Consider the following 72,089-nt stretch of genomic DNA (forward strand, 5'->3'; position numbering starts at 1 on the left):
TTCGGCCCATCTAGTCTACCCAATTTTCTAAATACTTTCATTAGTCCCTGGCCTTATCTTATATCTAGGATAGCTTTATACCTATCCCACACATGCTTAAACAGTTTCACTGTGTTAACCTCTACCACGTCAGCTGGAAGGCTATTCCATGGGTCCACTACCCTCTCAGTAAAGTAATACTTTCTGATATTATTTTGAAACCTTTGCCCCTCTAATTTAAGACTTGTTGTGGTAGTTTTTCTTCTTTTAAATATGATTTTGCTGGTACACCACTAAGCTCTTTTAATAACTTTGGGTGTATTCCATCAGGTCCCATTGACTTATTTGTCTTTACTTTTGACAGTTGAAATAGAACTCTTCCTCTATAAACTCACACATAACAAATTTGTCCTTTTTCCTAACTGAGGCCCGTTTCCTTCATTTTCATCTGTAAATACTGAATAAAAATATTCATTGAGGCAGTCAGCTAGACCTTTATCCTCTACATACCTTCCTTCTTTTGGTTTTAATCTAACTAATCCTTTTTTTACTTTCCTTTTCTCATTTATGTATCTAAAAAATGTTTTGTCCCCTTTGTTTACTGACTGTGCTATTTTCTCTTCTGTGTGTGATTTGGAAGCTCTTATAACTTGCTTAACCTCTTTCTGCCTAATCTTATAGATCTGTCCATCTTCCTCACTGTGTTATTTTTTTTTTTTTTTTTTATAATTACTAAATGCCAATTTGGTTTTTTTTTTACTATTTTGGCCATATATGACGTACCGCAGTGGTTTCTTGATTTTTTTTTTTTTTTTTACTTTGAATGACAAGCCTAATGCAATTTTCTGTTGCCTTCAGCAGTGCAACTTTTAAATAATCCAATTTCTCTTGGCCTCCATTTAAATTGCTCCAGTCTGATAATGACTCCTTTAACCCCTTAAGGACCAAGCTTCTGGAATAAAAGGGAATCATGACGTGTCACACACGTCATGTGTCCTTAAGGGGTTAAACTTATTCTAATTTTAGAAAAGTCTGCTTTTTCTAAAGTCTAAAACTTAATTTGTGTGGTGTGACTCAGTCACTGTTCTTATATTAAACTGGATCCTAAATTTTCACCTACAGTAATACCTGATACCAAATCTCAATTTAACACTAAATCTGTGTGCTCGTAGCACAAGCAGCTATTTTGGTTTTCAAGTTCACAACAGGAAGATTAAAGTCACCCATGATGATGACTTCCCCCTTCATTGTCATTTTAGGGATTTCCTCAACTAGTAGATTATTTAACTCTATTTGTCCTGGGGGCCTATAAATCACACCTACACTTGCAAGATCTTGCAGGAGCCTCCTGTGTGTGATTAAAGCTTAATTTAGAGAGCATGAGATAAAAACTTTTAAAGTAAGTTACATCTGATTGAAAATGAAACCAAAACAAGCGAGGTGTGGACTGCAAAAACAGAAACAACAGTGATTTAAATTAAAAAAATATATATGTAATTTTCTTCTAACTGTATTTTGATAATATACCGGTATATCAAAATAAACTTAGAATGAAATTATATCTATGCATATATAAATAAAAACAAAATCTACATATGTCCATATACATAATTACATAAAATTATGTCATTAATATATGTAGACTTCAAATATATAAATATGTATATATTTAAATTCTACATGCATATTTATGGAATATTTTTACATAATTAGGTAATTTTATTAATTGCCATTTGAGGGACCTGCCTAACAACCCAGACCAACGGTCCAGAGAATTTAATTCGCTAGCACTATATTTAACCCTGTAACTTTCTAAGACACCCTAAAACCAGTACATGAGGGGGTACTGTTTTACTCGGTGGACTTTGCTGAATACAAATATTAGTGTTTAAAGACAGTAAATCATATCATAGCGATGATAGTCGGCGAAAGTGAAGTTTTTTTGCATTTTCCACACACAAACGGCCCTTTCACTGACTATATCATCGTTGTGATACGTTTTACTGTTAAAACGCTAATGTGTTCAGTGAAGACTCCAGATTATAACAGTACTCCACCCCGCTTCTCCGACCGGAATGAAGTTGTTTGTTTTGGCCCGTGTGACTATCCATGTCCCTTGATCTAATTTTTATTTTATTTGGTTTTATTTTAGATTTTTCATTGGATTGGTGTCTGATTTCTCTTTGATCATGTTTGAACTAAGACTGCCTCCACTGGCTCTCTATCAGACTGTCACTAGAGGCGCTTCTGGGATTCTAGGGGACTGAGATTGGCACTGGAATCAGGTGAGTTAATAAAGGTGTTTTTTAAACCCTTTGAGGGAGGGATGAGATCAGAGGGCACTATAGTGTAAGGATTTCGGATGTATTCCTAACACTATAGAATCCTTTTAAATGAAGGGGTATTTTCCAGACTAATTCAAAATGATCAGGTACCTAATGACTAGCAAATGTGAGGTTCAGTTTGAAATTTTGAAAACAGTAAACACATAATATAGACAAAAACCTCACAGAGAGTGGGAAGTAAATTACCCCACTAGCTTTTTTATTAATAAAGGCTTGTTAGAGCAGGGAATTCATCTACTTATTGTTCCTGTATCATTTTGTAAATGTCTAATTTATTGTTACATATCCCGCTGTTAAGAATATTGTAAAGTGCTGCGGAATACATTGGCAATATATAAATATCAATATTAGTATTAACTGTAACGTCATTTGAGGCCATTCAGAGGCAGACACCTGGTCTTTATCATTGAACCTTTTATTTAACCCAATCTGAAACATGATTTGAATACCTGCCATTATATAAAATGTTTTTTTCCCCCCATTTAGATTAACTTAATATAAACTGGGCATGTAGAAACTATGAATGTTACATTCTACATTCCTCAAACGTTATGGTAGCAATGCAGGACAAACAAAAATTAGTTTTTGTGTTTTAGTTTAAAAAAAATAATATATAAAAGATGCAAGTAAAGAACCTTTCCAAACTTTCTCGCATTTATATTCTCGATCATCATTGAATTGGAGATCCATCCCCAATACTGTACTGAAAAGGTACTTATTATAGTAGCAAATTGCCTTGCTAGGTGGAAAGAATAAACGGCCTTTTCTGTCAGATTGTTTTTTCTAGTTTATCTTTGGTACCAGCTCCTCTCCATTAAGACTATTGATTTACCACAAGGCATCGTTATTAAGGCCATGATCATCTCTATCTGCACATCCTCTCTGAGATAAAGTTTCCTTGCATTTCAGTAAGTTCTGTATGCTAATTACACGCTAATCTCATTTCCCAGACCTAACAAATTCTCTACTAACTCATACTAATGCAGTCAGAATTCTTCCTGAATGACACCAGATTATCTAAAGTTAAATGTTATGGAAATAGACTGAAAAGTTAATGGTTTGTGTTTTTATCTTCAACTCCAAGCACATAAAAATCTGTCTCAGTTTTGCCAAAATCTTAACTGACAGTTTGCCCCCTCCCCCCCCCAACCTCCCTCTTCAACAAAAAATAAATGCACAAAACTGCATATCCTCATTTTCATTTATCTCCAAATACCATCTCAACATGCATATGGCGTATACCCATCATCCTTATGTCTTCCTACCTAGTATTTATGCTTACACTCTAACACTCAACATGTTCCTTAAACGGTCAGGTTTCTCACCTGGATTCCACTAGAGCCATTCCATCTCTTCCAAATATTTCTCACAAACTAAACTTTTATAGATGCTTCACATTAAGCCTATACTGTAGGAATTTCAAGAGACCCCAGTCCTTTTGCATCAATATCGATACTGGTTCTTAGATTTTATAAAATGTTGGCCATAATTTAACTTGTCAAAGTATTGCTAACTTTTTAATTAAATGGTCAGAAAAAGAGTCTGTTTCAATACTTTGTTTATTTACACATTAATATGTATTTTAGTTGATAATATAAGATACATATCTTCCAACATTAAGCTGAATCTCGCCTGTTTTCATGGTGCTATTAATTGGATGCCATTTAATATTCCATTCTTTTAAAAATCATACACAAGCAATGAGAAAAGATTGGTTCCAGCTGTGGTCTAAAAACATTGCCACCTTTTAATTGTTTGTATTGTCCACTGTTGTATCATTGTACTGCAGACTGGGCCAATTCTTTCTGTTGCTTTGTGATTTCAGGCATTATTGTGCCTTCCAAATCCAAATACTCCAGTTGCACCTGAGTATATGATTAACATTTCACATAAAAACCCCAAAGCAGAGAGGGGCTGAGAAGCATCTTGTGCGGCTGCTTCTGTGGCCAATACTAACAAACATCGCCACTTTTATTGTGTGCTGGATGTAGAGCTAAGGATGGAAAGAGACACAGAATTAGTTTTCATTTCTACAGCCCGGAATTTATTTAAGTTACCAACACGAGTTAAAGGTATAATTGCAAGTCATTTACACAGTAACATTACAATTTAGGGTGAGGAAATAAAAGACTTGTGACGTATAAATAAAGCTCATATTGCACATCTAGAACTATAGAAACTCTATTTGATCACTTAATTATTTTTAAACAAAAGTGGAGTATTTAATCACTGATTTTAAAGGAGGTAAAAATGTACAGTCTTCATAAACATGCTATTTATTGGTTCTATATCAGATTAGCCAACATCTACTGCAAGACAGTTGTCCATTTGAATAAGAACAACATGTTTTCAGAGGTGGATTAAAAGTCAAGACAGATTTTCCTATACAAAAGCAAATGTTACGATTTTACCTGAGTTTTGACTGTAGTTGACTAAGATTCTGAGCGTCAAGGTATCGTGAAAAGTGAACCAGAGCATTGCCTGGAGAGCAGGGGGGCTGGGACAAGGAGGGAGATGGTATCTGCAGGATACAGTGAGCTATTTGTGCAATTAGAGATGTCCTGAAGATGTGGAAAAGGAGCAGAAAAAGAATACAAATTATTAAAATTATATTCTACAGTATCTGAAGGCAGTTATATCCAAAAGATAAACAATCCCTTAGCAAAAAGCTGAAGTGGTATGGGTGCCCATAGTGTCCCTTTAAGGGAACCTAATTGTATACTCCAACTTCAAAGACAGGAAAAGTTAGAGCATAATCTCACTTATAATATCTCACAGTTTACAAAAACTAAGCAGGAATACTCAATCTCAACACCAAATTTACTTTTAGATGTACTGAAAAATCATACATAAAAATATCAAATTTCAACATTATAAAACATATATGCAACACCACTAAAGCAGGGCTTGACAAATTTGTTTAGAATCTATGAGCCAGCTAAAAAAAAGTTAGGAGCCAGTTTAATTTTCAACCAGAAAAATGGAATGCTTAAGAGACACTATAGACATCAGAACTACTACGGCTTAATGTAGTTGTTCTGGTGTATATAGCCTGTACTTGTAGACCTTTCAATATAAACACTGCCTTTTCAGAGAAAAGGCAGCGTTTACATTGCTGCCAAGTAACAGTCACTCAGATGGCCACTAGAGAGTCCTTGGTCAGTGCTGCACAGTGTGCAGCACCTACGTTCAGCTGCTCCATGCTCTGTGTGGAGGAGCTGAATGTTTCACATAGAGATTGATTGAATGCATCTTTATGAGGAGATGCTGATTAGGCACATTGTTTTGCTGGGCATGCCCAATATCCTCCCTTGGATGAGATCATAAAGACTGATTATTCCAGCCATGGAGGCAGGACCAGCCATGGCGAAACAAGAACGGTGTGGGGGAAAACTGTTTGTAAAAACACCTTTTAAGTGCAATTGGAGGGGGACAGGCACCCAAATAGACACACACTAACAGAGACTCTCTGACAGACAGACACCCAAATCCGTGTAGAACTAAAATTTTGTACAGCAACCTATATTGAATCCTGATATGAAGATTCCAAAAAAGTTACAAAGTTATAGGTGCGCAACCAAATTTAAAAAAAACAGTGTAAATATATATATATATATATATATATATATATATATACACACACACACACATACACTCACATAGCTTAGTGCTCTCAATAAAGAGGAAACAGTTCCAGTATCCATAAGTGTTTTACACTGTAAAATAGTGAAAAAGAATACTTTAAAATAAACTTGCATCAGCTTTACAATTATGTTCTTGGTGGTCTAGAACACAAAAATCAAAATAGTGTGCATAGTGCAGCAATGTAGTATAAAATAGGATTGTATATAGAGCTTTGCCAAAAAGAAACTCACAAATGTGGAGTGGTTGAAGTACCACTCCTAACTGTTAAGCGTAGGGAGGATCAGATCCTCGTGTGCATTGGATCTGAATGGGGATATATAGTATAGACTCACCACCAGCTGAACAATGTATTCAATGCTTTATTCTGGTAAAAAAAAAAACTTAAAGGTGAGGCTCACAGTGTATCGGCAGACAAAGTCCTTAAATAGCCGAGATGCAGTCCGAGTGCGCGCTCTCTTCCCTGATACTCCAAGCTGATCTCCGACTCCACTGCACAGTGTCCCTCCGTCAACTTCCGCCCCGCCTCCGAGGGCTCTCTCAAGCAAGTAAGTCCTCCCATTCCACTCCTCTTTAGATCATAACAACCATCACGGATATCACCTCTTAAGGGTAAATATCCACATAAAGTCAACATGAAACTTCATATATCTCGTGCATAAGTTTGCTTAAAACAATGAGCAATAGCAAACAGAGAATGAGAAACATTACTATAAAACCATAACGTACAAACCCCTATGTGGCCCATAAAAAATAAAAAAAGACCGAAAAAGTAGAAAATGTAAAAAAAAAAAAAAAAAAGCCTAATCCAATCAGTATGGGCAGATCGTCTAAATTGCACTATGCTTGGGGAATAGCAACAAATAATTAAAAATGGCGACATTTATTTAAAAATTGCCATAATGTAAAAAACCCCAATCAATTATAGCTTGATATAAAAGAGAAAGAAAATACATTTAAAAAAATGAATAAAACAAAATCTAAAGATCATAGTCATAGATTTTGATTTATTCAATTCTTTATAGTTTTAATCTCATTGTTTATTACATTTATTTAAAAAATTATAATAATGTAAGGGACATAGTAATAAACAATGAGGTTAAAACTATAAAGAATTGAATAAATCAAAATCTAAGATTATGCTCTTTAGATTTTGATTTATTCAATTTAATACATTTTGCCCATTCTTTCTCTTTTAGATCAAACTATAATTGATTGGGGTTTTGTACATTATTGCAATTTTTAAATAAAGGTGACCATTTTAATTATTTGTTGCTATTCCCCAAGCATAGTGTGATTTAGGCGTTCTGCCCCTAGTGATTCGATTAGGATTTTTTTTTACATTTTCTACTTTTTATGGGCCATAGAGGGGTTTGTACGTTATTGTTTTATAGGAATATCTATATATAGAAATGTTCTTTTAGTATGCACATTTTTCCTTTTGTAAATATTAAGATTTGCAAGTATTTAATTGGTATTTTAAATTTAGGATGTTTACTTCATATATGCTGTTCCTATGTTTCTCTTTCTCTATTTGCGATTGCTTGTTGGTTGTTTTTAGCAAGTTTATGCATGAGATACATGAAGTTTCATGCGGATATTTACCCTTAAGAGATATTAGTGACTGATGGTTTGATCTAAAGAGGAGTGAATTCGGAGAACTTACCAGAGAGGCGGAGCGTGCTGAACACGGGAGTTGACGGAGGGACAAGTTGCAGTGGAGTCTGAGATCAGCTGGGAGTAACAGGGAAGAGTGTGCACTCAGACCACATTTCAGCTGTTTAAGGACTTTGTCTGCCAATATACTGTGAGCCGGCTCTATACGTTTTTACCAGAATAAAGCATTGAATACATTGTTCAGCTGGTGGTGAGTCTATACTATATCCCCATGCGGATCAAACGCACACAAGGGTCTGATCCTCCCTACAGTTATGAGTGGTACTTCAATCATTCCACATTTGTGGGTTTGTTACAAAAAAAAAATTGTGAGACTACATTGCTCCACTATGAGTTTTTGATTTTTATGTGTTCTAGACCTAAGAACATCATTGTAAAGCTGGTGCAAGTATATTTTATATGATTATTTTTCACTATTTTAAAGTGTAATTGAAAACACACAGATATACTGTGTTTTAAATTTGGTTGCACACCTATAACTTTGTGATTTGACACACGCGCGCCCCAATAGACGCGCACCGACTGAGATACACACAAATTATTTTAATTGAAATCCACCCAGCCTCCCTACCTTTGGGAGACCTAAGTGGATCTTTCCCTGGGGTCCAGTGGGGCTCGGCTCCTCTCCCTCCCTGCATGCCAGGGAGCAGTAATATACCTGCAGCTCCTCTCTGCGGTGATGCCAGGGCCGGAGTGACATAGTCCAGCTCCCGGCATCATTAAACGGCATGAGGGAACAGAGAGGTGCTGAATAGATCATTTGGGTGGCAAATTTCAATTTAGTTTTAGTCATAGACTTTTGACTAAAAAGCCATTTTAGTCGACTAAATCCCAAAAAGTTTAGTTGATTAAAATTGTAAGTCAACAAAACGAACACTGGTGCTGAAGGTATATTACTGCTCCCTCCGCAGGTGGTCGCCTAAAAGGGCAGACATCCCAGGCAACAGGGCGAAATTTCTAGTCGCCATGGCGACTGTCCCACATTATGAAAATGTTCACACAATGGATTTATTTTATTGTGTGTGGTCAGGAACCATGTAATTAAACAATATTTAAAATAAAACCGCTAACAACATAGCTCACCATTGACTCTGACTAAAAACTGAAGAATCTTCTGAATTAAGCAGTTCTTCACCCCGGTCCAAAATCTGGCAGAGCAAAGCGAGTCCAAACTATAAAGAGAAAAATAAAAGAATACATTTGTAGTTTCATTATATTAATTTGAAAGTTTAATTTTGGCATCCATATCTTTAAGTAGATACCTTGTTCTGTAGTACTGATGAAAGCTGCTGCTGAGGAGGAGTGATGGCAGAGCCACAAAGGCTTTGTAGTACAGAAGCAAGAGCAGCTGGAGACAATTGATTAAGCACAAGGGTGCAGGGACCAGCCAGATACAGTAAAGCCTAGGGGAGAGAAGAAATAAAAATTTTTTTTAAAAAGGGAACGTTTTAAATTGTATTTTGGCATTCTAGGTTCCAATCAAAGAGATAGATAAACAACAGCTATCCATACGCTTTTCCACACATTCAGAACAAATGTGACAACGTTCAACATAACCACTATAGCTTATTGCTGTGGTTCTAGTGCTAAGAGGGTACTGGAGAGTTCCAGGGTTAACACAGTCAAACAATCAAGGAGAAAACACCCAAACTGTGCATAAATATTGAAAACAATGCCCTATGGGAAAACATTGTATTGGCAGAGATCATCAAGATTGATATCAGCCACGGAGGCGGGGCCAGCCGCAGCAAGACCAGTAGAAAGGTAAGTAAAGATACTTTTTAACTCCTTCCTGAGGGGGCTGGGTATCTAAACATGTAATCCAGCACTACATGCATGTGTTCCTTTAAGTTTATTTATAAAAAAATAAAGTTTTTAATACTTCACTTACCTGATCTTGAACATCTTTCTTGATGAGAAAAGGCAAGTTATGCGCTATGGTACACAGCAGAGAAGCAGCTGACTGTACAGACAGCAGGGGTAGAACACGAGCAATCATCCGTTTCCCCTTCCTTATGCACATGATCTGAACAAACTGTTCTTCAGCCGCTCTGTGAACAAATATGACATAGCGTGTCAATAAAAAATTAGTTACACACAGCAAAGATCACTGCCAAAACATAAAATATAATACTATGATCTATTCTACAAAGAATGCATATTTTGTTGTGTTTACTTTTCCCCTCCTTCTCTGCCTCTGAAAATCTCAGACAGCTTCTGAAGTTTTTGCTTGCGTTCCTCATGCAAAGCCAGTCTCTCCTCTTCCTCACAGGTCATTGCAAATCGTCGTTCGAAGTCTTCCAATTGCAAAACCACTGAAAACGCCTGCATAGAAACATGGCATAATTACATATGCAGGAAATGTATTACATATAATGCGGTACATGAACACATTTACCAGAAGAAATTCAGGGTAATTTATATGTTCCCTGACATTCACCTTATGGAGAGACAGTTATAGATTCTTCAATGCTTCCAAAACATGCATGGTGTAAAAGGGTGAAAAACCTGAAGCACATCCAATAAATGTAGGTGTATATTTAGTCAACCTTATTTATATGCTAAATGTAATACCTTTTCTATCACCACTAGTGTCTGACGTCGCTTGTCTCGAACTTGCTTTTCACGGTTTTCCTATGGAGTGACAAAAGAGGTTAGAGAGCACTAAAGTAAAAAAATGTAAAGGTAATGTGGAAGAGTAGTAAACATGCACTCACATCTTCATCAGATCGAGACGTTGCGACAGCATCAATCATCTTTCGAGGGTTGTTCACACTTGAGACTGTTAACTTCCCAAGAGAGCCTTCGAATTGCACTGTGTAAGACAAAACAGATTAAAACAGCCACTCCATGAGTAATGAGCACTTCCAAACAGCACGACTGCTAGCATCTACAAATAAAATATCTATTTACATGTTTGTAGAAAGCCACAAACAATAAAAAAAAAAAAAAAACTAGAAGGAACAAATAATTTGGTGAAAACTGTATACAGTAAAAGTTTCAACTGCAATTATACTATAACACCAGTTACATATACATTTGCAAGTAATGCAATTATACACTTTGAATACATGTGTAAGTGATGCAATCATGTTTTAGCAGGGCAGCTGCACATTATATATCCAAATGCCACTATTAGAGGGAACAAAAAAAAATACATAGTTAGATCGTGCATATTATAGTGCAGGCGATCTCATACTTGAGTGAGCTGTACTATGACAAAGTTTCCTGTTTTACTTTGTAGAATACAAGATACTCAGGGCCCAGGCAATTGTGCAGCCCATAAATGAGGTCTCATGGAAAATACCTTATCGTCATAACCCTACACACCAATATGTAGTTGAGATTACTTGCAGAGTCAGTACACATCAGGCTAGAGTGGGAGGGGATTACAGCATGACTACTATAAAAATATTTCAAGTTGGATTTGCTACAGCATTATTACACATCTGAAATACAACTCCAAATTGCTTCCTTATTTTGTCTATCTGATCACATTAGATAGAAATTTGATATTTTGCGCCAGATCCCTTCCCTATGCAACTAGTGTTTAAAAATAAATAATCACATGGCATGGTCCACATGATATTTTTATGCTTTATAGCCAGATGCAGATTTTTATTCTCCCCTCCCCCTTTTTGTCTCCCATGTCTTTTTCAATGGTATATTTTTCCCCAAAATGTTTACTGTGTTTTAGTTTAATAAAATGTTCAATAAAATTATTTGAAATAAAAAACAAGCTTGTACGTAGAACATCTCTCCCATTTTGAGCTAGCATAATACTAAAACAGGGCAGTTTGCACCCATCCTTTTACAGATTATAAATTATGGATAACTAATGTAAAGAGATAGAAGAAGCAATATAAAGGATATCAATATCAATTTGCTCACCTGGTTTATATGTGTGCTCCAGTTTGGCAACTTGAGGTGTAATAAGTTTTGTGCGTTCCTTCTTCGGACCCTCTCTAGGTTTGTCTTGTGAGGCAGACAGTTTATCCAGCTTCTCAAAGTAATTCTACAAAGCATAAAGGCAAAAGGGTAAATATGGAGAACGTGGAGAAAAAAAAAAAAAAAAAAAAAGGACATAAATAAACGTGTAATATAAATAAACGTGTGTGTGAGATACACACTCCAGACTGAACCTAGATGAATCACTGCCCAGCCATGGACCGTGTAGTTTCACTCTTCAGGAATTTCTCCAGAAGACATTATTTAACTGCTTGAAATTTTTGATATCACCAAGCTAGGTGTTAATATTGTGGCTTAAAGGGATATTGTAGTGCCAGGAAACAAAGCTGTATTCCTGGCACTAACGATCCCTCTGCCTCACGCCCCCTCCTACCCAGTAAATAAACCCTTTATTCACTTACCTTATCCCAGCGCCGATGTCCCTGGGTCGAAGCCCCGCCCCCTCCTCTGTCCCACGACGAGCGGTGTCTAATGCGCATGCGTGCCAAATACCGTGCACGCTTTAGATCTCCCCATAGGAAAGCATTGTTCAATGCTTTCCTATGGGGAAAATCTGACGCTGCAGGTCCTCATGCAGAGCCAAAAGTCTGTTAGGATTTCAGAAGCCCTCTAGTGGCTGCCTGATAGACAGCCACTGAGGGCAGACTTAGTGCTGCAATGCTTAACATTGCAGCACTAGGTGCAAAAGGGACACTTCAATGAGCTGAAGTATATAAGTGTTGTTGGAGTATATAAGTGTTGTTGTCATTAGCTTGGCTAATATAGCTTGGTTGCTTCATCTAAGTGTTGTTTCTAAGTGTGTGTGTGTGGTTGGAGATATTCTGGAGATAACCTGGAGGTAATCCGAGGTATTCAGGAGGATAAATAAAAAGTTAAGGTTTGTTTGATTTAAATTATTCACCTAATTGGAATGGCAGACTTAGTTCAGTGTAATAGTTGCTTTGCATTTGTTTCACGTTCCACTTTTTGCAGGTTTGGTTGTTGTCTAATCTGTAGACAGTTCTTTATCTTGCGGCAGGAGATTGTATTTTTGAAGTCTGAGATTTGTAAATTATCTGGTAAACAAACTCAGGCTGGAACTGCTGCAAAGCCACTGCCGCAGAGACATACTAGGAATGGCAGACTGTAGGATCTGGTAGACTTGGAGTTGTGGATAAAAGGCATATTGCACAGTCTGTTGCTCTACATAATTCATTTTCTGCACTTTCAGAGTGTAGTGGTGCTGTGCAGAGAGGCACCGAGGCTAGTGGTGCTGTGCAGAGAGGCACCGAGGCTAGTGGTGCTGTGCAGAGAGGCACCGAGGCTAGTGGTGCTGTGCAGAGAGGCACCGAGGCTAGTGGTGCTGTGCAGAGAGGCACCGAGGCTAGTGGTGCTGTGCAGAGAGGCACCGAGGCTAGTGGTGCTGTGCAGAGAGGCACCGAGGCTAGTGGTGCTGTGCAGAGAGGCACCGAGGCTAGTGGTGCTGTGCAGAGAGGCACCGAGGCTAGTGGTGCTGTGCAGAGAGGCACCGAGGCTAGTGGTGCTGTGCAGAGAGGCACCGAGGCTAGTGGTGCTGTGCAGAGAGGCACCGAGGCTAGTGGTGCTGTGCAGAGAGGCACCGAGGCTAGTGGTGCTGTGCAGAGAGGCACCGAGGCTAGTGGTGCTGTGCAGAGAGGCACCGAGGCTAGTGGTGCTGTGCAGAGAGGCACCGAGGCTAGTGGTGCTGTGCAGAGAGGCACCGAGGCTAGTGGTGCTGTGCAGAGAGGCACCGAGGCTAGTGGTGCTGTGCAGAGAGGCACCGAGGCTAGTGGTGCTGTGCAGAGAGGCACCGAGGCTAGTGGTGCTGTGCAGAGAGGCACCGAGGCTAGTGGTGCTGTGCAGAGAGGCACCGAGGCTAGTGGTGCTGTGCAGAGAGGCACCGAGGCTAGTGGTGCTGTGCAGAGAGGCACCGAGGCTAGTGGTGCTGTGCAGAGAGGCACCGAGGCTAGTGGTGCTGTGCAGAGAGGCACCGAGGCTAGTGGTGCTGTGCAGAGAGGCACCGAGGCTAGTGGTGCTGTGCAGAGAGGCACCGAGGCTAGTGGTGCTGTGCAGAGAGGCACCGAGGCTAGTGGTGCTGTGCAGAGAGGCACCGAGGCTAGTGGTGCTGTGCAGAGAGGCACCGAGGCTAGTGGTGCTGTGCAGAGAGGCACCGAGGCTAGTGGTGCTGTGCAGAGAGGCACCGAGGCTAGTGGTGCTGTGCAGAGAGGCACCGAGGCTAGTGGTGCTGTGCAGAGAGGCACCGAGGCTAGTGGTGCTGTGCAGAGAGGCACCGAGGCTAGTGGTGCTGTGCAGAGAGGCACCGAGGCTAGTGGTGCTGTGCAGAGAGGCACCGAGGCTAGTGGTGCTGTGCAGAGAGGCACCGAGGCTAGTGGTGCTGTGCAGAGAGGCACTGAGGCTAGTGGTGTTGTGCAGAGAGGCACCGAGGCTAGTGGTGTTGTGCAGAGAGGCACGAAGACTATGGTGAGGCCTAATAGAAAGCAGTTGTTGTTGGGGGATTCCATCATAAGAGGTGAGGAGATGGACAATGGTGGTCTTGTGAGGTGAAACTTTTTTTAGATACATAAATGAGAAAAGAAAAGTAAAACAAGGATTAGTTAGATTAAAAACAAAAGAAGGAAGGTATGTAGATGAGGATAAAGGTCTAGCTGACTGACTCAATTAATATTTTTGTTCGGTATTTACAGATGAAAATGAAGGAAAGGGACCTCAGTTAAGAAAAAGGATAAATTAGTCATTTATTACACGTGAGTTTACAGAGGAAGAGGTTCTATTTCAACTGTCAAAAGTAAAGACAAATAAGTCAATGGGACCTGATGGAATACACCCAAAGCTATTAAAAGAGCTTAGTGGTGTACTAGCAAAACCATTAACAGATTTATTTAACCAATCATTGATAACAGGAGTAGTCCCAGAAGATTGGAAGTTAGCGAATGTTGTGCCCATTCACAAGAAAGGTAATAGGGAGGAGTCGGGCAACTATAGGCCAGTAAGCCTTACTTCAGTAGTAGGGAAAGTGATGGAAACCATGTTAAAGGATAGGATTGTTGAACATCTAAAAACACATGGATTTCAAGATCAGAGACAACATGGGTTTACCTCAGGGAGATCATGCCAAACTAATCTTATTGATTTTTTTGATTGGGTAACTAAAATTATAGATCAGGGTGGTGCAGTAGACATTGCTTACCTAGATTTCAGTAAGGCTTTTGACACTGTTGCACATAGAAGGCTTATCAATAAACTACAATCTTTGAGTTTGGATTCCAATATTGTTGAATGGGTAAGGCAGTGGCTGAGTGACAGGCAACAGAGGGTTGTAATCAATGGAGTATATTCGAAGCTTGGGCTTGTAACCAGTGGGGTACCTCATGGATCTGTACTTGGACCCATTCTCTTTAATATTTTTATTAGTGATATTGCAGAAGGTCTTGATGGTAAGGTGTGTCTTTTTGCGGATGATACTAAGATATGTAACAGGGTTGATGTTCCAGGAGGGATAAGCCAAATGGCTAATGATTTAGGTAAAGTAGAAAAATGGTCAGAGTTGTGGCAACTGACATTTAATGTGGATAAGTGCAAGATAATGTATCTTGGACGTAAAAACCCAAGGGCAGAGTACAGAATATTTGATAGAGTCCTAACCTCAACATCTGAGGAAAGGGATTTAGGGGTGATTATTTCTGATGACTTAAAGGTAGGCAGACAATTTAATAGAGCAGCAGGAAATGCTAGCAGAATGCTTGGTTGTATAGGGAGAGGTATTAGCAGTAGAAAGAGGGAAGTGCTCATGCCATTGTACAGAACACTGGTGAGACCTCACTTGGAGTACTGTACACAGTACTGGAGACCATATCTTCAGAAGGATATTGATACCTTAGAGAGCGTTCAAAGAAGGGCTACTAAACTGGTTCATGGATTGCAGGATAAAACTTACCAGGAAAGGTTAAAGGATCTTAACATGTATAGCATGGATGAAAGACTAGACAGGGGGGATATGATAGAAACATTTAAATACATAAAGGGAATCAACACAGCAAAGGGGGAGACTATATTTAAAAGAAGAAAAACTACCACAACAAGAGGACATAGTCTTAAATTAGACGGGCAAAGGTTTAAAAATAATATCAGGAAGTATTACTTTACTGAGAGGGTAGTGGATGCATGGAATAGCCTTCCAGCAGAAGTGGTAGAGGTTAACACAGTAAAGGAGTTTAAGCATGCGTGGGATAGGCATAAGGCTATCCTAACTATAAGATAAGGCCAGGGACTAATGAAAGTATTTAGAAAACTGGGCAGACGAGATGGGCCGAATGGTTCTTATCTGCCGTCACATTCTATGTTTCTATGTCTGGGTGCCTACAGTGTCCCTTTAATAACGTTACAAAAACTCAGCATAATTGTAGAAGATAATTACTTACGTACATACAGGCATCTGTATTTATATGCACATACATTTAGACATGTTCATGCAGTCACCCTTTACTAAAGGATCAATTAAAGGACCTCAATGAGAAGCCTCTGATTGGCTATTTCCCCATGAAAAGACAAGGTCTCTTCCGGGGAAGAAAAAAAAAGAGCTTGCAAAGGCTACAGTTCATAATAACAGCAGTTTTTATCTACTAAACAGTGATTTAAATTATTATTATTTTTTTTAATAATATGGACAGTTGATGATTTTTAATATCAAATCCAAATAGTTCAGCAATCGTGCAGGCAACAAACCTACCAAATTTGGTTAGGGGTTCACATAAAAAAATACTCCATATTGCTCACTTACAGCAAACCTTACTTGATCTTATAACAAACCAACAACACAACAAAATTAAAATCACCTGATAGTAGAAGTCATCATGGTATGGATCAGTACTCTGTAGCTGGAGAAGCTGGATACGACAAACCCACTCTTTCTCTCGTTGAAGCATGAGGCCTGCGTAAGGATCTCGGTGGCGAGATTCTGAATGAGAGGGTCTGGAAGAGCGATCCCCAGATGAACCATTTACCCCACGGTGTTGGCTGCAAACAAAGGAAGTTGTACAAAAAAAAGTCACATCTTAAAATTTGACAATTTTTATTTTCTGAAGAAACAGAATAATATGGGGAGGGAAGGCAATGGGTTACAGAAGAAAAGAGAGGTGGGGAGGGGAGGGTACAGCAAATACGTGTCCGACATTCTGTACAGTTTGATGGTATCTGATTGGTGTACATAATCCTATTATATCACACATATCCCACAATACACATATCCTGCCTCGGGGGCTCAGGGACCCCTACGTGGTCCCATCTATTTCCTATATTCAGGTGTGGTTACAGTAAGGTCGCTCTGATTTACAGAGTGTGCCAATCTCCATGTGTCGTAAGTCTCCCATGCCCTTTGGGTAGTTTTGTTTGGAGGCCACATTCTGCTAAAGCATTGTTCATATGCGCGCTGTTTATCTATATCTGTTAGTAGAGTAGGCACGGTGGGGCAGTTCAGAAGTCACATTTTAAATAGAACAAGCAACTCTCCCCACCCACTTAGTACTGCATAGTTCCATTAGGAATTGTGTGTCCTGTCTGGTGCTTGATGGGATTTCAGGAGCAGAATTTTAGGCTTACTGGCTGCTTCTCCTTGGTTCTGGGGACCTCTAAGCAAGGCCTGTGAGCCACAAGTGCTTTTGATGAAGTCAGTATTCGGAGCCAGGGCAGGGAGAAGAATTAATACCTACCAAGAAGGCAACAAACCTGCCTGGAAGAAGAGACTGACTGTGTAGCAGGACAGGTCTGTAACGCAAGCTGGTGACCAATCTACCCTGTTTCTGTTACATATACACATGGCATGGGAAAGCAGTGCTCACTGCATTCATTCACTAACCCGCTATGCAAACAAGCATCTGAAATAATGGTAATCCCCCAACACACCTTAAAGAGAAGAAAGTAGGAATAAAAATAGAGCTCATGACTAAAGTAAAAAATACTCCCCTCCAGGTGACTTCTGGAAGCGGCATATGCAGTTCTTCCTAAAATGTGGGCAGAACAGACGGCCCGTGGCCTACTACATACCCGCGAGCCTTGGCCTGAATGACCTATTGCAGCAGGCCTCATCACAGAGTGCACAGGAGCAGGAATTCAAACTCCTCTCCACCACACAAGAGCCGCCAATAGCAATGGGAAGGCACTTGCAAAACCCACCACCAGATACACCTAACAGCCCCCCAAGATATCAAAATCATACTCATAATACAGACTCCACACAAAATGGCGGCTCAAGGGGAACAAGAGGTCTCTGCCGACCATCATAGGCCAGCAAATGTCCCTCAGGTACAACCCTTAACACAGGGTCCGGATCAGACAGCCCCAGGCTTCTTAGACCTCTCAGCTCTGCGCCACTAAGCAAGACTTTCAGAACCTCCTGATTGACTTTAGGCAGATGCTGGCTGCTGATATCACCAAGATACAGGCTGAGGTACAGATGGTCACGGACAGGGCCTGGGCCGCTGAGGACATACTGGACATGAAGCAAACAATGCTGAACTCGAAGGAATCCCTCAGCAGTGTACAGATACGCTCTCATTACAACTCGCACTGCTATACGACGACTCCAGACGCAAAAACTTGAAAAATCAAAGGGTCTCTGAAGACCTCACCTCTGCAGAACTGCCAAACTATGTGAGGTGCCTGGTGGCCTCGCTGCTGTCCCCGACAAGTCAAAAAGATGAACTTCGATGGCATATTCCGGCTCCCAAAATCGCCTAGAGTGCCAATTACAGCAGCAAACATAATAGTGCGCTGCAACCTTGCACAAAATAAGAGAGCCTTGCTGACGGCCCTACAGAACAAGATCCCGTACTGATTTAAAGGCTCTGATCTGTTCTTTTACCAAGAACTCTCGGGGTCCACCTTGCAGTGGTGAAGATCGCTCACACAGATTACAAGCCAGCTGGAACGGAGTGGCCTACAGATGGACTAATCCAAAATCGCTCGTGGTGATCCACAACAAGACAACACACAGGCTATCTTCATGATGAGGGCACTGGGACTATCTCTACCTGCAAGAGACACAAGAAGCCAGAGAAGGACATGTCGGACCCGACAAACGTGGTCCCCTTCACATCATGGAACCAAAGGCACTACGACTTGGGACCTGAACACGAACTGAACCAGCTTAACGACCGGTACCACTGTGTCGTACCTCACAAACACTGTTCAATTTACATTATTGTTTCTATGTTTATCCTGGCTTAATTTGAGTACCCAGACAAAATTCTATGATCACTATAGATCCCTATGAGTCAACAAGAGCCGTTCGAGATCTACCAGAAGACACTAGACGATGGCGAGGTGTGGCACTGCCCCGGTTTGACCACTACAGCGGTCACAGCCATGCTAAAGTTATTGTTTTTAACACCGGTTGCCTGGTTTCTGCCTATGCACTTCCGGTAAAATCCCCTGCAACCGTCTATTTTGTATATAATATACCATAAGGGCCACCAGAACTTGCTCTCTGTTAGATACCACACGCTAACTCAACCCCCCCCCCCCCCCCCCCTCCCAATATGGCGAGTAATCAGTACTTCCCCCTAGCCCCCCAGTTAGGGGTATCACACTTTGCGAAGTAAGCCTAGCTACCCATCACTAACAAAAGTCTTGCCAGCCCACACACAATATGGAAAGGCAGGCCCCTTAGCCTACTGCCAGCCCACACACAATATGGAAAGGCAGGCCCCTTAGCCTACTGGCGCTCCGCATCTGACTCCTAATGCCAGCTCAGCAAAACTTAAAAGATCCAACTGCCCGGTATATCTTCAGTGCACAAACCAATTACTTATGCCCCAAGTTTTTATTTCTCAGTTTGCACTTCATACCCGGCACTGTATAACCTTTCTCGAGTTTAAGCCCTCTAATATACCGTATTTTTCGCTCCATAAGACGCACTTTTTTCCCCCTCAAAAGTGAGGGGAAATGTCTGTGCGTCTTATGAAGCTTTACTTACCTGTCTTGTAGCGTGGGCCGGCTTAACAGCGCGCACCGCGGTACAGGAACTTCAATTTCAGGTTCCGGTTTCCGGCGGGACTGAAAGGAAGTGCGCACTCAGTGTGCACACTTCCTTTCAGTCCCGCCGGAAACCAGAACCTGAAATTGAAGTTCCAGTACCGCGGTGCGCGCTGTTAAGCCGGCCCACGCTACAAGACAGGCAAGTAATTATGGGACAAGGGGAGGGGAGAGGGGGTGCACTATGGGACAAGGGGAGGGGAGAGGGGGTGCACTATGGGACAAGGGGAGGGGAGAGGGGGTGCACTGTGGGACAAGGGAAGGGGAGAGGGGGTGCACTGTGGGAGAAGGGGAGAGGGGGTGCACTATGGGAGAAGGGGAGAGGGGGTGCACTATGGGACAAGGGGAGAGGGGGTGCACTATGGGACAAGGGGAGAGGGGGTGCACTATGGGACAAGGGGAGAGGGGGTGCACTATGGGACAAGGGGAGAGGGGGTGCACTATGGGACAAGGGGAGAGGGGGTGCACTATGGGACAAGGGGAGAGGGGGTGCACTATGGGACAAGGGGAGAGGGGGTGCACTATGGGACAAGGGGAGAGGGGGTGCACTATGGGACAAGGGGGGGGAGAGGGGAACACAATGGGAGGAGGGGGAACACTGTGGGAGGAGGAGAGGGGGGAACACTGTGGGAGGAGGGGGCACACTATGGGATGAGGGGGGGACACTATGGGATGAGGGGGGACACTATGGGATGAGGGGGGGACACTATGGGATGAGGGGGGGACACTATGGGATGAGGGGGGGACACTATGGGATGAAGGGGGGAGAACACTATGGGATGAGGGGGGGACACTATGGGATGAGGGGGGGAGAACACTATGGGATGAGGGGGGGACACTATGGGATGAGGGGGGGAGAACACTATGGGATGAGGGGGGGAGAACACTATGGGAGGAGGAACACTATGGGATGAGGGGGGAACACACTATGGGATGAGGGGGGAACACACTATGGGAGGGGGGGGAACACTATGGGAGGGGGGAACACTATGGGAGGGGGGGGAACACTATGGGAGGGGGGGGAACACTATGGGAGGGGGGGAACACTATGGGAGGGGGGGGAACACTATGGGAGGGGGGGAACACTATGGGAGGGGGGAACACTATGGGAGGGGGGGAACACTATGGGAGGGGGGGGAACACTATGGGAGGGGGGGGAACACTATGGGAGGGGGGGAACACTATGGGAGGGGGGGAACACTATGGGAGGGGGGGAACACTATGGGGGGGGGGGACACTATGGGAGGGGGGGGGACACTATGGGAGGGGGGGGACACTATGGGAGGGGGGGGACACTATGGGAGGGGGGGGAACACTATGGGAGGGGGGGAACACTATGGGGGAGGGGGGGAACACTATGGGAGGGGGGGAACACTATGGGAGGGGGGGAAACACTATGGGAGGGGGGGAACACTATGGGAGGGGGGGAACACTATGGGAGGGGGGGAACACTATGGGAGGGGGGGAACACTATGGGAGGGGGGGAACACTATGGGAGGGGGGGAACACTATGGGAGGGGGGGAACACTATGGGAGGGGGGGACACTATGGGAGGGGGGACACTATGGGAGGGGGGGACACTATGGGAGGGGGGGGACACTATGGGAGGGGGGGGACACTATGGGAGGGGGGGGACACTATGGGAGGGGGGGGACACTATGGGAGGGGGGAACACTATGGGATGAGGGTGAGAACACTATAGGATGAGGGTGAGAACACTATAGGATGAGGGTGAGAACACTATAGGATGAGGGTGAGAACACTATAGGATGAGGGTGAGAACACTATAGGATGAGGGTGAGAACACTATAGGATGAGGGTGAGAACACTATAGGATGAGGGTGAGAACACTATAGGATGAGGGTGAGAACACTATAGGATGAGGGTGAGAACACTATAGGATGAGGGTGAGAACACTATAGGATGAGGGTGAGAACACTATAGGATGAGGGTGAGAACACTATAGGATGAGGGTGAGAACACTATAGGATGAGGGTGAGAACACTATAGGATGAGGGGGAGAACACTATAGGATGAGGGGGAGAACACTATGGGAGGAGGGGAGGGGAGAACACTATGGGAGGAGGGGAGGGGAGAACACTATGGGAGGAGGGGAGGGGAGAACACTATGGGAGGAGGGGAGGGGAGAACACTATGGGAGGAGGGGAGGGGAGAACACTATGGGAGGAGGGGAGGGGAGAACACTATGGGAGGAGGGGAGGGGAGAACACTATGGGAGGAGAGGAGGGGAGGGGAGAACACTATGGGAGGAGGGGAGGGGGAGAACACTATGGGAGGAGGAGAACACTATGGGAGGAGATGAGGGGGAGAACACTATGGGAGGAGGGGGAGAACACTATGGGAGGAGGGGGAGAACACTATGGGAGGAGGGGGAGAACACTATGGGAGGAGGGGGAGAACACTATGGGAGGAGGGGGAGAACACTATGGGAGGAGGGGGAGAACACTATGGGAGGAGGGGGAGAACACTATGGGAGGAGGGGGAGAACACTATGGGAGGAGGGGGAGAACACTATGGGAGGAGGGGGAGAACACTATGGGAGGAGGGGGAGAACACTATGGGAGGAGGGGGAGAACACTATGGGAGGAGGGGGAGAACACTATGGGAGGAGGGGGAGAACACTATGGGAGGAGGGGGAGAACACTATGGGAGGAGGGGGAGAACACTATGGGAGGAGGGGGAGAACACTATGGGAGGAGGGGGAGAACACTATGGGAGGAGGGGGAGAACACTATGGGAGGAGGGGAGGGAGAACACTATGGGAGGAGGGGAGGGAGAACACTATGGGAGGAGGGGAGGGAGAACACTATGGGAGGAGGGGAGGGAGAACACTATGGGAGGAGGGGAGGGGGAACACTATGGGAGGAGGGGAGGGGGAACACTATGGGAGGAGGGGAGGGGGAACACTATGGGAGGAGGGGAGGGGGAACACTATGGGAGGAGGGGAGGGGGAACACTATGGGAGGAGGGGAGGGGAGGGGGAACACTATGGGAGGAGGGGAGGGGGAACACTATTGGACAAGGGGAGGAGGGGGTTAAAGAACACTTGGACAAGGGGATGGAGGTTAAAGAACACTATGGGACAGGGGAGGAGGGGTTAAAAATCACTATGGGATAGGGGAGTGGGTGGTAAGGAACACTATCGGACAGGGGAGAAAAAAAAAATATTCAGAACAAACTTTCCCATAGTAAAAAACACTATGGGATAGTTTGTTCAAAATACTTTTTTTCTGGGTTTCCTCCTCTAAAAACTAGATGCGTCTTATGGGGGCGGGGCCTGGACATCATGGCGGCTGGACGTGCATCGTGTGAGCTCCGAGCTCAATTCCAGTAACTAGCCTGATTACCGCACGCCAGCCAGCTAAAACCCCAACTATCAGACTCACCTACTTCTGGAGTTAGCTAAGGAACCCCGGGTGTACTACCCGCGGGTGCACGGCACATCGGACGGAGGTCAGTGGAGTGAGGCCTAGTGCGGGTGCCAGACGGGTGGTGCGGCCGACCCCCTGTTCGGTGCGACACTGGGACCTCCCAAGCTTGTCTCTCAGCCCTGTTCCCCCCCCCTTTGGACCGGTGGGGGTCATCCCGGTCTACCCTGGCCTGCATCCTGCTCAAGCGACACAAATCAACCTATTCCACTAAAACTACGGCTCAGCAGACATACAAAATGGCGGCTCGACACACCCAACGGGACTTAGACACCCAGCAACCCGAGGCAGCGCATCTCACACCAGCACAGCTAACAAAAAGCAGGCTGGACATAATTTTCGACCGCTTCTGGGCGGCGCTGGAGGTACGCCAAGCGGCAGCAAGGCAACAGCACCAAGAGGACGACCAGGAGGCTGAGGGCCCGGTGGTGGGGGGGCCCCCTCCGATCACACTCACCTCCACAGCACACAAAACCCACACTAAGGGATCACCCCGGCCGAAGGCCACCAGGGGTGGAGCCCTAAGGCATCATCCACGCAGACGGAGGATCACCCGCAGTCGGCGGCTATCTACCACTAGGACCTCCTGTCTACCCCCTACATGGGAGAACTGGGACCCCAGGAGCCCCCATGTCCGTGACAAGAAGATGCTGGCCTGCGGACCGGCCTGGGGCGGGAGGGATGCCCATCAGAGCCTCTGGAGTACCGCGACCCCCCTAGCCCCCAATGCTCAAGACTTCAGGTTCCCATCTTCGGGCATAGGCTGAACACAAGCGTGCGGCTTAAAGCAGTACCACCATTATGAGACAGACTACAAACAGCAATTATCACTGGTGGGACTTTCACACGCTACCAACACAAGCCGACCACCCTGAGTTCCCCATATGCATACAATGGCGGCTGCCAGATATGTATATTTATTTTATGTCTATGCTTTTCTTATTTGTGTTTTCTTGTTTAGAGTTTTATATACGAATAGGTCATGACGCTATTCAGTCCCCTGTCGTACATACTAGCATGATGCAAATCTGTGTGTGTTTCTATGTCTGAATATAGATGCAGAGCCTGTGGTCTTCAACCTATGTAAACCACCCAGGGATAGGAACACCTTGCTACAGTTTTAACTTCCAACTGAGTCTTAAACTAAAGTGTTTACTGTGTAACCTATCTGTTTAATCTAGAAGCAGAACAATTCTGTATGTTTCTGCCTAGCATCTGACACAGCATATTAACCTACTACGTGGAAAACAAAAGCGATGTTTTTATATGTTATGTTTTCAAACTCTCTAAGCAATGTATATCATTAATGATCATATCCTTACCTAAAAATTGTGTGCAAGATCTCATGTCTACCCCTATGTTTAAAACTGTGCCTAACGTGCTAGAGGACTGCCTTTGGGGTACCTCTTAAGCAACTGTTATAACTGTGCGCACTTCAAAAATAAAGAATTAAAAAAAAAAAAAAAAAAACTAGATGCGTCTTATGGAGCGAAAAATACGGTACATCAATATGTCACTACAACACTAGTCGCTCCTTTACTACCTGGCATATTCTATTTTAACTTTTTTTCAATTTTTTTTTTTTTAAATGTGCAATTAAGCCATGTCATATTGTTATATTTGTTGATCAGCCTGTATTCGCTGCTGTGGTATTATCGGCAATGTTATGCATAAACTGCTCTACAAAAATAAAGAATTATAAATAAAATAGAGCTCGCGTTCTTAATTTCATTTTTTTTTAACTAGCTAGTATATTAGTATACAAAATGATAAGCTCTCATATGTATATATGCAGCTCAAAGTAGCAATTCACATTTTTAGTTAGGTACTTACTTGCGGTTCTGTTGACGCTGGTGGAGTAGTCGTCTGTGTTGTGGGTGCAGATGAGTAGTATCTGGGCGGAACTGTGGCTGAGGTCTGAAAGACAGGATAGCCAAAAATATAGGTCAGTAAATTTGCATAGTTTTGACTTTCATCAATCATAATTTTATACATACAAACCTTAAATTATTCAAGTGAGCTCCTGGTGCAGTAGGAGGGTGAACTCCAAAAAAGGGCCGAAATCCAGCCCCTCCAGCAGCTACCATTTGACCAACATGTCCCTGCAAAAGCTTGGGTGCAGCAGAGGTCAAAGAAGTTGTATGAAGTCCTGTAGCACGTGAAAAATGGCTTGGTGATAATCGACCAGGTGCTGCCTGAATATGAACATGGGAGGCGAGAAAAAAAAAAAGATTCAGTACAGGAAAATGCAGAAATACAGTGAACTATAAGAGTGATAGGTTATCTGTTATGAATAGAGTTTATTTGTGGTTTGGAAAGCAACAGAACTGCTTGTGTTAGCTAGGAGGAGTATAAAATTAGTTACCTGTGCTCCTCCTAAAAGCTGGGCTCGTTGAAGAGGTGAGAGGGCAGAAGGAAAAGGATGCCTTAAGAGTGAAGCTGTGTTACTCTGCAAATGAAACATTAAAATACCTTATTGCAAAATTCAAAGAGTGCATTACTGAATGCCAAATGGTATAATAGATGTAAAAATACATAATATATATTCTACATATTATAAAATCGATCACTCTGTAAAAATAAATAGGCCGCTCCAAAATTATCACTTTCTCTGGTGTATTTAAAGGTATGTTTTTGAGTTAAAATGAAAGTTTTTCTTTTATTCTATAAACTTCTGACATTTGACCCAAATTCCAAAATAAAAATAGTCATTTTAAACAGTTGTAGAAAATGACATCTAATCAATATAACAAAAAAGATCCACAATCCTTGGAACTGGGGAACATTGTATTCAGCAAAAGAAAGCAGGTGTTCAAAGAATCTTGTATGTGGCTTTATTCAGGAGTTCTTCACAAATATGAAAGTGCTAGATTCCAACCTTGATGAAGCACCCCCAGATAACCACTGGTCTTCAACCAAATTCCACAGTAAATGCAAGATAATGGTTGGTTCCTGCCAATCATTAGACTTGATCATGGAAAAAGCTGAAAATTGGACTCTGAAAAGACGACACTACCCCAATTCTCTACTGCCCAGTCCTCATGGTCTTTTGCAAACTTCAGCCTGGCAACGCTTTGCTTCTCTTTGCATGGCTCCAGCCCTAGAAGTCAGTGTTCGCTCTCACCATGTACTTCACCAGAGATGCCATTTGCCATTCTTTTTGTAGGTTACGTTCTGTCATCCTACAGATGTTGAGTGACATTCAGTGGAGATCAGTTTTCATCCTCTGCCAGTCTGTAGCTTTGTTGTTGTCATCAATGCCTGCTGCTTGACCTTGCTCTTATGAACAGCAGTCTGACATTTTCAGGATAAATGCAACCCAATGCTTGCTGCATCCCTCTGTCAGTAAACACAGCATTTAACCCTTCATTTCCTCACTCAAAGCCCTTATTCAACTCTTGACATGATCAATGGTTATTTTTTTTATTCCAATCACGTTTGTGCTACTACTAGCAATGTTTTTGTCATCCAACTGGCAAAAAGTGGTGACCACTGCATTGATTTGAATACTTTTTCTCATTAAATATATTTAGCTTAGTACCTAATTAAATAGAATCAAGTAAGCATAATGTCAGATATATGGAGCAATAAAGAGCTGTATTTGTGTAGATCAGAGGTGGGCAAATAGTAGATCCGCAACTTTCACGATGCTTTGACATTCTAAAGTCTGGCAAAGTATCAATGGCAGTTTTAGTTCTAAGGTATCTATAGATTTACCTTTTGTCGAGCCATGATATAGATGAAGAACAACACGGGTAAGCTCCTACAAATACGTTTACGATGCTAGACCCATCAAAATCGCATAGCAGGGGGAGGTTTATCGTACAAAAGTACCAAGTTTGCGCCAGTGTGGAGATAGACATGTTTAATAACCTAAATAATTACAATGTATAATCCAGCAATAAGCTGAGCACACTGAAAGTTACAGTTAAAATGCATCAAGCTCTTCAAGTAGAACTCCACTGAGATTACGGAGTCATGCATTGGCTTTATGTGTAGAGCGATCTGTATCACTGTATTGGTGAATAGTGTCCCATTGTCATGGGAACAGGGAGAACACATGCCAGAAAAAAAAAAAAAGTAATGCGGGGAGGGAGCATACCAACAACCCTACAAGAGGGATGGCCACATGGCAATTCTTGCATGCACATAATACACGAGTGGGGGGCGAGTTCTTATTTCATGTTCATCGAATAAGGTATATAGGCATGTTGTGTAAATTGATTTAACCCCTTACAGACACAGCTTCAGTTTGTGTTGCACTTAAAGGACCACTATAGGCACCCAGACCACTTCAGCTTAATGAAGTGGTCTGGGTGCCAGGTCCCTCTAGGATAAACCCTTTTTGCTGTAAACATAGCAGTTTCAGAGAAACTGCTATGTTTACATATGGGTTAATACAGCCTCTAGTGGTTGTCTCATTGACAGCCGGTAGAGGCGCTTCCCACTGTGATTTTCAAAGTGAGAAGACGCCAGCGTCCATAGGAAAGCATTGAGAATGCTTTCCTATGAGACTGGCTGAATGCGTGTGCAGCTCTTGCCGCGCTTGCAGCTGATGACGGCAGAAGGAGGAGATTCCCCAGTGCCGAGGGAGCCCGGCGCTGGAAAAAGGTACGATTTTAACCCCTTCCTCAGCCTAAAGCCCGGCGGGAGGGGGACCCTGAGGGTGGGGGCACCCTCAAAGCACTATAGTGCCAGGAAAATGAGTATGTTTTCCTGGCACTATAGTGGTCCTTTAAGGACACAAGCTATTTGCAGTTCAACACACTTACTGCACCAACACATATTATATACCTTTTTTTTTTAAAGGCAAAAAGGACTTTAAATTGATGTGACACATATAGAAAGTCTCTATTAGAAGAAGAAAAAATAAAAAAAATGCAAATCTTTTGTTTCACAACTTTGGTAATAACGTATGCATAATTAGAGCAGCTTAGAAGAAAAGCAAGAAAAATCACTAAATTGTGCTCAGCTATACCTCCTGAGTATCAAATGAACCCATTTACATAACAATGTCAAGTTCTTCTGCAATTACAGGGCTGAAATTGTACCCTGTCCAATACAGTTTAAAAAAAAAAAGGTACCGTATATACTCGAGTATAAGCCGAGTTTTCAGCACATTTTTTGTGCTGAAAACCCCCAACTCGGCTTATACTCGAGTCAATAGTCTGTACTATGGCAATTTGCATTGCCATAATACAGACAGGGGCTGTGGGGGCTGTGAGAGAGCGTTACTTACCTCTCCTGCAGCTCCTGTCAGCTTCCTCCTCCTCCACGCCGTCCGTTCAGCACCTCGGTCAGCTCCCACTGTAAGTCTTGCGAGAGCCGCGGCTCTCGCGAGACTTACAGTGTGAGCTGATCGAGGAGCTGACCGGACCGGCGCAGAGGAGGAGGAAGCTGACAGGAGCTGCAGGAGAGGTAAGTAAACTCTCTGACAGCCCCCTCCCCCCCCCCACTGAACTACCAATGCCACTAGACCACCAGGGAAGGAGCCCCCCTCCCTGCTATGTATAAAGCAGGGAGGGGGGACGAAAAAAATAAAATAATAAATATTACAAATAAAATAATAAAAAAAAATTATAATTAAATAAAATAATAAAAATTAATCATAAAAAAAATATTAAAATAATAAAAAATTGCCCACTCCCCACCAAGGCTCTGCAACACACACACACACACACACTGCACACATACTCATACACACACGCTGCATTCATACACACGCTGCATTCATACACACACACTGTAAATAAATATTCAATTAATGTAATTTTTTTAGGATCTAATTTTATTTAGAAATTTACCAGTAGCTGCTGCATTTCCCACCCTAGTCTTATACTCGAGTCAATAAGATTTCCCAGTTTTTTGGGGTAAAATTAGGGGCCCTGGCTTATATTCGGGTCGGCTTATACTCGAGTATATACGGTATATAAAAAAAAAAAATTGGAGATTGGCCAATGGTGCAGTTTGAGACATTTTAGTAAATCACATATTTAAATGCTTAACATTTGCAAAAGTGATCATTTGGACTCTCACATGATACATTTTTATTTAATTGCCATTTTTTCTCAAAAATGTATGTTATTAATTGTTATTTTTACATACATGTATTTTTAACTGTGTCCCACTGTTTTAAAGTTATTTTAACTATACTCGGCAACATCTAACAATACCCGATATACATACCTTTGCAAAGTAATCTTAATCCCATTCTAAACCCACAATCCCAAAATCTAGACATCTCCCTAATCAGAACCTTATTCCTAGCAATAGTGTTAAAGGGAATCCCTGTGCTAATGAACAACCCCAATATTAAAATGAATTCTACATTTGGTAAAACTAATGCTTATTCTAAACCCAATATGAATCTACAATCATAATCCATAATCTAATCCTAACCCCAGTACTGGTATTAGCAAGGTTTCTAAGGTAAAACAGAAACTTGTATGTTGCTGCTTATTACTGGTTCTTTTCAGTAATACATCAAATTAATTGCGATCAGTGCTGGGTGCTTGACAAAGCTAGCATTAATCAGAATGGTACAGGGACATAGAGGGAGACCCTCCGATGTCAGTTGAGACATTGGGGTACCCCCATGAACTAGATTCAGTGAGAATCATAGCAGCTAAGCTGGATTACCCAGCTGCAGTGTGCTCTATGAAGGTTTTTTACAGTTTTTTTTTTTTTGTCAATCTTTATTTTATTCGTGCTTAGGAAGAACAATCGCGTTTGCACAGCCACAACAGTTGGGGCAAGCAGTTATATAGTCATAACATCACATGGGTGTGGCATTGAGAAACTTTGCACATATTTTTTTGTTATAGGTAACAGAGTATGGAACAAATTGATTAGTTAACGAGGTATAGTCATGCTGAGCAACGTTCAGTTTACGAGTGGTAAAGGGTAAGGGTGAGTTAAGTGGGGTGAGCATCACCTGCGTATTAACAACCCGCATGTCAAACAATATGCTTCTCCATATATTAGCTATTCGCTCAGTGTGCTACCAGGCATGCATGTTTGCAAATTGTCATTGTCATAGGTATATTTACAGTTGAAGTACCTAGCGAGGCTACACATAGATCAATTGAGGGACTGAATTATATTCATTCGGTTACGCTGTTATTCATTTATGTATGTCAACTTAGTGTATGGATGAGCTTACTACGTTTGCAGGTACATGCAAATAAGCTGTGTGCCTCAAGATTGTAACAAGAAATGAAATGCATAAGGCTAGCCTATATTTAAACCTTCACACGTGTTTAGCTGTATCTCACATAGCTGAGTAGTGATGTCAGGCTGAGGCAAACTAGGTTATCGTGGAGAGACAAATTAATTACTGAACATATAAAGAGGCAAAACAAAAGTATAACATAGTCATGCATTGTGCAGGATGGGTCCCCTGAGAGGCATCGAACTGCCTAAAGGTATAACCTGGTCAAGTCCTCCTGTATCGGCAACCTGCATGTGCACTGCCGTGGGGTATGTACTCTGGCGTTTGAGGGCTGCAGGTTAAACGTGTGGGGGCCTGCGCATCCAGGGAGCATCTGACTTTATTATGGCAGTTTAACGACCGATGTTTAGGTCCAGGAACAGGTGCTAGGAGGTCTCTCTGGTGATCTGGTTGGAGCGTCTTGTCTCCCCGTTATCAGCTTAGCAGGGCAGCTGCAGCGGACGGTAGTTTGCTGGAGTTAGGAGTGAGAGTGATCTTTAGGTAGGTATCGTGTCAGTTCTCTGCTGCCCGGCATGTGCAGGGGGGGGGAGGTTCACGGCCTTGGAGTCGGTCAGCCAATACCTCTGCTGGGCATTGCTCGAGACAGCATCCGAGGGTATCGGTGAGTGGCACGGGTGTACGGGTGGTGTATAGCCTCTCCCCCGCTCCAGGCCTTAATGGTCGGCACTGTTGGGCCACAGACTCGGGAGCTCTGAAAGGCCGGGTCTTTTCCTTGGCGGACGCTACGGAGGGGGCCGATGGCGGTGTGGCTTGTGCCTAAGAGGTGTGAGCCTCATGACCTTCCGCCTAGATGGGCCCTTGCCTTTGCGTGCAATTTTCGTTGCTGCGCCCGTGGAGGGGTTGGTCCGGCCCGCTCTCCCTCACCTTCTTTCTGGAGGCAGGCGACGGTTGAGGCGCCCGCCGCTCCAGCATCTCCCAGAAGCGCTGGAATAATGCGTCTATCCGCTCATGTAGTGGCTGGTAGGGCGCCATTTTAGGCGCGTGTTCCTCCCCCTCCATCTTGCGGTCGGGGAGTATGCCTCTTTGGGTCGTCGGGTTATATTGCGACTTGTGAGCCATTGCTGTGCGGACCGGGATAACCCCCGCCGGTCCATGGGGGGGGGGGGAACGTGGGCTCTGCATAGTTTCCGTAGATTGTGATGGCGGTGGGGGAGCGGCCGTCTCCCCTGCGCCAGTCGTTTGTGTAGGCCGCAGGAGCCAGGATGGAGATTCCGTCCGGGTGTGCTTCATGAGTGATGTCCCCAGGTGAGTCCCCGTTTCATGTGTCTTGTTAGGGTCAGTTTGTGACTTTTCTCCGTTGGAGTAGGCAATATTTTAGGCTTATTTAGTCGTTTGGTGCGGAGCCCCAGGGAGACACGACCGTTCGGCTCTGCGGTCAGGCCCCGCCCCCCTACAGTTTTTGCAATAATAATGTGTGCACAATTAGTGCAGGTTAAGGAAAGTAATTAAAAATAAATTAATCTAGTTCTGATTTACAGAATATATAATGTGTCTGGGATTTTAAGTTTTTTTTGGTAGTTACAGGTCACAAAGCACAAGGAGTAAAATAAACTTTTAATGTGGAGCGATTTTAGAATTTGGTATGTTTGTCGTGTAAGCTTAATAGCCATGAAAGAAAACAAAATTGCCACACAAAAGTATATATTTATATATAGTAGACACCACAGGCTATTTACCTAAGGTTGTTTTGACACTTTCTACGTAGCCATTTCACCTCCAACCTCTGCTAAATATTGGAGTAAAATTGTGTTTTTGGGGGTTTTAGAACAAAGAACTTCTGGTGTGTATTTTGTAAAGTTGGTGTGTGCTATTCCTGTACAAAGTTTTATTTTGTGTTCAGTTACATCTGCTGAGTAAAATGACACCCCCATTGTATGTCTTTGGCACTATTTTGTGAAGCTACAGTGCCATATAGGAGACCTGTCCTTCTCAGTATTCACAGTCGAATTTTGAGAGATGTATTTAATGAGCCTATGCTTCCATTTTGGGTATTATAACAGTTTGACTGTTCAAAAAAACCCCACAAAGGCCTACCTTTTGTAAAAGTAGACACTCCAGGGTATCTCATATGGTGCATATTGTGCCTTAACATGCCCCCATTTTTTCACCAATATATACCACAGTATGTGGTAAAAAATTATTTTGGGCATTTTTTTTTTTTTTTTTTTTACATACGGATTGCATTTTTGCTGGGCATTTTGTATATTTCATATGTGCCACTAAGTTCAAAACCCCCAAATTATGCTCAGCTAAGTCTTCCGAGTAAAAAGACATCCCCAAAGAATGTCTTTGGCACTATTTTGGGAAGCTACAGTGCCATATAGGAGACCAAGCCATATCAGTTTTTACCGAACTTTAAATTTTGACGCTGGGCCTATGTGCAATTTCCAAGCATCTTTGCAGGTGTTAAATTCAAACTACCCCACAAAGGCCTACCATTTCTTAAAGTAGACACCCCAGGGTATTTCAAAAGGCATATTTTGAACCTTAGCGTGGGATAATTTTTCCGCTAGCTTGTACCAGGTGTAGTGCCTGTTTTTCTGCCTTTTTGACACACAAAGTGAGTTTGCACAGTATATTTTGCAAACCTTATGTGTGATACCACTGTATAATACTTCATATGTTGCTCAGCTATGTGGTCTGAGTACAGCAATACCCCCGTATGTACCTTTGCCAGGTATATGTGGATGTTGAAGGGGCACATTTGAGACGCAGCCATTCAGTTTTTTTTTTCTACCTTTGAAGTTTTACGCTGTGTCCATGTTCCAATTTGGAGTAGTTTAGATGGTTGGTTATTGAAACTTCCCCACAAACACATACTTTTTATTGAAGAATACACCCTGGGGTAATTCAAAAGGCATATTTTGAACCTTGGCGTGGGATAATTTTTTTCTCTAGTTTGTTCCAGTTGTAGTGGTAAATGAGCGTTTTTAAATGTATTTTTTTTACTTTTTAAAACTATTTTTAAACTTTTGTTTTACTTTTTTTTTTTATAGTTTCCTAAACTTTCTTAAAACTTTTTTTTTTTTTTTTACAGATTTAAAATTTAAGCTTTTTTTTACCGTTAACCCATAACTAGCAGTAAGCAGCACTAACAGTAAATTCCCCATTTTCCCATAACTCCCACCCACCCCAGCTAGCAAAATATTTAATTATACAATATTTAAATTAGATAATTAAATAAATTGAACCCCTGAGGGTTAAAAAATGCATAAAAGTTAATCGTTAGGGGTTAAAAAAAATTAGATCGCAATATAATACTGTGATCTGTATTTTGATCACTGTAGGCAGTGATCGACTGGCAGGGAAGGGGTTAATTTTTATTTGGACTGGGTAAAGGTTTTTAAAAAAAAAAAAAAAAATTTCACTTAAACGTTATTAAAACTTTTTTTAACTTAATTTTTTAACTTTTTAAACCTTTTTTTAACGTGAACCCCTAGTTAGCCTAACACTAAATCCCCCAATTCCCCACTAACTTCCACCCTCCCCAGCTTGCTAAATTTATCATTTTAAAATATTTAAATTAATTAATAAAATACATTTAATCACTGAGGGTTAAAAAAAAAAAAGAATCAACCCTCAGGGGTTAAAAAAATAATAATCAGATCATAGTAAAATGTAATCCCTGCCAATTGATCATTGTAGTCAGTGATCAATTGGCAGGGAAAAGGTACATTTTTTTTATTAAACTGGGTAAAGGGGGGTGGGATTTTAATTTAACTTTATTTATTTTTACAATAAATCCGTCTCCCTGCACTTCACAGTGAACCCGGAAATGCAGGGAGGCGGAAGGTAAGTATACACAGCACATGTGCTCGCTCTGACATGCTGTCAGAGCGAGCACATGTGCTGGGAAAGCGCAAGTCGGTGCTCCCGGTCTGCCTCTAATACAGAGGCAGACCGGAGCACCATTAACCCTGCGATCGCGGCGATCTGGGGTTAATTTTAACGGGTGACGGACAAGGTCCGTCACTCGTCATTAAGGGTTTCCCCTGAGTGACGGACCTCGTCCGTCACTCGTCGTTAAGGGGTTAAGTTCCCATTTAAATGCCAGTTTGCCACACTAATTTAGAACACTGCAAATAGAGCATCAGTCTGACAAGAGAAAGCAAGAGGAATCAAACAATACCTGGGGCTCCCAGTTACCAATAGAAAAACAGTCCCTGCTGGTAGAATACTTGACGGTAATATTCCATCATGTGTCCTTAAATGGTAAATATAGAGGAATAGATAAACAAAAGAATACAATGACTGACTTACTGGGTGGCTGCCGAAATGGGATGAAGAGGCTCGAATGTGAATTGGATTTGGACACAACACCTAAAAGAGTAGATAAAGTTATTGTTCACACTTTGGTGCTTTATACCTATTTAAAAAAAGTGTCTGTACAAGTCTCGGTCCCTTAAGATTTGACATTACCTGCTGCTGATTGAAAGCAGGGCCTACTCCATGTTTTGGAGGAGTCCCAATAGGCACAGCAAGCACGGGTGGGCTCCCGATGACAGGGGAGGTGGAACGGCGAGGCAGGGCTCTCTCAGAAGCATCTCTCTCCAAATCATCATGGCTGGGAGGTGGCAATGGAGCAAGACCATACTCATGCAATATTGATAGAGGAGTCATATCCTTCAACAGAAACAAACAATGAAACCCAGCTACCACCTTTTCCAGAACTTTATCCCAAATATTGAAATTACAGGGTGTATGACATTGTTTTCATATCAACACAGATGTGCACCCCTCATGGAACACAACAATATGGCCCCCTGGGGAATTGACGGAGACCAAAGACTTAAAATGTGCTTGCTTACCTCTGTGAGAAGTGGTCCTCTGATAGGCCGCAGTGAAGAGGCAGAGTTCCAAATACATGAATTCATCCCTGGTGAAATCTAAGGAAATGTAGAAGTGTTAGGTGAAAAACTCACAATTATGCTATAGTTACCTTAACCCCTTAAGGACACATGACATGTGTGACATGTCATTATTCCATTTTATTCCAGAAGTTTGGTCCTTAAGGGGTTAAAGAAACACTATTTTGTTTCTATTGCCAACATGCATTCCTAATGCTATAGAGTCCTACCTCCTAGGATGAAGCAAAAAGGTTGTGATTTACTTACCTTGCTTGACTAGTCGCACTAAGTGTAATAACCAATTACTTAAATTGACAAAATAATTACAGCTATTTTTATTTTAACAATGCATTGTGCCATGCATAGCTTTAAATGTTATTTTAAAGCTTGAATTAGAACTTCTGCTTCTATAACTAATCCAGCGAGCCTCTGCTTCCTAATCGATGATAAAGTGACAACCATCTTCATGCACCTTGGATCATACTAAGTTCCTCAGCCAAAGCACATTATTTTGTTTTAAATATTTTTATTGGTTCAGATAAAAAGCATTTTTCCCACGCAGGGGAGGTGTGTGAACCATAATAAACATACTCCATTAACACATGCCTCTGAGTGCATTATACATCAAATTTGAACAGTCAATGCCTAATAAAGCGAAAGGGTTAAAACATTAGAACATACAGTACAAGCTGAAGGTTTAGCAGATATCACAATGCATAACAGTTTCAACCTTGGTACTAATAAGCCATTTTCATCATCCTTTTGTTCAGTCTGCATATGTGGGCTGTAAGTGTAGGAGCCTGATCTGAACTAAAGTTTATGTGCTGCTGTCTTTGCTAAATTCTAACGGGCCAGGCCGAAGTACGTGAAATAATCGTGTCATGAATCTACTTTGTATTACCAAGTGATGTGTGGCACCCCGATAGTACTTCCACCCATGTTGGTAGTGATGAATTAAACTATGGCTTAACTAAAGGGTACACCATTATACTACGACTGAACGAATTGTGCTGTGTTTGATAACAAAGCCAACCTACAGAGGTAAAAAACATCTCAGGAAGGCTCCTTGTAAATGTTTGGTCTGGCATTAAAGCAGTGTAACCCCTCGTAATTACGGTCGATGAACCAGTGTCCTAACAATATATCGTAATGTTAAATACATGCGACAAGTGTGTTATATAGTGATCAGGCGCTGTACGTCAGCGAGGAAGAGTTGTTCTTTTGCTCGTAGGCAATAAATCGGCATTCTGACGCACGTTTATGTAAGCAGCTGTTCAAAATATAGCACGTGTTAGTTAAACTAAATGGATTTATATGCCAGCCGACTATTGAGTAGAAGTGAGCATGGAATCGAAGCATGGGGGTTATATTGCTCACTGTTCGTGTGCCAGACTGCATGAAAATGCATGAAAAATGGATTTCAAACTTAGTTTTGTTGTCTAGCGGGTAATCGCCTACGCAGAGGCGCTGTTATCAGTTACATGATTTGTAGTGTCATCTTATTGCCTATTCAGAGGCAAGTCGATCATGGTCCTTTTTGGTGTACCGCTGAACATAGTACAACAAATTAAATTTTACATTATACAGTCATAGCCTTCCCCAGTTATGGTGGGGCCTGTTGCTGAAACTCTAATGCATGTGTCTATGGTAGTACCTGTGTTGAGTTGCTTTATTCCAGAGCTCTGTGCGTCTGCCTCTAGCTTAGCGTCCTTGTGATTCCTGAATCATTTACTATGCGTGCCGTTCGTGTGGTCGTCGTGCGTTGGTGGATTCACCCGTTTACATGGCTGTGGTGCTATCCCGTGGGGTTCGGGGTGAATTATATAGGTAGGCGTGTAGGCTGATGGTGAGCTTGCATTGCTTGGTGTGTGTGATTTCACAATTCCTGTCTGTTTCCGGCTGGCTGCAGTGGCTGCTTGCGCTATGTTATTACCGTCTGCGTATTTGTAATGGGTCCGGTGGCATGTAGCACAGTTCAAGGTTGCATCGTTTCTGGTGTGTCCTTGGGAGTGAGCACTCCGACCGGACCAGTGTGACCGCGCGTGTCCGGTGCGCTGCTGCGTGTAAATGGTGTGTGTGCCCTTGTGTATGTCCCTGTCAGGTCTGTTCGTCGTCCTGTCATCAGTCATCCTTTGGATTTATGCTGTTGTGTTGCGACTGGTCGTGTCACGTCTATGTGTACGTATATTTTGTGAGGGGGTGAAGTGTGGAGATCCCATCCCCTGTCACCGTCCCGGATCGCCATTCCCTCACCCTGTGTGGCGGTGCCGTAATTAGTTAGGCTTAATACTCTCTTCCTCCACCTATTGCGTCGCCATGTGGTTCTGAAAAGCGGCAGAGGCGGTTAGTCGGATCCAGTGAAACCATTGTTTGGTGTAGCGATCCCTGAGATTCAGGGTAGTAGCCTTCACGTCCTCGAATTTCATGGTTGCTTCCACCTCTTCCACCCATCTGGCGATGGAGGGTGTGGTGGCTTGCTTCCAGTATATTGGGACCGTCGCTTTTGCCGCGTTCAAGAGCCGCGGGATGACCGATTTACTGTATGTCGAAGTAGACATATCCGTGTGGTGTAGGAGGAATGCTGCAGAGGATCTTGGAAGCAATTCATCAGTCACTTCGGGTATCACCTCCCTAATTGTATTCCAGAACGGTCTGAGACGTGAGCATGCCCACCAGATGTGTATGAATGTGCCTCTCTCATTTCCACATCTCCAACACGTATCTGGGATTTCCGAATTCCTGGCGTGGAGCGTAGTCGGCGTCAAGTACCATCTGGTGAATATTTTGTATGAGTTTTCTTGCAGCCTTGCCGAGCTCGGTGTGTTTTGTATCAGGGTGATGCTCTTGTCCCAGTCCGCTTCAGACATGGATTCTTCTAGGTCTTCCTCCCAGTTTCTCATGCAGGGGGTGCTAGTAGGTATCTACCTGTAACCAGCATTGCATATATCTGTGAAATGGCGCGTGGTGTTTCCTTATCTTGCGTACAGAGTAGTTCGAATTGTGTGAGTTCTCTCAGCAATGATGGCTTTTGCGGGATGGATCGGGCATAACCGACTATCTGTGCTCTCGCCAGTGTGTGTGAAAAAGTAAGTGTCCTGTCCGGATAAAGGTCAGTGACACAGCGGACCTCGAATGGTCTCTGGAGGACATTCATCATGCGATGGGTCGTCGCGCGTCTCGCCGGGCCCGGTGTGGGGCTGTGGTCCCCCGCTGGGAAGTCTGGGTTGCCTCTCAACGGCAGTAGCGGGCCCGGGTCCGTCGTGAGGTATTGCTTCGTGCCTTGTCTGTGCCAGATCTTCATGGTCGCCACCACGAAAGGGTTAGTGATGTGTTTATGCTTGTATGTGGCTTGTAGTGTGCGCAGGTCACAGTTAGTGATGTCGGATTCTAGCTCGGTCCATGGTTTCGTTCCGCTGGCTACGGTCCAGCTGACAACTCTGGTGAGGTGCGCTGCCTGGTAGTATTTCTCGAATTCGGGGAGCGCCAGGCCCCCTCGGAGTTTAGGCAGAGTCAGTTGAGCGTGCGCTATTCGTGGGGATTTGCCTTTCCATATGAACTTGCGGACCTCTGCCCGCAGTGTCACAAAGAATGTTTGTGGGGCTAGTATCGGCACCGTTTGGGACACAAAGAGAAGTTTCGGTAGAAGCGTCATCTTGACGGCATTTACCCTTCCCAGCCACGACGTGTAGAGGGAGCTCCATTTATTTAGTTCCTCCATTGCTTTTTTTTTAGAATAGGGAGGTAGTTGTGGGACTACAGGTCCGCCGGGTTGGGTGTGAGCCAAACCCCCAGGTACTTCATGTGGTGGTCCCACCAGCGGTATGGGTGTTGTCCTTGAAGCGTATGTTTGTGGTCATTGCCGACGGTGAGGTTGAGTATCTCCGACTTAGTAAAATTTATTTGAAGGTTGGAGACCTTTGAACTCTGCCTGTATCGCCGTCAAGGTGGTCTCTGGACGTGTGACTACAAACAGCAGGTCGTCCGCATATGCTAGCGTTTTGTGTTGTGTCGATCCAACTGTGAGGCCTTGAATGTTTACGTTCTGTCTGATCCTGCGCAGGAACGGCTCTAGCGTCAACGCGAAGATCAGGGGCGAAAGTGGGCGCCCCGTCTGGTCCCGTTGTAGATCCGGAACGGGTTCGTCAGCGCTCCGTTTATGCCTGTACCCACTCTATTTTTGTGTGCTTATGTGGGATAAGGTAATTGGGACCCCGTCCCGAAGGCCTGAAGGGTCTCGAACATCATATCAAAGCACATTATTTTGCAACCATCGGTTGCTTAACAAAAATTGCCTGACAGGGTTATTCACTGAATATTGCCAGGAATTCAGTTGATTTTAAAATGCAAGGCCAAAATAGCTGGTCTGGAAAAATTATCCAAGTCGGCTATGCATTTAATTCGGCTAATGCCTTTCCCTGAAAGGAACACTTAACGCACATAAAGCACTTCAGCTTGCTTCATATGCTAGAATATCCTCATTGCAGTTTATAAAAAAGTGCTGACTAATTTTAAATGCAACTGAGTTGCAAATCACTGAACGGATAACCGACAGTCTGACCAAACATACATAAAGAAGACAGAAAAGTTGAGTGGGAACAGTAGGCAAGTGATTTAATCAAAAACTTCCTCTAGACTGTAAGCTCGTTTGAGCAAGGTGCTCATCAACCTACTGTTCCTGTAACACTTTGTTCTTGTCTCAATTATTGTGAAATTCCCCTGCCTTATAATATTGTAAAGCACTGTGGAATATGTTGGTGCCGTATAAATGCCAAAAATAATAATGCATAGGAGTTAAAGAAGACAAAGATGAAATTAAGTTATTCACTGTGCTTTTATCTTTTAATGTGAAGTTATGTTTAACAGCTGCACCTATTATAGTTGGCATGAAAAATATTTTCTATCATTTTACTTCGTGAGTAAATGGAAATTTGAGAGAGAGCGCACAAGAGTTTCCTGGTAACGACCAAAGTCCCCCCCATCAGGACCTCTGGCTTTTAATTAAATGGAATCTCTAGTGGCCATTTTCCTGGCACTAGAGAATCCTGGATTGCCCCCCATTCCACGTCGCTAAAGGGGGACACTTACCCGAATCCAGCACTCATGTCCTGCCGCGCTGTGTCAGGCTCCGCCCACACTCCTCCCACGCCGACGGATGCGCGCATTAGACCTCCACAAAGGAAAGCATTATTCAATGCTTTCAAATTGGGATTCCGGCGACGCTGGAGGTCCTCATGCATAAGCGTGAGGATATCCAGCGTCATTTAGACGACAGAAGTACCTCTAGTGGCTGTCTGGTAGATGGCCACTAGAGGAGGACTTAAACCTGCAAGGTAATTATTGCAGTTTGTAAAAACTGCAATAATTACATGTCCAGGGTTAAGGGTGATGGGAGTTGGCACCCTGACCACTTCAATGAGCTGAAGTGGTCTGGGTGCCTACACTGTCTCTTTAAGCACAAAACTGGTATTACTAGCTAAACTATAGCAGCAAGTAAATACATCTTGGCCATTTGTTTACAAAGAAAAACTACAAACTAATCCAACTTGTTATTGAGAGGCAAGAAACAAGGGGGAAAACATTTAAAGGATCATTAAAACCACATATTTCATATACTCTATGGAAAAGAATATCCAAGAAGCAGAATATTCCTGACCTGTGTGCGTGATCCCTGGGGAAGTGATGGCTCCTCGCTCTCTTTCACAAGTTGACTCAGGCTATGCTCCAACTCTTCTTGCTGCTCCCCAAGTGGATCAAGGTTAGGGGAGGCCCGATCAAAAATATGGGAAGGAGGAAGCTTCTCTTCCATCTCTGCCAAACGCTCATGTGCTTCACGCCAATCATCATCTGTATTCGGAAGGGAGAACGAAAAAAAATGAATTTTTCCATTGTAATTTCCTTACCTCGTTTGCTAGAAAGTAATTTTAAGTGTTCCTACACCTCAATCGTTTTCCTAGATCTTTTGAAACATTATGGTGAAATACAATTTCCAGAAACACTAACATAACAGTTAAATCTAAATGTAGAACCCCACCCTCTTTCAATAATCCTCTTGACCTTACTTTGTATGAAATGTAAGATTAACTAAGGGATAGTGTTAATAAATTAGGAATTTCCCATAATTCATTAAAAAGAGCTCACAAATGAGCAGGAACTCATGGGAAAATGAATCATAATAGTGTGAATTGGTAGAAAAATATTATGTACAGCACATTTTGGGAATATAACAAATCTAGCCCCCAGAATGGAAGCAGAAGTTTTATTTGCCAGATCACCAGAACCATGAGCTCGCTTTACTACCAAGAGCTAAATTGCACAATATTTCTTTCAAGAATTAATTTTTATCATTCATAACGTTCTCTATATGAACAGGATGAAGACATGGCTATTTGTTGTACATGCTGCATTTTTTTTTTATTTCTGAGCATAAGATGGATACATCAGTATGCTCAGTAATTTTACAAAGTATGTGCAAACAAGACCAAAGATTTAGTGTTATTTCAGACCCCGATTGCAGAATATATCATGAGGATTAGAATCATGATATTGAAATTCAGTGGTTGTTATTGTGGCAAAATCCATGTTTTCTAAAATGTGTAATAAAGCCAGTCTGGAATCCCTCTTTAACTTGGAAGAAACCCACCTACAATTTCTAAAACCTATTCGAACATGCAAAATAAAAAAACTTCTCTCTTGGGTAAATGTAAAATCATGCATCAGTTTCTGATGCAGACTTAGAGATATGAACTGGAATGTGGATAATTGTCTCAGATCCTCACCGATTGCTCCAGCACCAAAGGTATCATCATTGAACTGATCGATGTCTTCATCTTCCTCCAGGTCAGGAAACCCGTCCCCATCATCCAAAGACTGGTTGAAGAAAATAGAATAGAACAAAAAGGAACATATTTGTCACAACAAACCAATACTCAAATGTACTGTTCAACATCAGAAGATGGATTCTTTCTACAAAAATAGACAACACATTTATCTTTCAAGAATTAAATTTTTTCTAGCATTACTGCTCTTTGGTGAGGTGATTCTAAAAATATGTTTCTCGTATAGTGTTCAGGAGCCAAATCAACCATTAGCAGCCTCTGAAAAGCAAGTATAACCCAGCTGAAGTATTTGCTGTCTCTTGAGATCCTGATGAACAAACACGGTCCAGTTAAATCATTCTTATAAAGAAACAATGGGCCCTTATGGTGCATATGTGGCAATAGGATGCTTCTCACGGAAGCATTCAAAGAGATTGGCAACACCATGGGCTGTAGTGGTTATGGTGACAGGAGCAACAGGAGCACTGCCCTATTGTATGTAGTCAAGCCCTTTTAAACGATTATACCTCTTACCTGAGGTCTGCTTGGCACCACTGCCTACAGAAAGCTGGAAGCTCTCTGCCTGAGCTATGGCCAGCAGTACATAGCTTAGCTCAGTGGCTGAGAGAGATCAGCTGACACTCAGCACTTCCAGGCTTTGTTCAGGGGAATAACAGAAGCCGATTACTCTCAGCCAATGAACTAAGCCATCCACTACTGGGCTTAACTCAAAAATTTCTGCCTCTCAGTCGAAACTAGTGGAGGCTTGAAGCAGTACCCAGCAAATCCCAGATAAGAAGCACAATAATATGCTGAAGTCGTAAAACATACATACTTATTCCCGCACTTATCCCATTAAGTTTGCATCTTACAGGCTTTTTTTATCCCACCATCTGAAATTATTTTTAAATAAACATGATAGCTAATCACCTTAAAGCTGGATTTTATAATAGCACACGAGAAAACAACTGATTAAAAGGTGTACCGCCTGTTTCTTACTGCAACCTTACCCTAAAATAGATGCATGCAAAGCCCATAGTATATAAATATATATATATATGAACTGTTCTCCATGTGCTAGATAAAACTATCATAAGGCATTACAGACCATTTAACCGTGTAAAAATGCACCCATTCACAACTTTAGTTTAAGGGACACTGTAGACACCCAGACCACTTCAGCTCATTAAATGGTCTGGGTGTCAACTCCCATCACCCTTAACCCTAGAATGGTAATTATTGCAGTTTTTATAAACTAGGGTTAACTTTACTAGACAGCCACTAGAGGGACTTCCAGCTTCCTGGACGTCTAAACGACACTGGACATCCTCACGACACACAACTGATGTTGAGGAGTTTCTGTTTACTCTACCCAGGAAGCCCACCAACAGGAAGCTATTCTGTGCTCTCACTGAACAATTCCTGTCACAGCGGGTAGAGATCCTCTACCGCGATGTGGTATGCTCTGCCATGAAGTGACCAGTAGGAGGAAGAGCACTGAGCTCTTGTTTTAGTGGTTTTAGTTCTTCGAGTAAAAATGCAATGAGTTATTTGGTGTTCAGTGGAAAAATTGATATAGAGTGTATATATATATACACACTCAAAAGTAGAAGTATGAAGGCACTCACTTTTTTAGGTTCTATGAACCAAGAATATCTTTACACTCTTTAAATATTGGAAAGAAGTTGGTGCTCATAGGACTGTGATAAAAAAATAAATACAATAAAAGGTTTTAATTGTGGAAAGCTTGTCATTAATAAATTCTGAGTTTTATATTTGTACAAACCTAAATCGAAAGCTTTTTGCAGGTGACATTTTGCAATAAGACCAAGTAAAAACCTTGATCCCTTTTAACATAACACACAAAATTTCCACTCTGGGGCATCCACAACTGAAAGCCTGTTAAAGCTGCAGTATTTTTTTCCTACTGCAGTTCTAAGCTGCTATGAGAATGGGAACATGGTGCTTTGTGCACCATCACATTTTTGTAAATTTTGTAAAGTTGTGATGCTGCTTGCAGTTGCCCTTAATTTAAACTGCCAGCGGCCTTCTGTATGTAACACTACCGATAACTACAGATTTCAGCTATCCAGCCACTGTTACAGTGAGGTTCTGCTTAGAGACAATAATGGGGATCTTTGCAGATAATGGAGAGTCTACCTCACAGGGTTGAAATTCCAGTTCCTAGTGAGTGCGTGAAAATGTTGTGTTATGTTAAAAGGGATCAAGGTTTTTACTTGGTCTTACTGCAAAATGTCACCTGCAAAAAGCTTTCAATTTAGGTTTGTACAAATATAAAACTCATTAACGCCACACGTGTATGTAGGGGTATGTGTGTGTATATGTGTATATATATATATATATATATATATATATATATATATATATCTCTTCTGTCTGTGGAGTAGTTTTAGATAAGATAATGTACAGTACTACCTTCCATTAAAAACATATGGGCCAGTTAAGCATAACCCTTTATGAAGGCATTTGTGAAAGAGTAAGGATTGCTACGAATGAAAATACTTTAACTTTTGGTCAAAAGTCACACATTTTAGGGAAATTTGTCTAACCCTGTATTGCATAATCAAATGAGGTCTGTTCCATGAAACAAAAAAAAAAAATTTCCCCCACGCACACGCCCAACCCACAGGACAACCTTCCTTCCCCCCACACACACACCGCCCAACCCCCCCCACACACACACACCGCCCAACCTTCCTTCCCCCCCCACACACACACACACCGCCCAACCTTCCTTCCCCCCCCACACACACACACCGCCCAACCTTCCTCCCCCCCCCCACACACACACACCGCCCAACCTTCCTCCCCCCCCCCCCACACACACACACCGCCCAACCTTCCTCCCCCCCCACACACACACACACACACACACACACACACACACACACACAGCCCAACCTTCCTTCCCCCCCCCCCCACACACACACACACCGCCCAACCTTCCTTTCCCCCCCCCCCACACACACACACACACACACACACACACACACCGCCCAACCTTCCTTCCCCCCCCCACACACACACCGCCCAACCTTCCTTCCCCCCCCCACACACACACACACCGCCCAACCTTCCTTCCCCACACACACACACACACACACACACACACACACACACACACACACAGCCCAACCTTCCTTCCCCCCCCGCCACACACACCGCCCAACCTTCCTTCCCCCCCCCCCCCCCCCACACACACACACCGCCCAACCTTCCTTCCCCCCCCCCACACACACACCGCCCAACCTTCCTTCCCCCCCACACACACACCGCCCAACCTTCCTTCCCCCCCACACACACACCGCCCAACCTTCCTTCCCCCCCACACACACACAGCCCAACCTTCCTTCCCCCCCCACACACACACCGCCCAACCTTCCTTCCCCCCCCACACACACACCGCCCAACCTTCCTTCCCCCCCCCCCACACACACCGCCCAACCTTCCTTCCCCCCCCACACACACACCGCCCAACCTTCCTTCCCCCCCCCCCACACACACACCGCCCAACCTTCCTCCCCCCCCCACACACACACCGCCCAACCTTCCTTCCCCCCCCCCCACACACACACCGCCCAACCTTCCTCCCCCCCCCACACACACACCGCCCGACCTTCCTTCCCCCCCACACACACACCGCCCAACCTTCCTTCCCCCCCACACACACACCGCCCAACCTTCCTTCCCCCCCCACACACACACCGCCCAACCTTCCTTCCCCCCCACACACACACCGCCCAACCTTCCTTCCCCCCCACACACACACCGCCCAACCTTCCTTCCCCCCCACACACACAAACCGCCCAACCTTCCTTCCCCCCACACACACACCGCCCAACCTTCCTTCCCCACACACACCGCCCAACCTTCCTTCCCCCCACACACACACCGCCCAACCTTCCCCCCACACACACACCGCGCAACCAACCTTCCCCCCACACACACACCGCCCAACCTTCCTTCCCCCCCACACACACACCGCCCAACCTTCCTTCCCCCCCACACACACACCGCCCAACCTTCCTTCCCCCCACACACACACCGCCCAACCTTCCTTCCCCCCACACACACACCGCCCAACCTTCCTTCCCCCCACACACACACACCGCCCAACCTTCCTTCCCCCCACACACACACACCGCCCAACCTTCCTTCCCCCCACACACACACACCGCCCAACCTTCCTTCCCCCCACACACACACACCGCCCAACCTTCCTTCCCCCCACACACACACCGCCCAACCTTCCTTCCCCCCACACACACCGCCCAACCTTCCTTCCCCACACACACACGCCGCCCAACCTTCCTTCCCCACACACACACACCGCCCAACCTTCCTTCCCCCCACACACACACCGCCCAACCTTCCTTCCCCCCACACACACACCGCCCAACCTTCCTTCCCCCCACACACACACCGCCCAACCTTCCTTCCCCCCACACACACACACACACCGCCCAACCTTCCTTCCCCCCCACACACACCGCCCAACCTTCCTTCTCCCCCCCCCCCCCCCCACACACACCGCCCAACCTTCCTTCCCCCCCCCACACACACCGCCCAACCTTCCTTCCCCCCCCACACACCGCCCAACCTTCCCTTCCCCCCCCACACACACCGCCCAACCTTCCTTCCCCCCCCACACACACCGCCCAACCTTCCTTCCCCCCCCCCACACACACCGCCCAACCTTCCTTCCCCCCCACACACACCGCCCAACCTTCCTTCCCCCCCCCACACACACCGCCCAACCTTCCTTCCCCCCCCACACACACACACCGCCCAACCTTCCTTCCCCCACACACACACACACCGCCCAACCTTCCTTCCCCCCCACACACACACACCGCCCAACCTTCCTTCCCCCACACACACACACACCGCCCAACCTTCCTTCCCCCACACACACCGCCCAACCTTCCTTCCCCCACACACACCGCCCAACCTTCCTTCCCCCACACACACACACCGCCCAACCTTCCTTCCCCCCCACACACACACCGCCCAACCTTCCTTCCCCCCCACACACACACCGCCCAACCTTCCTTCCCCCCCACACACACCGCCCAACCTTCCTAACCCCCCACACACACCGCCCAACCTAAAGGCCAGCCTTCCTTCCCTCCCTCCCTCACACACCGCCCAACCCAAAGGCCAGCCTTCCTTTACCCAAACCGGCCAAGCAAGCAAGCCTTCCTTCCCCCACACCGCCGCACCCCCAAGTCTGCCTTCTTCTCTCACCCCCTATCCTCAATACCCCCTGCCAGCCTTCTCCTCTCACCAACCATCCACAAGACCACCCTCTCCAGCCTTCCCCTCTTGCTGCCTATCATCTAGTTCCCCTGCCAGCCTTGCCTTCACAGCACCCATATTCCATCAAACCACACACCAGCCTTCCCCTCTATCTGCTCATCTATTAGACTGCACTCCAACCTTCGCGATACTAATTTACCAGAACCCAATTTAACCTTCTCTTCTTGCCACACATCCAGCAGACCCTATCCTAGCCTTTCCTCACTCACCAATACACCGCCAGACTACCCACAGTCAACCACAGGCCAGTTACCGCCCACCAAGCGGCTCCTCTCATCATCCACTGAGACCAACTCCGGCTTCACTCCCTCAACATGCTGGTAGTCCACACCAAAATTCCTTTTACTACCCAACAGATGCCCCTCCAGCCTCCCCCTCTCACTATTCCTATGCACTCAACAGACCCCCTCCAGCCACCCTCTTACTATTCCTATGCACCCAACAGACCCCCTCCAGCCTCCACCTCTCACTATTCCTATGCACCCAACAGACCCCCTCCCACTATTCCTATGCACTCAACAGACCCCCTCCATCCTCCCCCTCTCACTATTCCTATGCACCCAACAGACCCCCTCCATCCTCCCCCTCTCACTATTCCTATGCACCCAACATACCCCCTCCATCCTCCCCCTCTCACTATTCCTATGCACCCAACAGACCCCCTCCAGCCACCCTCTCTCACTATTACTCTGCACCCAACAGACCCCCTCCAGCCACCCTCTCTCACTATTACTCTACACTAGTGATGTCCCGAACAGTTCGCCGGCGAACATAGCGTGTTTGCGGTCGCGAACACGCGCGATTTTCGGTCCGCCCCCTATTCGTTGTCATTGAGTAAACTTTGACCCTGTGCCTCACAGTCAGCAGACACATTCCAGCCAATCAGCAGCAGACCCTTCCACCTCCATGACGAATAGGGGGCGGACCGAACATGCTATGTTCGCCGGCGAACTGTTCAGGACATCACTACTCTACACCCAACAGACCCCCTCCAGCCACCCTCTCTCACTATTACTCTACACCCAACAGACCCCCTCCGGCCACCCTCTCTCACTATTACTCTACACCCAACAGACCCCCTCCGGCCACCCTCTCTCACTATTACTCTACACCCAACAGACCCCCTCCGGCCACCCTCTCTCACTATTACTCTACACCCAACAGACCCCCTCCAGTCACCCTCTCTCACTATTACTCTACACCCAACAGACCCCCTCCAGCCACCCTCTCTCACTATTACTCTACACCCAACAGACCCCCTCCGGCCACCCTCTCTCACCATTACTCTACACCCAACAGACCCCCTCCGGCCACCCTCTCTCACTATTACTCAACACCCAACAGACCCCCTCCCTCATTATTACTCTACACCCAACAGACCCCCTCCAGCCACCCTCTCTCACTATTACTCTACACCCAACAGACCCCCTCCAGCCACCCTCTCTCACTATTACTCTACACCCAACAGACCCCCTCCAGCCACCCTCTCTCACTATTACTCTACACCCAACAGACCCCCTCCAGCCACCCTCTCTCACTATTACTCTACACCCAACAGACCCCCTCCAGCCACCCTCTCTCACTATTACTCTACACCCAACAGACCCCCTCCAGCCACCCTCTCTCACTATTACTCTACACCCAACAGACCCCCTCCAGCCACCCTCTCTCACTATTACTCTACACCCGACAGACCCCCTCCAGCCACCCTCTCTCACTATTACTCTACACCCGACAGACCCCCTCCAGCCACCCTCTCTCACTATTACTCTACACTCGACAGACCCCCTCCAGCCACCCTCTCACTATTACTCTACACTCGACAGACCCCCTCCAGCCACCCTCTCACTATTACTCTACACTCGACAGACCCCCTCCAGCCACCCTCTCACTATTACTCTACACTCGACAGACCCCCTCCAGCCACCCTCTCACTATTACTCTACACCCAACAGACCCCCTCCAGCCATCCTCTCTCACTATTACTCTACACCCGACAGACCCCCTCCAGCCACCCTCTCTCACCATTACTCTACACCCAACAGACCCCCTCCAGCCACCCTCTCACTATTCAGCCTCTACCACACCATCCAGACAACAACATACTCGGTCTCACCTCCCACCAGCAGACTGTTCGCCAGACCGCCTTCCAGCCCCACACCGTCCTCTCACCCCCGCTAACACTGCTCCCCGTATCCTCCATTGCCTGTTACCAGCCTCCCTCTTACATCACACACACAATGCTCAGCCATCCAGGATCGCCGCACTCATAATAACCAGCCCTCCCGGACAAAGTATCCCTTCAATCACAGCGGCCGAAAACTAGGAAACCGAGCAGCCCTCCTCCCTGTTATCACTATGAAGTTATATCCCCACCAAAACAACTCCGTGCCCGCGATATAAACACTCCGTGCACCCCTCCCCAGCCTCACCTGGCACCGCAGCATAGTTAGCCCTCTCCTGCAGTCTTCGTCTTCCTTTTTCCCGGGCGCGCGCACGAGCTCCCGCCTCTTCCCATACCATCTCTCCGATTGGCCGACGGCCACGTTGCGCCGCTCCGTGCGAGCTCTCTGATTGGCCACCTCGGCCGGGGCTTGGTGGTAGCGTTTCACCTTCATGACCTAACATGCGCGCGGCCCCGCGAGCTCCCGTTACCCAGGTGATCTACGTGCTACGTCCTCCTCCACAAGACACGCCCCATTCAATAGCAACTTTAAAGCTTTATTGATGTGCACAAAAAAAAATAAATGTCCACAGGCACTTAATAATAAAGATTGCAATGTACTTTCGAAATAGTTCTACTGGCAGGGCCGGACTGGGAACTAAAAGCAGCCCTGGAAAACAATTATATACCAGCCCAATAATGCGTCGCGCCAGCATATTGTGCTGATATAGAGCTAGAAAAGAAGATAAAGCGAAACCTTTTATTCCAATGTGAAAGAAAGCACTCATAGGGCTTCAAAATAAACAAAAGAGCGAATATATTTTAACCCCTTAAGACCGCAGGACGTTCTATGCCGTCCTTATTTTGGTGGCTCTAAAATCCGCAGGGCGGCATAGAACGTCCTGCGGTCTTATGTACTTACCCGGTCGCCGGCGATCCCACGCCGGCGATCGCGGTATGGGGGACTTACCTGGGAGCCCAGGGAGTCCCCCTCCGTCCTCTTCGGCCCCCCAGGGCCATGTGATCGCGAGGTCCTTGCGAGGACCCCGCGATCACATGGACGGCATAGCCGTCCAAGGCAGTGCCAGCAGGGGGAGTGCCTGTAATGACAGGTACTCCCCCTGCTGTCTGAAATTCAAATAAAATCTGTTAAAACAGTGTAAAAATAAGATTATATATACTTAGATCATATATATATATTTATTATATATATGATCTAAGTATATATATACACATATACACATAAATATACATACACTGTCTACATGTATTTTAATATTAATATATACATAATTATATATATATATTAATATCAAAATACACGTACAATGATATTGATTAAATATATATATAATTTTTATTATATATATATTTATATATACTAAAAAATAAATAAATATATAAATACGTTGAAAAATAAAATAAAAAAAATAATACAAAATATATAGATAAAAATATATAAACATGCGAAATTTCGTTCTAACTGTATTTTAAAATTAATATATATATATATTGATATCAAAATACATCTAGAACGAAATAATATATATCTATATACATAAGTATATACGTATATATCACTAAATATATACCTATATATAAATACAAATAATAAAAAAAATTCTATACATATATATGCACACATATATATATACACACCTATATATATAATAATTCTACGCATATATTTATGTAATAATTTTACATAATTAGGTCATTTTATTAATTACAATTCCCAGATTTTACTATTAACATGACGTAAAGTCATGATTTTATTAAAGACACGGAGGCGAGTATTATGCATAACTCTTTCTTTATTTCCTCAGCAGCAAAGATAGAGGAATATGAATATTGTAAAAATGAAAGAAAAAACAGTATAGATACACAGGCAACCAATCACATAACAGAGGAAGTGAGTATATAAGGCCTGTGTTTCCCACAATCCCCCTCTTTCTTGCGAAAACCGAAGATCAGGTAAGAAGAACGAAATCCAACTTGTCCAGAACAGTAAACGGTAACCAACCGATAACGTCAAGCTAAAAGAGAGAGAGAAATATGGTAATATCCAGACTCCAAACTGTAGACTTACCAAAACAAACTGTAGGCAATTCAATGAGAGAAAAACTTGAATCAAAAACATAATGTCGAAAGCTCCAATCATAGAAAAACTGGAATCTGAAAAACATAACGAAAATCATTAATATAACATATAAATGACATGCGTAAATCACAACAAAAGACAGACCGAATTGAACTTACCCGAAGAATCCAATAGCATCTCATCCCAAAAACCCACCTCGGGAGGGTGGGAGGGAATAATACTCGCCTCCGTGTCTTTAATAAAATCATGACTTTACGTCATGTTAATAGTAAAATCTGGGAATTTTATTAAAGACACGGAGGCTCCTATTATGCAAGTTTAAAGCTGTGCTATCACCTGAGATGCGATATGTTCAATAGGTCTGAAATAGAAGTCGCGGAAGGTCGATTCCCTAGACCAGTCCGCTGCACGCATGATGTCCTCCAGTCGACAGCCGACCGCGGACGCTTTTGAAGCCATGGCGCCCCGAACAGAGTGAGGCGTAAAAACCGAAGTGTCAATACCCGCTGAAGACAGAAGCCAGCGCACCCAACGCGCCAGAGTCGGAGTTGACACAGGTCGGTGAGGCGCTTTAAAAGACACGAATAAAGGATGTAGGTCCAAGGAGCGGATAGATTGGGTAGCGTCCAGATAAGCCTTCAAGCAGTCAACCGGACATAGAGCCGGACATTCTGGGAACCTAGGATACACAAACGATTTGGATGCCGATTTTGTCCTTCTGGATATGTTGAAAGCGATACCTTCCGGGGTAAAAGCAATAGCGTCCCAATCAAGGGCCCTAACATCAGACACTCTTTTACACGAGACCAAACAGAGAAGCATCACCAGTTTGGAGGACAATTGCTTGAGGCTCAGTTCATGATTAGGGTACCATGAAGAGAGGAACTGTAACATGATGTTGACGTCCCAGAATACCGAGAAACGGGATCTAGGAGGGCGAGCGAGACGGATACCCTTGAGAAGACGACATACAAAAGGATGTCTGCCGACTGGTGAACCATCCAGACCACTATGCCCGGCCAAAATCGCCGAGCGGAAAAGGTTGATCGTGCGGTATGCCTTGCCCGCATCAAATAACAACGTGAGGAACTCCAGGATCAGATGGAGAGGGGCAGATATGGGATCCACTGCCCGTTCCATGCACCAATTAGACCATGATTTCCATGAGGCCCGGTAGGCTGATCTTGTACCGGGAGCCCAGGCGTTATCGAGGAGCAGGAGAGTTGACCTCGGAACATCCGGGACAGTCCAGGTTCCCCTGAAAGGAGCCACGCTACCAGAGGCAGTTGCTGCAGGAGCACCAGACCGTGCGAGTTCCCGTCCGGATCCAGAAGTAGATCCGGGAAGCTCGGAATCAATCGGGGGTAGTCTATTGACAACTCCAACAGGCGTGGGAACCAAGGCAGGGATCTCCACAGGGGAGTGACCAACGCCAGGCAACAATCGTGACGAACCAACTTCGAGATCGTTCGGGCGATCATGTTGAATGGGGGAAAAGCATACAGGCATCCCGATGGCCATTCCTGGAGAAATGCGTCTGTCGCCGACAGCCGCCGGGTCCGGCCTCCAACTGTAAAACTCCGGTAGTTGAGTGTTCAGACGGGACGCGAACAAGTCCATCCTGAACCGTCCCCATAGCTTGTCTAGGCTTTTGAATACCGAAACGTGCAAGTGCCAGTCTCCCGAGTCTCTCAAATGTCTGGAGTTCCAATCCGCGTCCGAATTGTCTAGACCCGGAATGTGTTCCGCCGTCACTGAGACATTGTTGGAAAGGCAAAATTGCCAAAAATCCTTTGCCAACAGGGCTAACATCCTGGACTTGGTGCCCCCGAGATGGTTTATATAGCGTACTGCCGAAACGTTGTCCATCTTGAGGAGAACGCAGCAGTTCGCTCGTCTTGGGGTAAGGCTGCGAATCGCGAATGCCCCAGCTAAGAGTTCCAGGCAATTGATGTGCAGGGATCTCTCTATCTCGGACCATCTGCCTCCGGTGGAAACGTTGCCACAGCGAGCACCCCAGCCGTGTAAGCTGGCATCTGATTCGATCACCACGTCCGGGACAGAACCGAAGATGGCCCTTCCGTTCCAGGCCTCCATGTGTGCCAGCCACCACGCCAGCTCGTCCCTGGATTCCTCGTCCAGTCGTACACGAGATTCGTATGAATGACCCGACCGGAGGTGCGAACCTTTGAGCCTCTGGAGGGCACGATAGTGCAGCGGGCCCGGGAAGATCGCTTGTATGGAGGCCGCAAGGAGGCCAATAACCCGTGCCAATTGTCTGATGGACAGGTCTGATACACGAAGAGCCCTTCGCAACTCCTTCCTGATGGCCTTCACCTTTGAGTCCGGTAGGTATAGAAACTGGCGGACGGAGTCCACCTTGAAACCCAAGAATTCCATCAACTGAGCGGGTTCCAGGACCGATTTGTCCCAGTTGACCATGAAACCCAGGTTCTGAAGCAGATCGATCGTCCACCTCAAATGTACTAGGAGATGGTCTCTGGACTGGGACATGATTAGAATGTCGTCCAGGTAAATGATCAATCGCACTCCACGGGTGCGGAGGAACTCCATTACAGGCTTCATGATCTTGGTGAAACACCAAGGAGCCGAGGAGAGGCCGAATGGTAGGCAGGTAAAGCGCCAGGTGAAGTGTAAGTAGTCTCTGTAGTCCACCGCTATCGGGACCGTGAAATATGCGTCTTTCAGGTCCAACTTGGCTAGCCAGTCCGACTGCCGAAGGAGGTCCTTGAGGCAGTGGATACCTTCCATCTGAAAATGTTGGTAGCGGAGGAACGCGTTGAGAGGGCGGAGGTTTATCACTGGACGGACTCCGCCCCCTTTTTTCGGTACCAGGAAGAGATTGCTCGTAAAGCCCGGAGCGGCGAACGGCAATTCTTCTATGGCGCCTTTGGACAACATCTCCTCGACCTCCGCGGAGATCATCCTGTCCTGATCTGGGGGAAGAGACAGTTCCCTGGGGACATAAGATTGGACAGGCAGAGAGACAAAGTCCAGGTGATAACCTTTGACACATTGTAGGACCCAAGCGTCCGAAGTAATACATGCCCACCCTTGGTGGAACAGAGCCAGCCTCCCCGCTACCCGCCCGTGAGCGACAGGGGAAGAAAGGGTACTCACCATAAGGGCGTCTGCCCGAAGCGGCACCGCGGGGGTATCTGGAGCCCCAAGATCTCCCTCTGGCCGGGAAGAAAGGAGGCGTCTTTGAGTCCTGAAATCCCCGGGACGGGAAAAAGGAACCTCTGGAGGCACGGAATGAGCCTCGGAAACCACGGCCGGGTGGACGGTTCCTGCTACGCCCGGCCCCTCCAAAAACCTTGGGCGCGAACATGCGCTTCATGTTCGCCTGTGCCTTGTCTATGGCCGTAAAGGTTTTAACGTATGACCCCAGGTCCTTAACGAAAGAATTACCGAACAGGACCCCTTCTTCGGAAGGGCCCGGCTCCGCTACCGTCATGGCAGCCAATTTCGGGTCAATTTTGAGGAGAATCGCCTTGCGCCTCTCAGAGGACATGGCGGTATTTGCGTTCCCCACCAGGCATATAGCCCTTTGTACCCAACCGATGGCTACATCAATGTCCAAAATCGAATCGCCAGTTCTAGTGGCGTCAAGCAGCTCGTAGAGCTTTGAAAGTGGGCCCAGGGTATCCAAGATCTTGTCCTGACAGCCCTTAAGGGAGTAGTCTAGGCCCTTTTTGGACTTCCAGCCTGATTTATTCAGGAACTGGGCAATTTGGGGGTCAATATCGGGAGTCTTGCAGGCCGAGCCCGGGAGGGAAGGCCTGGGGCACTCCGCCCGCAACTTATTGCGACCTTCCTTAGACATGGGGGTACGCATGCGTCTGGCCACATATTGGGCTATGTGTTCCGGGGGAACCCATTCAGCTGACCGGGGATGGCGGAGGTCGTCGGGGTCAAACAGGGGGTTACCCTGAGGGTCAAATAACACTTTACTATCCCCAGCGGGGTCCTGAACAAGGCCCTTAGTAACGGCAGAGGAACCCGAGGGGGTTACACCCGTAGGGGGCAAATCCTCGTCTGAACCATCCTCATCATAGGAGTCATACTCCATAGCGTCAGACTCATTCTCCACACTCCGGTCGGAATCCGACACATCATTGAGGGCTCTAGCCCGTTTCCATAATCTAGCCTTTTTAGCCCGGCCAGGGGCTCTTTTGCGCGTGGGATGCGCGCTGTCTGTGACCGCGTCAAGCGAGTCCATCATGGCAGGCATAGCCTGCATCGGGGAGTGGGAGCTGACGTGTTTCGCCTTAGCCCTTGCCTTACGGGCCCCAGGCATGGCGGGGGCCGGCGGGGGGGTCCCATCACCCAGGGGGGAGGGAGCCGCCAACGAGGGCAAAAGCATACTCTGCAGAGATTGGGAAAACGATGTGGACACCGCTCCCATGGCAGAGGCAAAGGCCTTCTGCAAGGAGGAAGCCATAGTGGCGTCCAAGAGGGCATGGAATTCCTGAGAAGCTATATTACCCTCTGGAGCATCCTGAGTAAAAGTGCCAGTAAGGCCTTCCTGCCCTTCATCCTTGTCTTGCATAATGGTAGGGACAATTACTCACAGATGACGTTGGAAAAGGATATGTAGAGCAACAGGGTTGATTAACCCACGAGAACAGGGAAAAGATGCTGTTAGGTGTGCCAGGGGACCAAGGGAACAGCAGAGGCGGACAGCAGGCTGACCGCGAGCCGCAGAGAAGCAGTGGTACCGGCCGCGAGTAAGCTCCGCCTCCAAAATGGCCGCCGCACGAGGAGGCCGGCGGATAGCTCTCGCGGTCCGGACCTACTGGGGGAAGGGGCGCGTGCACCTTATCCCCGCGGCACGTATGCCGAGAGGGCGAGAGACATGCAGCCGCGGTCGGAACAAACAGACCGCGGCAAACAACCGCCCACGGAAAAACTGCGAGCGAGCACCCAGCGGGGAAAAACCAACCGCAGGGGAAGCAAGGGGGGGATCTCCTCCGTGGAGAAAAAACAGTAACAGAGGGATGGGAAACCCACTAGGCACACCAGGAGAATAAACGTTAAATACACAATCAAACGAGCAAAGTGTAAACAGCAATAAAATTCAATAAATTCAATAAATGCTGAAAACATGTAGAGCAAGATAAAATACTTAGCTGATCTGAGGAAGCAGCAAAGAAAGAGGGGGATTGTGGGAAACACAGGCCTTATATACTCACTTCCTCTGTTATGTGATTGGTTGCCTGTGTATCTATACTGTTTTTTCTTTCATTTTTACAATATTCATATTCCTCTATCTTTGCTGCTGAGGAAATAAAGAAAGAGTTATGCATAATAGGAGCCTCCGTGTCTTTAATAAAATTAGCGGGACCTGCCTCACAACCCATGCTGAAACTATAGGGAATTTAATTTGCTAGCACTATATTTAACCCTGTAACTTTCCAAGACACCATAAAACCTGTACATGGGGGGTACTGTTTTACTCGGAAGACTTAGCTGAACACAAATATTAGTGTTTCAAAACAGTAAAATATATTACAACGACGATATCGTCAGTGACAGTGACATTTTTTGCATTTTTCACACACAAATGGCACTTACACTGACGATATAATTGTTGTGATACGTTTTACTGTTTTGAAACACTAATATTTGTGTTCAGCGAAGTCTCCTGAGTATAACAGTACCCCTCATGTACAGGTTTTATGGTGTTTTCAAAAGTTACAGAGTCAAATATAAGGTTTGCGTTTCAGTTTTTTCACATTAAAATTTGCCAGGTTGCCTTTGAGACCGTATGGTAGCCAAGGAATGAAAATTATCTCCATGATGGCATACCATTTGCAATAGTAGACAACCCAGGGTATTGCAAATAGGGTATGTTTTTTTTTTTTAGTAGCCACTTAGTCACAAACACTGGCGAAAATTTGCGTTCAAATTAGTTTTTTGCATTTTCAAATATTAACACTAACTTTGGCCAGTGTGACCAAGTGGCTACTAAAAAAGACTGGACATACTCCATTTGCAATACCTTGGGTTGTCTACTTTTGCAAATGGTATGCCACCATGGGGGTAATTCTTATTTCTGGGCTACCATATGGTCTCAAAGGCAACGTAACCAATCTGGCGAATTTCAATGTGAAAAAACTGAAATATGTAACATGCTATATTTGACCCTGTAACTTCCCAAAACACCATAAAACCTGTACATAGGGGGTACTGTTTTACACGTGAGACATCGCTGAATACAAATATGTGTATTGTATTGCAGTAAAAGCAAACAGTATTATGACATTCACAGTTAGAATGTCACGTAGAACTAAAAATGGTTTTAAAAATCTTATTTTCTCTCATTTTTGTAATATTTTTTTCATATTAAATTATGTTCCATACCTAAATATTTGATGTTAAACGAAAGCCCTGTTTCCCCTGAATAAAATGATATATAATAAGTGTGGGTGCATTTAATATGAAAGAGGTGAATTACGGTTGGACAGACATGTAGCGCAAATGCCAGGTTTTGTTTACGTTTTTTTTGGATCACAACTTGTACATTTGGCTGCGGTCTTAAGGGGTTAAGCAGACGTGTTTCAGTCCAACTACCTTGACATATTAAGGAAAGTTTGGTAATGGGTATGAAATGGTGACTGTATGCCGTTGCACAGCTGTCATGTTATCTTGCTTATTTTGAAGTCCTATAAGTGTGCTCATTACATATATGTTATATATTATGAAAATTATGTGCGTATTATGCATATTATCCATGTATATTAATAGGTGTAACTATTATAGATTATATATATATATATATATATATATATATATATATATATATATATAGAAGAATAGAAGTGAAGGCTGCTCTCCGGACTTTAAAACATAAAAACTTTTATTCAATAATGGTTAAAAAACGAACAACGTTTCGGTCCCCGTTCGGGACCTTCCTCAGGGTCAAAAAATAGAACAGCAGAACAATACAGTACAGTGCATAAGTGACCAATATATACCAAAATAATCAATTAGTTACTCACTCAGGTGTGTTTCCGTGCGTTCCCGCCATCACCCTGTGCTCTTCCGGGTATGCGCGCGCATACATGCGCGTCACGCCCCTTCCATTACGTGTCTACGCATTGGTTTACCCGTCACCCTGGATACCATATCAACAAAACAGCCCGTTCGTGAAAACCGGTCTGTGATCAACAGGATGAGGGATTCCACAAATATACTTTGAAAGAAAGTGCATCCAAGTGCTTCTAAATAAATCGATCTATTGCTTGTGTAAGTGGATGTGCAAATAAATATCTAAATTATTATGAACCATAGTTTTGGCACAAATATATCCTAATGGCAAAAATAGAGTGCATAAACCCCTTATATATATATATATATATATATATATATATTACTAATACACACATTAATATATATATGCATGTATATATATATTAAGTATTACTGTCAGAATGACATCAGTGACAACTTCTATCTGTACATTGTGTTAGCAGGAATGCTAGCAAAACATATATATTGTATATATTGAAAATGTTCTTCCTCCCATTAAGTGCATTGTGTTTTACCTTACTGGATACCAAGACTAGAAACCAGAGAGTTTTCAAGGGGCACTCCATGCACCATCACCTCTGTGGCCACATCCAGCCCCTCCGTGTGTGCCGCACTCACCCTCACCGCGGCGCCTCTGAGACCAGATGTGGCAGCTCCCACTCTGCCTTTTCTTACTCCCTCATACTCGGCCCTGCCTACTGGCAACCTTTTTACTGTTTTATTTCAAATAAACTGTATTGCATCCAAGTCTCTCACTGATATTGTTGGGCTTCAAAACTAGCAATTTCCTGCCACCTTGAGGAGAGAAGAGCCCAAACTTACACCCCTCAATTATTATTTTTAATATTAATAATGGCCCATTTATTTTACAAATGGCAGGAGCACACTCAGTTATCTAATCCCGCACACACAGTAAGGACACACTTATTTTAGGCGTGTCTAACTCTACCGCTGTTTGTATCATAGTGGTTTTTCTAATAAATAAAAAAAAGAAGCAAATTTCATTTTAAATATTAGAGTAAGTATTCCAGGGAAATATATATTGTATTATTTGCATAGGCTCATCTATTATGACATTGAAAGGGTAAAATTAGTTAGATTCCTGAAGTGCTTTATGTGTGAAGAGTATTTGCATTTTATGAAAAGTGCAGATTTCAATAGAAATAAAAAGACACTTTTCCCAGAGCAGCAGCCTTGCAAAGGCTGTACCTGGCCACCGCCGCCAGTGGTCACAAGCGGCGATGTCACTCACTGTCGGGAATTCGGGAAAGTCCTCAAACGGTAATAGTGCAACTTTAACTCTTTCCCTGCCCTTTGATCACTGCAATGATCAGAATACAGATTACAGTAATTTACTGTAATCTTTTTTATTTCTCTTAAGGTTTAACTTTGATTCTATATTGTTTAACCCTCAGGGGGCAAAATTTATTTATTGGTTTTATTTTATTAATTTTAAATTGGTGATTTAGTTAATTAGGGTTGGTGGAAGTTAGCAAAGAATTACGTGTTAGGTTAGTTAGTGGTTAAAAGAAAAAAAGTTTAAACAAAGCAAAAAAAAGAAGTTTTAAAGTTGTTTAGTTGTAGTTAAAGTTCAGTCTCAAAATGCTAAGAAGGTTTACTGCTGAGGAGGCTTACACAACTATAGCGTCTCATTCAGAGGTTACAGATAGCACCGCAGAGAGTGACGAAAGTGACAAACAGGGAACAAATGATTTTACCCGACATAACTATCTTTACTGCAATCCGAGGCATATAGGCTGATGTGTCCAGCTACGGCCTAGTGGAGTTTATGCAGTTGTTCCAGGAGGATGATATTATAGGGAAGATTGTATCACAAACCAATCTCCATGCTGAGCAGTATCTTGCCAGAACCCTGCATCATTTACTGTCAGGAAAGCGGCATGATACACCATGAGTGTCCCTGAATTAAATTTGGGCGCTTACAATGTTAATGGGAATCATAAAGAAGCCTATTATTCACTTGTGAAAAAGTTACCTGCGCTCTTTCCACATCCCTGTGTATTTTTAAACAAATGCAAGGCAACCAGAGACAGGAGGCAGATACCACTGAGGAGCTACAGTAAGTAGACCGCCCCCTCTCCCTAATTAAACTCAACTTTCAAAATGGAGCTCGCAGATGTGGCTGAAATGCTTGATACCCTGAAGAGGCAAGCAGCCAGCCTGACTCAAGGGTCCAAGAACTACAAGCACAAGCAAGAACACCTCTTCCTGAAGATGCATCTATGGCACCAGAACTGCAGATCTCCATGCCTGAAAAATTTGCCATTTGAGATATCCGGAGGTGTCTACTTTAAGAAATGGTAACCCTTTGTGGGCATCAGGTTCCTGCTACTTCACTCATCTACCTTGCGCTACTGCACCGCGTCTCCCTCTTACTCCACAGAGACGCCGCTACGTGACAATGATCCTGCTGTTCAACATTGGAATTCCTTCGTGGCACTCATGTCCTCTATGTACGATGATCCTCACAGGCAGGATATTGCTCAAACAGCCACCAGAGCTTTGCGACAAGGGCGCAGACCAGATTTCAAATGCTACCCTAAAGACACTTGGTGGAATTAAATCGGCCTTATCAACCTGTTCCGCTTAGACCTCTCGGAACCCCTCAATGACGACTTTGCACACCTTGACATTCCTGAGTCGCTGGAAAATGTTATGCAACAGGCGTTTCAGCTAGATAGACGACTACAAGAAAGACATCACAAGAAGGTAACCTTTCTCTCTCTGCCCTCAAGGACACCTGCTACTCCTTCTGGGTTCCAGCCACTTCCTTCCACAAATCAGACTGAGGTACCTATGCAAGTGGGACTGGCCCAAGATCGTTTACCTTCTGCTGAGTTACAACGCAGAAGGATAGAGAGTCTATGCTTTTACTGTGGGCATCCACACCATACTGTGAGAACCTACCCATCTTGAGTACCACAACTCCTCCCTTATCAGTCTCTCTCCTTGCAGTGGAATACGAACGTTCATGAATGCCAGGCTTTGATCGACTCAGGAGCAAGTGTCTGCTTCCTTGATTCTTCCTTAGCTGCTGCCTTACAAATCCATTTAATCAATAAAAATGTTCAGTTGAAAATACAAGTGGTGGATGGGTGAAATCGGGTCCATTACTAAAACAAACCCAACTTATCCTGGTCTCTAAAGGGAGACATAAAGAGTACATTGTGTTTGATCTTGTCCTTTCTGTCAGGATTACAGTTGATCCAACACGCAGTATTAGTATCACACTTGGGAATAAGGATAGCATCTAACCGGACCTTAGAATGGCCGTCCTTAACGTACCAGAGAATAGTAAAAATACTAGCCGAGGTCAGGAGCACAGAATGAAACACAGTTGCAAGAAATAGCCAATAGTCAGGGATACCAGAATTCAGGGAAGTCAAAATTAAGCCAAAGTCAATAACCAAAGAAACACGATCAGGAACACACTCTCGGATAACTAGCAAAGGGAAACCACAACAGGATTGTGAGTGGAAGATATGAGTTGGTTTAAATATCCCTCTTGTAAATCCGATTGGGAGTACCCAACCTTTGACCCCAAAACGTGCGCACACGCGTGTTCTGTGCGTGACCTTACCCGTACGTCCACGTCGCTACTACAGTTGACAGACGTGGGGCTACATAACAGTGTGGATCCGCAGCGGCCGGCGTCCACCAGCATGTCGCAAAAGCCCGGCCTTATGGCATAGGATCACTGAGCAGCACTTCTCCTGCTCCTGGAAAGGTGATCTATGTTGTGCATAGCATCTGGAGAGGATGTATACATGACACCTTTGCCTCTGTTCCCGGTAATTATCGGTATCCCCTGGTTGCATAAACACAATCCTGTCATCAATTGGACCTCAGGAAACTTGTCCTTTTCCTCAACTCTCTGTTCTACTCATTGCCTGCAAAGAAATTATCCCAAATGTTCTATACATTCCATACTGGATGCCAGCATGAAGAAAAATCAGGAGGTTTTACTCCTTCAGGCAAACCATGAATATATGGACGTTTTGGACAAGAAAGGGGTTTATACCTTGTCGCCACGAAGAACATACCATTGCCCCATAGACTTGTTACCTGGGGCTCCCGTAACGTTTGGCAGAATATGCCCCCTGACAGAGAAAGTCTCAAGGAATACATACGGTAAATGAAAACTTAGCAAAGGGATATATCTAACCTTCTACAGCAGGAGCCGGCATCTTCTTTGTGGGGAAGAAGGATGGTAGCCTTTGTCCATGTGTGGACTACAGAGAGTTGAATAAAATCACTGTTCAGAATAAATATCCACTCCCTCTCATGCCTGAATTGATTGAGAGATTAAAGGAGGCGTCCATTTACACCAAATTGGATTTAAGAGGTGCTTATAATCTTCTGCATGTTAAAGAGGGAGGTAAATGGAAAACCACCATCCAGTCCTGATACAGACACTATGAATACACAGTCATGCCTTATGGTCTCTGGAATGCCCCTGCCTCGTTTCAACATTTTCTTAATGATATATTCTCCTTGACCAGTATATAGTAATCTACCTGGATGGCATTCTAATCTTCTCTCCTGATTTGCCCACACACCGTTACCATGTGCTAGAACTATTGAAACATTTCAGACAACACAAGCTATATGCCAAAATAGAGAAATGCATCTTTGAAACAACCTGTGTCAAATTCTTTGGATTCATCATTCAACCTGGCAAGGTGGAGATGGATCCTCGTAAGGTCAAAGCTATGCAGTAGTTGCCAGAACCCCAAGCCAGGAAACAAGTACAGTTTGTGGGTTTCGCAAATTTCTACAGACTTATTATATGTAATTTCTCACAGGTTATACAGCCTCTTACATACCTCATGAAGAAAGATGTGAAGTGGCAATGGGATCACCAGGCACAAACCACTTTCGATAACCTGAAACATATGTTCACCATGGCTCCTGAACTACGCATACCTGACCAACATAAACCATTCTTCTTTGAAGTCGATGCCTTTGATACAGCCAACGGGGAGATCCTGTCCTTTTATTCAAAAAGATTAACCAGCGCTGAATCAAATTACGATGTTGGTGACAAAGAACTACTAGCTATAAAGCAAGCCTTGGAAGAATGGAGGCATCTCTTAGAGCAGGGGTCCTCAAACTTTTTTTTAAAAAGGGGCCAGTTCACTGTCCCTCAGACACTGCTGGGGGCCAGACTATAGTTTGAAACAAATTTGAACTAATTTCTATACATACAGACACATAGACATATACAGACACACAGACCCATACTAACATACATACAGACGCATAAGGACATACATAGACACTGACACACATACATACATAGACAGACATATACGTACTGACATACATACTGTGATAAAGTGAAGGCAGAGAGGCCTTTAACATTTAACCCCAGGGGAAGTATGTGTTGTATGTGTGTTGCACAACACAAAGCTACGTTTAGTTATGGGCCCCTGGGGTGGAGCATTTGGAGAGAAGGGTGGGCCAATGCTCCACTCCTCAGTTTATACACAACTGGGAGAAATAAGGTCCAGGTCAGAGTTTTTTGGAACCGTCTCCAACCCACTGCTCAGCTGCAGATAATGAGCTGTAGCAGTGGGAATATCCCCCCCCTCCCCCCTCCCCCCCTGCTAGGCAGGTAAAGGGGGATTGCTGGCCTCCTCCCTGGAAGCAGGCAGGAGAGTGGCTGTTTTCTTGTCAGGATCGGGACAGGGATCCAACACGCAGAGTACAAACAGGTAATTGGTACGTATACCGGACCTTAGAATGGCCGGACTAACGTAGGTGTAAGTAAAGAATGGTCTAGAGACAAGCCGAGGTCAATGGAACGAGAGAGCAGGTAAGCGAGAGACAAGCCGAGTCAAGGGTAATAGAGGTAAGCGAGGTATAACAAACAAGCCGGGTCAAAACCAAAGAGACAGAATATATAACAAGAGCACTGAGTGACTAGACAAGCTAGAACCACGACAGGGCAATGAACAAATGTAGAAAGCCCTACTTTATACCCTGGTTCCAGATAGGTAATCACGCCCCCGACGAGTCCTCATTCGTGCTCGGGACTTGATTGACAGGTCGGGACGGGTTGTCGTCATGACGTCGGCTACTGAGCGCCGCGTCATAAAAGGAAGTGGGTCCCTCGCGGCCGGCGTGTAAACGACCGAGAGAACCGCGAGGAATGAGTGATTCAACCCTTTTGGGAGGAAGAACGTCCAAGTGTCTCACCTCCTCAGAGGTAGAGACAACATGTACCCTGACAGTACCCCCCTCTCAGAAACGCCCACCGGGCGGAAGGAACCGGGACGAGATGGAAAACGGAAGTGAAAAGCCCTGCGGAGGCGAGGCGCATGCACATCCTCCTGAGGTACCCAAGACCTCTCCTCAGGTCCATATCCTTTCCAATCAACCAGATATTGTAACTTCCCCCTAGAGATTCGAGAATCGATGATGGAGTTGATTTCATATTCCTCCTGTCCCTCAACCTGAACAGGGCGAGGGGAGGATACAGTGGAGGAAAACTTGTTACATACTAGAGGTTTCAACAAGGAAACATGAAAGGAGTTAGGAATGCGTAAGGCAGATGGAAGAGCCAGACGATACGCAACTGGGTTAATTCGAGTCAGAACCTTGTAACGACCAATGTAACGAGGAGCGAACTTCATGGAAGGAACCTTTAAGCTAATGTTTTTGGTACTCAACCATACTCTATCACCTGCAACAAAGACTGGAGCCACCCTTCTATGCTTATCAGCGTGTTTCTTGAACAACATAGAGTTATGCAGAAGAATTTGTCGAGTCTGATCCCACAACTTCCTCAAACTGGCAACATGAACATCAACCGACGGTACCCCTTGGGAAGGAGAAACCGAGGGAAGAATGGAAGGATGAAAGTCATAATTCATGAAAAAGGGGCTAGAACGAGTAGAATCACAAACGAGATTGTTGTGTGCAAACTCCGCCCAAGGAATCAGACCAACCCAATCGTCCTGGTGTTCGGAAACAAAACAACGCAAATATTGTTCAATCTTTTGGTTGGTGCGTTCAGCACAGTTAGACTGAGGATGATAGGCAGAAGAAAAATTCAATTTGATACCCATTTGAGAACAGAATGATTTCCAAAAACGGGAAACAAATTGGGAACCTCTATCGGAAACAATTTCGGAAGGTATCCCATGTAACCGAAAAATCTCTCTTGCGAATATCTCAGCCAATTCAGGGGAAGATGGAAGTTTAGGTAAGGGCACGAAATGTGCCATCTTAGTAAACCTGTCAACCACCGTGAGAATCACAGTCTGTTTTTTAGAAACAGGTAAATCTACAATGAAGTTCATGGCCAAACAGGTCCATGGTTTCTCGGGGATCTCCAAGGGATGCAAAAACCCACATGGAAGTGTCTGAGGTCGTTTAGTCTTCATACAGACCTCACATGCTTCAACAAAATCCCTAATATCTTTACGTAATGAAGGCCACCAGAAATCTTTAGATATTAGGGAACACGTCTTGCGAATGCCAGGATGCCCAGCCACCTTACTGTTGTGAAAGCATTCTAATAGCTCCCGTTGTAGTTCAGGAGGAACAAAATACCGTGCCCCGGGACCCTGTCTAGGAGCCAGATGTTGTAACTTCATGATCTCGGCAAGCAACGGAGAATGAATCCTGAGACTTGTGTTGGCGATAATATTACACTTGGGAACTATAGAAGACAAAACCGTCTCAGATATAGTAGAAGGCTCATGTTGGCGAGACAAAGCATCGGCCTTAGAGTTCTTAGAACCAGGTCTATAAGTGAGCACGTAATTGAAATGAGTGAGGAACAAGGACCAACGAGCTTGCCTGGCGGACAAGCGTTTAGCCTCCCCAATATAGGACAAGTTCTTGTGATCCGTCAAAATAGTAACAGGATGTAAAGTCCCTTCCAATAAATGTCTCCACTCCTTCAAAGCCATGATAACAGCTAGTAGTTCCCTGTCACCGATGTCATATCTGCTTTCAGGCCCAGATAATTTCTTGGAAAAAAAACCACATGGATGTAACGGTTTATCCACACCTAACCTTTGAGACAAGATAGCACCTATACCTGTCTCTGAGGCGTCTACTTCTAGTAGAAAAGGCAAAGTCGTATCGGGGTGAACTAAAATTGGTGCAGAAGCAAAAAGTTCCTTGAGTGTTTTGAAAGCAACGAGAGCTTCAGTAGACCAATTCTTAGTGTCAACCCCCTGTTTGGTCATATTAGTAATAGGAGCAATGATAGAAGAGTATCCTTTAATGAAGCGCCTATAATAATTGGAGAATCCAATAAACCTCTGAATGGCCTTGAGACCCCTGGTTAATGGCCAATCTAAAATAGATTGGAGTTTATCCGGATCCATCTTAAAGCCTTCCCCAGAAATCACGTAACCAAGAAAGTTTATCTGAGATTGGTCAAAACTAAATTTCTCCAATTTGCAGTACAACCCATGTTGTAGGAGTTTGCGCAATACCCTTCTGACTTGTCTGTGGTGGGTCTCAATTTCTCTAGAGTGTATTAGTATATCATCCAAATATACAATAACACAATCATGTTGAAATTCCCTAAGAACTTCATTGATCAGATCCTGAAATACTGCCGGTGCATTACAAAGCCCAAAGGGCATTACCGTGTACTCATAATGCCCATAACGGGTATTGAACGCTGTTTTCCACTCGTCTCCCTGCTGAATTCTCACCAAGTTATACGCCCCTCTGAGATCTAACTTGGTGAAAATCTTGGAACCCTTTAAACGATCAAAGAGCTCAGTAATCAAAGGAATCGGGTATGCATTTCTAATAGTTATTTTATTCAAGCCTCGATAATCAATGCAAGGTCTTAACGTGCCATCCTTCTTATTCACAAAAAAAAAACCTGCCCCGGCAGGGGAGGAGGATCTCCTAATGAATCCTTTGTCTAGGTTCTCACGGATATACTCCTCTAAGACTAAGTTCTCTTTAGTGGATAAAGGATATACATTGCCCCTCGGAGGCATAGTACCAGGTAGAAGGTTAATCTTACAATCAAAGGACCTGTGTGGAGGTAAAGTATCAGCATTCTTCTTGTCAAAAACTGCCCTTAAATCCAGGTACAGGGGCGGTATTTGCATATCTGTAGACTGGGTAGAATTAACCGGTGTATTAACTACGCAAAGTGGTGAGACTTTCTGTAAACACCTGCTCTGGCAACCCTGACCCCATGAGGTTATCTCCCCTAGTTCCCAATCAATAATAGGGTTATGTTTCTTTAACCATGGATACCCCAGGACTATAGGAACAGAAGGAGACGAGATAAGCATAAGAGATATAACCTCCTCGTGTAAGATACCAACAGTCAAGTTAACAGGTATGGTCTCACGAGAAATAACAGGTTCAGACAGTGGTCTACCATCAATAGCCTCAACGGCCAAAGGAGTGTCCCTTAGCTGGGATGGGATAGAGTGTTTAGTAACAAAAACTTGGTCGATAAAGCTCTCAGCAGCTCCGGAATCTATCAATGCCATAGTTTTTAGTACTCCCTTCTCCCAAGCTAAAGAAACAGGTAGCAAAAGTCTGTGCTCTTTATAATTGTGTATAGAGGACAAAATAGAAACACCCAAGGCCTGTCCTCTAGAGAAACTTAGGTGCGAGCGTTTCCCGGGCGATTAGGACAATTTAGGCGTAAATGCCCTCTTACTCCACAATACATACACAACCCCTCCCTTCTCCTGTACTGTCTCTCCTCCTCTGAGAGGCGAGTATTGCCTATCTGCATAGGTTCTGAAAAAAATGGAATTGTGGATTGAGAATTTTGAAATAAGGGAGCAAGTTTAAAGGAAGATCTACGAGTACTATCTCGAGTGTTCTGTCTCTCTCTTAAACGTTCATCAATACGAGAAATGAAAGAAATTAAATCCTCTAAATTTTCAGGGAGCTCTCTAGTAGCAACCTCGTCTAGAATTACATCTGATAATCCGTTTAAAAATATGTCTATATAAGCCTGTCCATTCCACTTAACTTCTGCCGCCAATGACCTGAACTCTAGTGCATAATCCACAAGGGTTCGGTTATCTTGTCTAAGGCGCAACAGTAATCTAGCTGCATTGACCCTTCTACCTGGAGGGTCAAAAGTTCTTCTAAAAGCAGCGACAAAAGCATTATAATTATAGACTAACGGGTTATCATTCTCCCACAGAGGATTGGCCCTTCTCAGAGCTTTATCAATGAGTAGAGTGATAATGAATCCAACCTTCGCACTCTCTGTAGGGTAGGAGCGGGGTTGTAATTCAAAATGAATACCAATTTGGTTTAAGAAACCACGACACTTCTCCGGAGAACCCCCATAACGTACAGGAGGGGTAATACGGGAAGAAGCACCTACAGTGGCTACTTCTAGACCTGAACTTACAGGAGAGATGGACGTAGCTCGCATCTCCTCTGGTGGATTACTAGAACGAGATAATAAGGCCTGCAGCGCTAGAGCCATCTGGTCCATTCTGTGATCCATGGCGTCAAACCTAGAGTCGGAAGAACCAACCTGAGTGTTTGTACCTGCAGGATCCATGGCCCTGTCGTAATGTCAGGATCGGGACAGGGATCCAACACGCAGAGTACAAACAGGTAATAGGTACGTATACCGGACCTTAGAATGGCCGGACTAACGTAGGTGTAAGTAAAGAATGGTCTAGAGACAAGCCGAGGTCAATGGAACGAGAGAGCAGGTAAGCGAGAGACAAGCCGATTCAAGGGTAATAGAGGTAAGCGAGGTATAACAAACAAGCCGGGTCAAAACCAAAGAGACAGAATATATAACAAGAGCACTGAGTGACTAGACAAGCTAGAACCACGACAGGGCAATGAACAAATGTAGAAAGCCCTACTTTATACCCTGGTTCCAGATAGGTAATCACGCCCCCGACGAGTCCTCATTCGTGCTCGGGACTTGATTGACAGGTCGGGATGGGTTGTCGTCATGACGTCGGCTACTCAGCGCCGCGTCATAAAAGGAAGTGGGTCCCTCGCGGCCGGCGTGTAAACGACCGAGAGAACCGCAAGGAATGAGTGATTCAACCCTTTTGGGAGGAAGAACGTCCAAGTGTCTCACCTCCTCAGAGGTAGAGACAACAGGTACCCTGACATTTCTCCGGTGAGAAAGTCAAGGAGACTGAGCACTGGGAGTGCAAAAAGGAAAGCAGTTAAGGCTGGCTTGGAGCACTGGGGGAATGTGTGTTTCTCTCTTGAAGAGCTGGAAGCAGCAGGCTGACTAAACACTGGAGTGCTGAGAGCTGACAAAGACACTAGGTTGGTGAAACCAATATTATTTTGTTATAGTTTTACCCCTGAGAGATAGGGAACCTGAAGTTAGTAAGTGCTCAGACGAGCTAGGTTTTTGTTTATAGGGATTTGTGTTATATTTATGTTTTCATTTGCTGCTGTCTCCTGTGTGGTCTTACAAATAAAGTGCCTGGATTATATGAAAATAAAAGGACTGTGCCTGTTGTTTACCCTAGAGGACCGTGCTAACTGCAGACAAGGATCACAATACACATACATACTGACATACATACATACATACAGACACATACTGACATACATACACACACTTACAGACATACATACAGACACATACTGACATACATACAAACACATACATACATACATACATACACACAGATAGACATACATACAGACACACACAGACAGACAGACAGACACATACATACATACATACAAATAATGACAAACACAGCAAAATGTTCTTACTTTTTTTGCAGGATAGTGGCTGTGGCAGATGGGAGTCGGCGTGGCTCTCCCGTCCTCACATGTCTTTCTTCCCTCCCGCGCGGAGGGACCGGGGAGGAAGTGACCGGGCCCCTGAAGATATAGGGCCCATAGTGTGGCCCTAAATGCATGGGCTGGGTTCAGGACCCTGGTGGGCCGGATCCAGCCCACAGGCCGTAGTTTGAGGACCACTGTCTTAGAAGGTACAACTCACCCTTTTAACGGTATACACCGATCATAAAAACCTGGAGTACCTTCGCTTGGCAAAACGTCTCAATCCACGACAGGTCTGTTGGGCATTATTCTTCTCTAGGTTTTATTCCATGTTATCTACCAGCCGGGGTCAAAAAAACAAAAAGCAGATGCCCTTTTGAGAATGTTTGCCCCAGATGAGACAAACCCAAAAAAGAAGAAATGGGTATCATGCCTACTGTAATAAAGGACATCAAAACAATGGCTACTGCCACAAATCTGCCTCTTTCTCCTGAAGGGTTCCCAATATCTCATAGGAAGATCTATGTTAACAAACCCTTTCATCGCCGTGTATTACAAGATTTGCATGATGCTCTGGTGTCAGGTCATGGTGGACAGCGTAAGACTATACACGCCATCCAACAATCCTTCTGGTGGCCTAACTTAAGAAAAGACGTAACCAATTACGTGACCGCCTGTATTAACTATAAAAACAGCAGGTCTACTACAACCCCTACCAATCCCCCCCAGACCCTGAAGTAATATCCCCATCGACTTCATCGTTGACCTTCCTAAATCCCATGGATACGATACCATAATGGTGACAGTTGATCGTTTTACTAAAATGGCTCATTTTATCCCAGTAATGGGCCTTCCTATGGTCAAAAGGACTGCCACTCTCTTTCATGATTATGTCTTCCGGCTACACGGAATCCCTGATTCTGTCCTCTCTGACAGGGATACACGATTCACATCCCAATCTGGAAAGCCTTATGTCAGTCCCTAAACATCTCTGTAGACCTCTCTACTGCCTTCCATCCCCATACCAACAGACAAACCAAAAAAACAAATCAGACTCTAGAAACGTATCTTCGCTGTTACACAACTCATTTGCAATCCAACTGGAAAGATCTCCTCACTACTGCAGAATTTGCCAATAATACTCATATACATGACTCAACACACACTTCTCCTTTTATGCTCCGTTCCAGCCTACATCCCTTCCAGGATTACCTGTTTCCTCCACTGTCCCCGGCGCCTCTGGTCACGTCAACCAACTAACGCAGAGGTTTCTCTGTACTCAAAACACACTGCAGGATAGTTAATGCCTTTACAAATCATATGCAGATCGTGACAGGAGACTTCCACCTTCATTTTAAGTCGACCAACTTGTCTGGTTATCCACCATATATCTGAGGTTACCCTGCCCTTCTAAGAAATTGGGCCCATTTGTCCATTTCGTATCAAGAAGATTATCTCTCCCATCATCGTTCAACTAGATTTACCTTCTCACTACCGCTTCCATCCATCCGTCCTTCCATGTTTCACTCCTCATGCCTTTTAAAGACAATACATTCCCTGATCGTATTATCCCTCCTCCTGCGATTGTCGCTGGGGAACCTGAGTATGAAGTACAATACATCCTTGACTCCCGTATTTGAAGAGGTATCCTTGAATATTTGATACATTGGA

At 44.6% G+C, this 72,089-nt stretch overlaps 1 protein-coding gene across 1 annotated transcript; it reads right to left on the bottom strand.

Moving 5' to 3' along the window:
- Window positions 1–3,865: 3,865 nt before the first annotated feature.
- On the bottom strand, window positions 3,866–49,973 carry PATL1 (PAT1 homolog 1, processing body mRNA decay factor). Its single transcript, XM_063434776.1, has 19 exons — window positions 49,773–49,973; window positions 41,962–42,052; window positions 40,839–41,029; window positions 35,147–35,224; window positions 34,758–34,961; window positions 34,599–34,658; window positions 25,473–25,556; window positions 25,109–25,302; window positions 24,941–25,024; window positions 16,463–16,643; window positions 11,535–11,658; window positions 10,361–10,458; window positions 10,218–10,277; window positions 9,820–9,968; window positions 9,535–9,694; window positions 8,906–9,046; window positions 8,727–8,815; window positions 4,736–4,885; window positions 3,866–4,317 (listed from the first exon to the last, which is right to left on the bottom strand). Exons 1-19 carry the CDS (start codon window positions 49,956–49,958, stop codon window positions 4,296–4,298), a joined length of 2,346 nt encoding a protein of 781 aa, XP_063290846.1. The 5' UTR covers window positions 49,959–49,973; the 3' UTR covers window positions 3,866–4,295.
- Window positions 49,974–72,089: the final 22,116 nt, after the last annotated feature.

Source organism: Pelobates fuscus, chromosome 10 (genome assembly GCF_036172605.1).
Source record: "Pelobates fuscus isolate aPelFus1 chromosome 10, aPelFus1.pri, whole genome shotgun sequence".
Classification (NCBI taxonomy): Eukaryota; Metazoa; Chordata; class Amphibia; order Anura; family Pelobatidae; genus Pelobates; species Pelobates fuscus.

Bases quoted from the DNA above. Each gene is read 5' to 3' on its own strand.
- PATL1 (XM_063434776.1), bottom strand. From the start codon at position 49,958: ATGAAGGTGAAACGCTACCACCAAGCCCCGGCCGAGGTGGCCAATCAG. The intron at 25,303-25,472 runs GTAACTAATTTT...GTTCATATTCAG, and splicing joins AGCTTTTAGGAGGAGCACAG to GCAGCACCTGGTCGATTATC. The intron at 4,318-4,735 runs GTAAAATCGTAA...TTCCATCCTTAG, and splicing joins CAACTACAGTCAAAACTCAG to CTCTACATCCAGCACACAAT.